Genomic DNA, 72,089 nt, shown 5'->3' with positions numbered 1-72,089 from the left:
AGTCTAATTGCCAAAGTGTATACTATAGTGTAACTATATCCTAACATATAGAGGATACATATTGGATTATACAATATAGTGAGAAGAGCTCACCTGGACAATTACTTCGAAGATCAACAGCTAACCGGACGATCATACTGATGGCACCAAGCCTAATATGTATTAACCTATAATACTATAATTAATTAGATTATAAGGGAATCTGGTAAAGAGGGCTAGATCTATCACTAATCCCAATGAATACAAATAGATCTATCAAGTAAGGATCAACCAGGCAGGATAGTTAGGAGGCAGGACCATTTCGACATATAACTTTTCTAAAATCCAACAACCAAGCCAATATGACCATTCTATACACCTCTCTCGTACGTAGATTAATCAATAGTTTGACTTGGAATTACTGATAAATCTTATTTATAGGTCCATAATAACGACTCATGACTATAAATATAAGTTACACTGAAAATGAGTGAGTGTAGCTTAACTTACAGAGATTTGGGCGAAAACCGGGAAACTGTAATGACAAAATCCCGATACCGAAAGCTTCCTTCTTGTCAGCCTCTTAGATATTACAGAGCCTTGCTAAACTGTCCTAAGACTAAGGGAAAGTGGGATCTCAGAGAACTAGAGAGATTATAGAGAGAATGGAGTGAAGTGGGTGAGAAATGAAGCAAATTCGAAGGGTTATTGATACACCTAGGGGTGCACACCGCATATGTCCTAGAGGCACGCCGTTCACTCAGGTGTGGCTGGGTCCACCCCACCTTTTGCTACGTGTAGAAGCCGAAGTTGTCCACCTCATACTTTCTAGAAGCAAGCCATGTGTCCCAAAATTATGGTGCCACATGTCGTGTTCATAGCTCGTGACATCATTGCGTCTCTGGGGAAGTTGAAGAGCCGCCTTGCCACGCGACACTCTCTTGTGTGGTGTAATGCCAGTTTTTAGGTATTGTCATCTTTGGCATGTAAATTATAAAAGTTTGCAAAATTGGTCCCAATACCGGGAGTTTGAGTTGAGAACGCCAGGCGTTGGCGTTTAAGGGTTCGACGCGGGTTCCCGTACGGACGCCAGTCGTTGGTATGTGGATTCCAGGCGTCCACACACATAGGAAAAACCCTAATTTTTAGGGTTTGCACCCTATTTAAAGATCCTTAAGGCTTCAAAAAGATTTCTTAACTCCAACCTCCACCTCTCCTAGCCCCATTTCGAAACCCTAATCCTTTTTAGTAAAACTTCAAGCTTTTGGTGACATTTTTGTGTTCTTGGTGGTGAAGGACAGCTCTTGGAGTTGTGGTGTTGCTCTTAAGCGTTTGGATATGGACTTTTGGCATCTTAGTGCATCTTCATGAGGTATTATGTGCAGATCTTGATGATTACTTTGGTAGATCTTGATTAAGCTTAGTTTTATGTCCTTTTTGGTCCCAAGATGGCTATCTTTGTGATTTTGGAATACTCTAGAGTTTTGAGTTGTCCTTTTGAGCATTTTAGAGTGTTTAGTATCATAAAAATGCAAGCTTAGACCTTAATACTCTTCCATGCAAGAGTTATGGAGCTTTAGGAGGTTAAAGGAATTAGGATCTTGGCTTTGGGCACTTTTTTGTCATGCGAAAGCATAAATGTTGCAACTTTATGGATTTAGACGTTCATTTAGTCTTGGATATGAAGTTTGGACGTTAGGTATTAAGCCATTAAGACCTTAGTTTAGAAGTTGGAATTCAGGGGTTTACGTCAGGCGTAACCCTCAGAACACTAGGTGTTGGAATGATAGGCGTCGTATGGTAGACGCCAGTCGTTCTCTCAGCAGCCCATTAGATTGATTTTTAGGCCTTGGGCCATTAGGGGTTTTGGGCTTTGGTTAGTTAAGTTATGTATGGAAAGGGAAAAATGGTCGTTTGCCCTTAATATGATGAAGGATGAATTGGACCATTGTTAATGGGTTAAAACCCTAATTATTGGTTGGGGCCGTTATTGGATTATGTTTTGTGTGAGGAGCCGTGTTTTCAACAACTCGATTGTTTGATTCAGTTATCTTTAGTTAGAGGCGAGTCTTCCTACCACCTTAGTGGGTCGAAGGCACCATGGCCGGCCCACTGTATTGTATGAGTAGAATGTATGCTATTGTATGAATTTTACTGATGTGATTGCGTAATTTATGTATGGAGCCAATATGGGTCGGAGTCATTATGGACTCGGGGTTAATACAGACCCAGGGGTTGTTACAGATCCGACACAACTAATTTATGTTATTTGGGGTTGATATGGACTCGGGAGTTGACACGGACCTGACACAGCTACATGCTGTTATATTATAATTATGATGTATGTGGTATTTTGGGGAAGCTCACTAATCTTTGTGCTTACAGTTATGTTTGTGGTTTCAGGTACTTCCGGTACAAAAGGGAAGGGCCCGACATGATCTCAATGCATCCGCCCATGTTTCACATTTTCTTTATGATTTGGATTTGTACTCTGATGATTACTCTCATTTGACATACTTTGTTTTGGTTTGTTATGAATACTTGATGGTTTTCGATTAAATTAAAAATTAAAATTTTATCCATGTTTTTGGGGTGTTACAAGTTGGTATCAGAGCCTTGGTTTGAGAGATTAGGGCATACTTTCGGGTGTGCCAGAACTCAAACTGAGGAAATGATAATCTTTTAAAAAAAATGAATTTCTAAAAGATTTTTACAAAACTAGAAAAGTGGTGTGATGTGTGCAATCATCCGAGCTCAAGTAATTGGTTCCTAAATTACACATACCTATGTATTATGATTAACATGCTTGATATATGAATTGCATGCTAGATTAGGGCTAAGGATACCTTCAGGAATCAAATGTTAGAATTTCATAATTTAGGTGATACCTTATAGCCTTGGAGGATTGGATGCTATGTATTATGTGGAATTGATATCAGTTCAGTTAATTGCTAAGTGTATGCTTTCAAAGTTGTATATGATTAGAATCATATAGCCCTAGAATGATCGACTTAGCCTCATTTCTTGTTCCTTTTTTTGTTGTGGACTTAGGGTAAAATCATCATTTGACAGTCTACGTGATTCCATTTTTTGTATAAATTGCATGCATAAGGAAACCAACGGTGTTGATTGAGGTTCTCGGTATTGCAAGCGGTGGGAGTTGAGGATTCCTAGGAAAGTCTAGGATATGTATGTTTTTAGCATAGGATTGGTTTATAGTGCTAGTGTGGTGACTTAGAGGAATCATGACAGTTCTTGAGGAAGGTACAAATAGGTGTGAAAGGTAGTATTGGGCCCGTACTACTGGAAGCACAAGATTTATACCCGAGACAAGGGCGAACCTGGGGATTCTAAGGAGACCTTTGTATTGGAAGCTCCCCCAGTTTATTTTGATAGTTTCTATGTTTGTATTTCAGTTTGAGTATGGTGATCAGTCGAGGAGGAGGTTCTGGTTCTGGCCCAGGCACAAAACCGATTGATAAGAGGTTGCGTGAGCTTATTGCGGCCGAGGTTAACCGTAACATTTTGGATGGTACTCCTGTGATGTTTAGTACAATCAAGGAGGGGATTATGGAGCTCATGTATGAGCGACTCAGAGCCTTTTGATTCGAGATTACGGCAAGTCAGATAGGGGTGCGGACACCCTCAGTTCGGGAGTTCAAAGCTTGCGGAGCTCCTAAGTTCTTTGGGGCCAAGGACCCCATCGCTAGTCGATTCTGGATCATTGACATGGAGAATGCTTAGTGGATGGGATTTCTCCCAGAGGTGGAAAAGGTAGGGTTTGCATCCTGCTTATTGAGGGACCGACCACTTGACTGGTGGGATGAAGTTTGTCGAGCTGTGGGGACTATGGCTTTGGCAGTCATGTCTTGGGAGGAGTTCATTACGAGATTTTAGATGGAGTTTTCACCGACAATCGAGGTGCAACAACTGGAGAGGGAGTTTCAGGACCTTTTCCAGACTACTGAGACTATGGCAAAGATCACCACCAAGTTCCGGGAGAGGGCTCTTTTGGTTCTGCAGTACACTGTAGATGAGGAGATGAAGAAGACGAGATATCATGACATGTTGAGGGATGACATCAAGGAGTTTGTGAGCTATTCAAGGTGCAAGCCCTGAATGATATGATTGAGAGGGCCCGTGAACGAGAGATTGAGTTGGAGCTTTGGTCGAAGCGCAAGTCGGACCAGGTGTAGACTACCGTGGGCCAGGTTAAGAGGCCCAAGGCTTCTGATTAGGATTCTAGGGGCCAGCAGGGCCGAGGCTGCTGCAACAAGTGCGGAAAGCAGCATAGTGGGGCTTGTCGATCAGCGGGTATGGGTTGTTACAGATGTGTGCAGACTGTTCATATGAGTAGGAATTGCCCCCGGAGTGAATTCATTTGTTTTCACTACAAACATACATCCCATAAAAAGGCTGATTGTCCGAGGTTGACAGGAGGGGTAGTGGTGGCACCTGCACCAGCCATATTGAGGATTACTGATGGCCGCCAGCGCAAGATGGAGGCAGCTGTTGTGTGGAGCAGGGAATTTCAGCTAACTACCGATGAGGCTCGAGCAGCACTGGATATGGTTACCAGTAAGTAATATTATTTTATCTTCTCTTGCTCTTTTTATTTATGCTCATGATATATCTTATTTTGTATAAGGACTTTCTTAGTCAATGGTATGACTACTCATGTTTTGTTTGATTCGTGTGTTACCCGATCCTTTGTATCTCGTGCGCTTAGCAAGAAGTTTAGTGATGTCCCGAGATTTTGGATCATCCGTTGGAGATTGAGATTGTTGATGATCGTTCGATGATTGCTTCGAGGTTTCATCGTGGGTATGTCCTGAACCTGTTCAACAAGTAGTACTCTATTGATTTGGTGATGATTCCTCTTCGAGGGTCGAAGGTTATTATCGGGATGGACTTGTTGGATCCTAATGGGTCCATGATTGATTGTGAGCGCCAGCTGGTGAGAGTTCGAACCTCAAGTGGGGGAGAACTGGTTATTCCTGGAGAGAGAGCTTCACATGGTCCGACTCTCTATTCAATTGCGAGAGACGTGAGGTATCTTCAGCTAGGTTGTTCTGGGTTTCTAGCATATGTGGAGGATACTCGGGTTGAGGGCACGATGACGTTGAGTGAGGTTCCTATTATTAGGGATTTCCCCGATGTCTTTCCTGAGGATTTGTCAGGAGTGCCTCCCGAGAGGCAGGTCGAGATTGGGATTGATCTAGTTTCTGGTGCGGCCCTGATAGCTAAAGCGTCACATTGCTTGGCGCCACCGGAGATGCAGGAGTTATCTATGCAACTTCAGCAGCTCCTAGACAAAGGATTCATTCGACCGAGAAGCTTACCTTGGGGAGCATCTATTTTGTTCGTGAAAAAGAAGGATGGTTCGCACAGGATGTGCATCGATTACCAGGAGTTGAATAAGATAACTGTGAAGAACCGATACCCACTTTTGAGGATCGACGATTTATTTGACGAGCTTCAGGGTGCATCTTGGTTTTCCAAGATTGATTTGCATTCAGGTTACCATAAGATGATGGTCAGAGATGAGGACGTGCAGAAGATGGCCTTCATGACTCATTTTGGTCATTATGAGTTTGTGGTGATGCCATTCGGGCTAACCAATGCACCAGCAGTGTTCATGGATCTCATGAATCGGGTTTGTAGGTCGATGTTGGATCGGTCGGTGATAGTGTTTATTGATGATATTTTGGTCTACTCCATGACCAAGGAGCAGCACGAGGATCACGTGCAAGAGGTATTGGAGACCCTAAGGAGAGAGAGAGAGAGAGAGAGAGAGAGAGAGGCTACATGCAAAATTTTGCAAATGTGAGTTCTGCTTGCGCGAGGTGCAGTTCTTGGGGTACATCGTCAACCATAAGGGTATATTGGTCGATCCGGCCAGGATTGAGGCTGTGATCCGATGGGAGGTCCCGAGGACCCTATCTGAGATTCGAAGCTTCCTAGGTCTTGTAGGGTATTATCGGAGATTTATCCATGATTTCTCCAAGATTTCAGTGCCATTGACCCACTTGACGAAGAAGAATGTTACTTTTCGGTGGGGGCCTGATCAGCAGTTGGATTTTGATACTCTGAGATAGAGATTATGCGAGGCCCCGATTATTGCACTCCCCGGGGGCGTAAATGACTTTGTGGTTTATTATGATGCATCTATCTTGGGTCTAGGAGTTGTCCTCATGCAGAGAGGACATGTGAATACATATGCTTCGAAGCAGTTGAAGCCTCATGAGGCAATTTACCCTACACATGATTTAGAGTTGGGGGCTGTGGTTTTTCCCCTCAATATACAGAGGCATTATCTGTATAGGGTCAGGTGTATTATATACACTGATCGCAAGAGTTTGAGGTATCTGATGGATCAACCGAACTTGAATATGATGCAACGAAGATGGTTGGATGTGGTAAAGGATTACGATTATGAGATCCTGTACCACTCTAGAAACGCCAATGTTGTGGCCGGTGCCCTAATCCATAAGGAAGTGAGTACACCTATAGGGGATATTTGTCTGAGGATGGTTATTATTTCGCCTCTGTTGGATATGATTAAGAAGGCTCAGGTAGAAGGACTGAAGAAGCATAACTGGAAGGCAAAACGAATCAGGGGGCAGATTCGTTTATTCGTCAGAGACAATCGGGGTTTATTAACTCAGTGTAACAGAGTTTAGATTCCAATTATTGGTGGGGTGAGATAGACAGTTCTGGATGAGGCTCATAAATCAAAGTTTTCGATCCATCCAGGGGACACGAAAATTTATAGGATTTGTAGTTGAGTTATTGGTGTCCCTGTATGAAAGGGAGATAACATAGTTCCTGGAGAGGTGCCTAACGTTCAAGAAAGTCAAGGACAAACATCAGAGACCCTACGGCAAGATGCAACCATTACCTATTCCCATGTGGAAATGGGAATATATCACCATGGATTTTATCATGAAGTTGCCAAGGACGGAACATTGAGTGGATTCCACCTGGGTCATTTTTGATAGATTGACCAAGAGTGCACACTTCATACCTATTGCTAATAGTATATCTACTAAGAAGCTAGCTGACATTTATATTCCGCAGGTGGTGGGTCGACATGGGGTGCCAGTTTTAGTGGTTTCAGACCGTGATGTTTGTTTCACCTCCAGGTTTTGGAGGAAGTTTCAAGATGAGTTAGGTACTCAGCTACACTTTAGTACAACCTACCACCCCCAAAACGATGGACAAAGTGAACAGATGGTTCAGACGCTCGAAGATATGCTTTGGGCATGCATGTTAAATTTTGAAGGGAGTTGGGATACTTATCTTCCACTGGCCGAGTTCTCTTACAAAAACAGTTATCATGTCAGTATTGACCGACTACCTTTTGAGATTTTATATGGGAGGAGGTGCAACACCCTGGTTTGTTGGGGCGAGGCCGGGAATCGGGTCATGGGGAGTACCGAAGCGGTTCTTAAGACCACAAAGTTGATTCAACAGGTGCCCGACAGGATAAGATTCGCCCAAAGCCGGCAGAAGCGGTACGTAGATAGGTGACGCTCGGACCTCGAATTTCAGGTGGGGGACTTAGTGCTTTTAAAGGTGTCACCTTCATCCGGTTTCAGAAGCGGGGAAAGCTGGGCCCCTGATTTATTGGTCCATTCAAGATTTCCGCCTGGGTGGTCAAGGTTGCGTAGCGACTGGATTTGCCTGATGAGCTAAGTCATATCCACAACACTTTCCATGTCTCTTAGTTGCAAAAGTGTGTAGCCGATGATTCAAAGGTGATTTCCTTGGATGTTATTCAGGTTGATGAGCGCCTGAACTATGTGGAGAAGCCGATTGTGATTCTCAATAGGAAAACCAAGACTCTGCGTAATAAGGTGGTGAGCCTCGTGAAGGTACAATGGTAGCACCGAAAGGGCTTGGAGTGGACATGGGAGCCGGAGGATAAGATAAGGGAGCACTACCTAGACCCATTTTACAGTAGCGGACTTTGAGGACGAAGTATGATTCAAGTGGGGGAGATTTGTAATGTCAACTTTTAGGTATTTTCATCTTTGGCATTTAAAATATAAAAGTTTGCAAAATTGGTCTAAACGTCGGGCGTTTGAGCTAATAACGCCAGACGTTGGCGTTTGAGGGTTGGACGTGGGTTCCTGTATGAACACCAAGCGTTGGTATGTAGATGCCAGGTGTCCACACGCAGAGGACAAACCCTAATTTTTAGGGTTTGCGCCTATTTAAAGATCCTTATGGCCTCAAAAACCCCTCTTAACTCCAGCCTCCACCTTTCTTAGCCCGATTTCGAAACCCTAATCCTTTTTTAGCAAAACTTCAAGCTTTTGGTGACATTTTTGTGTTCTTGGTGGTGAAGGAAAAATCTTGGAGTTGTGGTGTTGCTCTCAATCCTTTGGATCTGGACTCTTGGCATCTTAGTGCATCTTCAGGGGGTATAAAGTTCAGATCTTGATGATTAATTTGTTATATCTTGATTAAGCTTAGTTTTATGTCCTTTTTGGTCCCAAGATAGTGATCTTTGTGAGTATGGAATAGTCCATAGTTTTGAGCTGTCCTTTTGAGCATTTTAGAGTGTTTAGGATCATAAAAATGCAAGCTTGGACCTTCATACTCTTCCATGCAAGAGTTATGGAGCTTTAGGAAGTTAAAGGAATTAGGATATTGGTTTTGGGTACTTTGTTGCCATGGAAAGGCAAAAAGGTTGCAACTTTATGGCTTTAGATGTTCATTTAGTATTGGATATGAAGTTTGGACGTTCAATCTTAAGCCATTTAGACCTTAGTTTAGAAGTTGGAACTCAGGGTTTTACGCCAGGCGTAACCCTGAGAATGCTAGGTGTTGGAACACCAGGCGTCATATAGTGGGCACTAGGCATTCTCTTAGCAGGCTATTGAATTGATTTTTGGGCTTTGGTTAGTTGAGTTGTGTATGGAAAGGGAAAAGTGGTCTTTTGACCTTAATATGATGAAGGATGAATTAGACCATTTTTTTACGGGTTAAACCCTAATTATTGATTGGGGTCATTATTGGATTATGTTTAGTGTGAGGAGCCATGTTCACAGCAGCTCGAGTATTTGATTCAATTATCTTCAGTTAGAGGTGAGTCTTCTTACCGCCTTAGTGGTTCGAAGGCACCAAAGCCAATCTGATGTGATTTCATGATTTATGTATGGAGCCAATCTGGGCTCAGAGTCATTATGGACTTGGGGTTGATACGGACTCAATGTTTTTACGGCCCGACACAGCTAATTGTTGTTATTTGGGGTTGATACGGACCTGTGGGTTGATTCGGATATGACACAGCCACATGCTATTATATTATATGTATGATGTATGTGATATTTTGGGAAAGCTCACTAAGCTTTGTGCTTAAACTTATGTTTTTGGTTTCAGGTACTTCTGATACAAAATGGAAGGGCCCGACATGATCGTAGTGCGTCCACCCATGTTCCGCATTTTCTTTATGATTTGGATTTGTACTCTGATGACTACTGTCCATTATGACATACTTTGTTTTGGTTTGTTATGAATACTTGATAGTGTTCAATTAAATTAAAAATGAAAATTTTATCCATGTTTTTTGGACGATACATGTGACATCCCCAATTTTTTAGAACCAATTAAAATATTTTCTTTACACTTTATAAAAATTGAGATGAGGAAATTCCCAGGTAAACAAAACATGTTTGATATAACAAAAGTTATTTCAATTTATTAAAAACCTCAAGGATGTCATCGTTCATATTCAAACATACATTACAACGTAAATATTAAAAGTGTCTGCAACTACTTATTACAAACACATCTCTTTATTCCACTCATCATCCTAACTAGATTTCGACAGCCTTACATCCGCTACCTGTGATGCATAAAATTAGTGGTTCAGGTTTGGGAAAACTTGGTGAGATGCATGGGGTTTAAAGCCCATAAGAATTTAATGATAATAATTAATATCATTCATGAAAACAAAGTTATCAGATAATTTATAAAATAAGACCTAAGACCTACTACCCAACCCAACTGATCTGTCACACCCCAAAACCGGAACGGCGGAAACGTTCGGGGGTGGAGGACGTCATGTACAGTATCACAACAATGCAAAGTAGTAAACAAGTAACAACATCATCCATTGCATTAATAATATAATTTCATACAAGTGTGTTCTGTCAAGTTAAATAGACACCAAAAATATGTATCAAAATAAAAGATGAGTCTTGAACGAGCTCCATCTTCTCAAAACCTGGCACCGGTACCTGTCTACTGGTGACCTGAGAATACAAGTTATTTTGAAAGAGTTTATCAGCTTTAAAGCTGGTGAGATCATAAGTATATTAGTGTCTGTATTTGTATGAAAGCATTTGTAAGATGTTTGTATAAGTTTGTAAAAGTTTGAATTCTTCTAGAAAACCCTATGTTTCCTACTAAAAGTTGCCTTCTACCAAGGCATCTAGTGTCTGTGTGTGTGTGTCTCTTGTAAGAGTATGTATTTTCCCAAATCTGACTATCATTAACCAAAAATATAGTTTTTACATTACTGCTCATTGTGTGAATGTTCACAAAGTGAATGTAATGGGAAAATGAAATAGTACTGTAGTGTTGAATTAAGTAACTACTGCTGTACTAACTACCTTAAATCAATTGTTATTTAAGGTACCATGTGATCGGCCTGTATCCTGCTACCGACTCTAGTAAAAGGACGATGTAAGACGTCGTAAAAAATGACGTTTGGCACCCGTAGACTTGCAAGTCCCACTGTAGCGAGCAGCAAGGTGTAGGATAGTCAATCCAGTATAGATCTATACACAAACTCATACGCTCCCCACTTAAGGAGATTCTGGATACAAAAACGGTCATGGCAGGTAGTGCCATGCCCCGTTACGTGGCTCACATAACTGAAGTAATGTATATGTAATGTATGTGCTAGCTGTATTATGTGTTCTTCCTCTGTCTAGCATGTATGTATGTTCTCTCTGTAATGTATTGTTTGATTCTCATCACTATGTATTATGTTTGTTTCTCATCACTATGTATTATGTTTGTTTCTCATCACTATGTATTATGTTTGTTTCTCATCACTATGTATTATGACTCATGTATGAACTGACTCATTGTATGTTTCATTGATCTAGTAATAGTATTAGTATCTCCCTAAACTATACCTATTATAGCTTACTAGTAATGTTTTTTGTATGTATGAACATGTTTGTGTATACCTTTGCTACCCAAAGGTAATGAACTGAATGAAAGAATTAACCTTTTATATCTATATACATATACATAATATATAACTAGGATTCAAACGACCTTCGGACAAATAACCCTGATACCCTAAGTCCACAACCAAACAAGGAACAGGAAGTAAGGTGAGCTATCAGTCCTAAGTCCTTTCAATCCTACTTATATTACTATATCTATATAGATACACATTTAACAAAATATAAGTTTAAAAGAGTTTAAGTAACAGTATTTGACATGTACAAGAGTTTGATAAAAGCATTTGATATATAAAAGAGTTTGTAAAACAATTTGAAGTAAAACAGTTTGGTAACACAGTTTGAAAAGTAAGAAATCCACTTGTTTGGTAGTTATTAATCACATGTGATTGATATAATAACTATAATTGTTCAACTTGTATTCCCCCCCCCCCCATAAAAGCATTTAAAACATTTAAAAGGTTAATTAATGGGTATGAACTCACCTGTAGTGAGTGGTTTGGATGAACGGAATGTATAGGATGCTAAGTGTCAAGTGAAGACTTGAACACACACAAGGATCCTAGTTAACATATAATTACACATATATGTATCCAATTAGTCATTAAACAAATAATTAACCAAGTTAAGACATCCTAAGACATGTAAAACACTTGATTTAAGTGCTTATAAGTGCTAAGGATTGCATCTAAGGGTGGTAGGACCTTGTAATTGTGTTTAGGGTTCAAGGGTAAACTCCTTTGGAGTTTACGGTTTTGTGACCATCACCCCTTGAGTTTACGGTCGTAAACCCATGAGTTTACGGCCGTAAACTCATGGTACTTTTACCATTTTGTGTTTTGAAGCCTTAAAGGTCATAAGAAGCATTCCTACTTCATGTTTAAGCCTTAGGAAGTGATTAGGGCACCATTTCACTCCTTTATGGAGTTTACGGTCCTTGGACCACTTCTCTTTGGGTTTACGGCCGTAAAACCAAATGATTTATGGTCTTTTTGTTGTTTTGAGTTCCTAGCACATCAAGGAAGGGGTCTAGACTAGTTTCCAAGGCTTGGTAAGGGACTAGGGCCACTTTGGCCCCTTTGTTAGGGTTTACGGTCCAAGGTGTTCTTGGACCGTAAACACCTTTGATCCTTTGATTCTTGGGTGTTTTCTTGATGATTAGAAGTGTAACAAGTCTTATAATACACTAGGATAGAAGTACTTACTATGTAGAAGCTTGAAAAGGTGCTAAAAGTCCAAGAACACTAGTGTGTGTTCTTGGTGTTCTTGGTGAAACTTGAAGATCTACACTTTTGGAATGATTTCACGGATGGAATCATGTAAGATCACTAGATTAAGTAAGATATCAACTTTTTAGGGATAGAAACACTTACAAAGTTGAAGATTTTGAAGAAAAGTCGGATGATACTTGAGAGAGAAATGGGTTTTGGATCTTAAAAATGTGAAAAGTGGTAAATAATGACTAAGTGTCATATTTATACCCCCTTTTAGGGTTTACGGCTGTAAACACCTTTGTTTAGGCCGTACACTCCAAACTCTTGGAGTTTTGGGATATTATTGTTGCACAATAAACCCTAGGGCATCCTCTCTCCTGTTATCTCCTGAAGTACTAACTTTAAAACACTCAAACTTATTCCAAAAAGCTTGAAAGTTAGCAGAAACTGTTCTGACTTCTATTGAATTGAATGGTTGTATAGAATAGAAATTTCGGGTTGTCACATGATCCTCACATATCCTAAGGCAATGATTATCTGGAGGAATCACCCAACCTGATGAATTGTTTGAGCAAATTTTTGACTACACAGCTCGGGGAGTCCATGGCCAGTGTAAGTCATATAAAGGCAACCAATGTTGAAAGATTTGTGTAACACCCACAAAAAATCATGCCAATTTAAAACTTTTTAAAACATTTAAAACCATTAATTATTACAAATTTGTTTTCAAAATAGTTTCATGTCATAGTATCCCATAATCAAATCATAAAATATAAGGAGGTGCACAATCACGCCTTTGCCTTCCCGCGATTATCAGAAGTACCTGAAACAAAATCAACAAATGTAAGCCTGAAACTTAGCGAGTTCTCCCAAAATACCAACGTCATACAAACATAACCATATCATAACAAAGAACATCTATACTGAGCCATCAGCCTGACTGGACCGCCTCGCATGGCCTACAGCCTATCTAGACCGCTCCCGAGCCTTCGGCATGTCTGGACCGCCTCGCAGAGCATACAACCTATCCGGACCGCTCACCAGGCCTTCGGCCTGACTGAACTGCCTTGCACGACTTTTAGTCTATCTGGAGCGCCCTTGGTATGTTGGCCTTCAGCACAAAGCAATACTGCCTCAACCCAACCCCCAATCAAACAATCATGTGCACATAAATATGATACGCTAGCTAGCATGTACAAATAGTCATATAGATCTAACAGATCAGTAATCATAACATCATCCTATATACCAGGATACCGATCTAACAGATCACTAACATAACATCATCCTATAACCAGGATACAGTTCTAACCAATCTCTAACATAGCATAATCCTATAACCAGGATACAAATCATAAAGGGTCGGACTTGGTGTCGTAGACCTTGTTGATATAGTGAGAAGAACTCACCTCCACAAGCAGTGCATAATTGGACTGAAAGTCTCCGACCGCTGTCTCACCGAGAATCCCCGAACTATCCAAAATAACGAATACTAAGTCAACAATTGGTATATCGATCTTGACCAAGGGTCCCACATATGTTAGTTGTCCATTATTTCCTTTTCTCTAATTTGGGTCGAGGCCCAATACCAAATCCATGATCTAAAAGTCCATATATCCAAAGCCCATTAACGGCCCAATTTTCCCAATTAGGCCCAACTCCCTAATTGGGCCTTATTTTAAGATCCAATACCAAAACTGGCCCAAAACACAATTATTCAGAAGTCCAACAAGGCCCAAGTCCAACTGGTCCAAAAGCGGCCCAATCCCGAAGACCAATTCGTTAAAAGCCCAACAGAGGGCGTACGCGGAGCGTACTCCTCTAGTACGCTGGGCGTACTTCCGCCTTGCGTTGACCACGATCGGGGTGGTTGACTCGGTACGCTGGGCATACGGAAATTACGCAGGGCGTACGCAAGTTTTACCAAAACTCTAATAAGTGCTTAATAGCTGAAGCACTTAAGCCCAAATTTCAGATCCATCGACCAAATGTGTCTTAGAACCATAAAGTCTCGAACTTTATGACTTTGGACGTCCATAAAGCTCTTAATACATGGTCTTAACCCATTAATACCTTTCTACTACATGCATGGGACACCTTAAGCCATTGGGACATCATTTTTATCACTTAGGACCCTTTCTAGGGTCTTAAAGGACAACTTATTTAGTTCAAATCATAACATGCACCAACTTGGGACTTTTGGGAGAAGAAATGGTTTCATAAAGCTAATATGGCAAGATTTACATCATGCAAGCATAAAGGTTGGAGCTTTTTACCTCCTGGAGCTTTTAGAGCACAAAGCAACCTCAGATCTATAAGCTTGGCTTCCTTCTCCAACTTCTTGATGCAATACCTTCTTCTATAACTACTCCAAAAACACACTTTTAGCTCACACACTCAAGAAAGGTGTAACACCCAGTTTTGGAAGTATTTGATTTTGGTCTCGAAAGCCAACGTTAGGGGCGATTCGGACTTCTATGGGTCTCGGGTTTATTAGGAAGGATGAAAGGCTTGTGTATGGAGCTAGAAGCATAAGGCTTCTCGCCACCTTTTCGTGGGTATAAAGTTCGTCGGAAACGGACTTAGAACGAAGAAGATATAGTACTTTGAAGTTATTGCCAATTTTATTCCCTAATGGAGTTTCGTGGCAAGGCAGCCCATGAATGCAAGGAATGCACGCGTAAGTTGAGCTGGGTACGACCAATGTAAGTTGGGTTATGCCTAGCGTATAATGATAAATGGTCACGGGTGCAGAAAGGCGTACGCCCAACATACGAGAGGTACGCCCAGCGTACGCTTAGGGTTCCTAAACCCTAATTTTTAGGGTATGCCACTATATAAAGAACATAATGTTTCAAGGGTCAGCCTCCCTCTCATCCTTATACAGTTTTCACGAAATCCTAATCTTCTTTGAGTGTTCTTGGAGCTTGGAAGGCTTTGTGAGAGCATTTTGGTGTTTTGGATCCACCCTTCGAGGAAGCAAAGGTCAAGGCAAGGTGTTGGTGCAAAAGAGAAGGTGCAGATCTGAGATTGTTGCTTTACTTCAGACCCTTTCAAGGTATAAAGTCTGGAGCTTGATGATTAATCTCTTAGATCTCTCTTAGGACGAGCTTATGGACTCTCTTGGTCCCAAGAATTGACCTTTATGACTCAAGCACGTCTTTATCATGTGAGTCCCATAAGCAGTAAAGTTTTAATCTTTAGGGCTCATTTGTAGCCATGCTTGAGTTAAGACCATTTCCATGGAAGTTAGTTATCATATTTCAAGTTTGGGCTCTATTGGTGGGTTGCAAGCCACCAAGTGAGGAACTTTATGGTTTAAGACATTGAAAAGGACTTGGATCTGTGTTTGTAGCTTCTGGGGTAGAGTATTAAGCACTTAATGGGAAGGTGTCACAACTGGCATTTTAGCTAGGAAATTCTATTCATGTGTAACCATTCATCTATTGTAAAACATATACTCTAAGTAAATCACACTCAATGCTCATTTAGATTCACCATTCATGTTCATCAAAGAGTCTGAAGCCCTAAGATCCATGGTTTAAGTCCATATTGGACTAGGAGTTCCTTATTGGGCCTAATGGACCAAAAAGCACCCAATTCAACTTTATTGGACTTAGAAGCCTTAATTGGATCCTAATTGGACCCAAATTCATAAATCTAAAACATTTTGGACCATTTGGGCCTAGAATGATTCATTCTAACCCTAATGGGCCTTATTGGGCCATAACTAATCCAATTAACCTTAGTGAGCCATAAGCCCATTCTTTTATTCTAATTGGGTCGTGAATGCTTCCAAGAGCCCAATGGGCTGAAAATTTTTATGTTTAGGATCCAAATATCCTAGCCAAAGTTAATGGGCCCAAACTACTCCACCCTTTCTTCTTGGCCCAAAATCTCGACCCATGTATGAACAAAAAAAAGGAAAAAGAGGAGGATTAGGGGGGGTTGACTTTGGAGGTGCCACCTCCATAATATCCAACATGCATCAAGGCTTAAAACCACCATGCAACCAAGCTAGTCACCTCACCTCTCTCTCTCTCTTCCCTCTCTTCTTCTACTCTCGGCCGAAGACAACACACACACACGCACTACACCAAATTCTCTCAAACACTCTCAAGGATCATCCTACTCCTTCCATCAAAAATCTCGAAAATTGCTTGTGTTCAAAGAAGGTTTTTACAAGATAATCATCACTTTGTGGTAAGTCTTTACACATCCAAGTTTATAACTCCATTCTCAAGTTAGATCACTCTTTTATGCAAAGTTTTTGGTGATTTTCCTTCCTATAACTTCTTAAGTTCGAAATCTACTCAAGAAAGCTTGCTAGGACCAAAATCTTCTTCATTTCTTCTTCAAAACTGAAAAATCAAAGCAAATGTGAGTTCATACCCCCTTGTTTTCGGTTTTCATATGATTTTTGGGGGAGAATGCAAGTAAAATGTGTAGATCTATGTGTTATATGCATGTTTTGTGTGAATTCTTAGTTAATTTGGTAAAAATGTGTTAGATCTTAGTGAATCTCGAAATTTTAAGTATTATGTAGCAAAGATCTATGAACCACAACATTATATACATCATATTTTTTCAAGCCAAAAGTGATTACATGTTTAAGATACAAAAGATTTCAACAAAAACCTTGTTAAACGTCAAAATTGTCAAGAAAACAAAAGATAAGGGTAAAAAGTGGCATTTATGTTTTTATAAGTGCCAAACAGGTCCTACATGTATAAAAAGGTATTTTTATGTTAAACATACTTTAAAAAGGGCCAAAATGCAAATTTGAGCTTAATGGGCCAAAACCTTTGGGCCTCACAGTTTTGGGCCCAATTTGCGAAAAAAATTGAAGTTTTGGGGTTAAAAATGTTATTTTGCCAAAGTTTGAGTCAGAAATGTTAATAAACCAAATTTAGAGGTGAAAATATCATTTATTTTCAAATTAGACCAAAAATGTAAATTTTTCCAAAATTGGGCCGAAAGTGTAAATTTTTACAAACAAGGGGCTGAAAATGTACTTTTCTATAAAACGGGGTTCAAAATGTAAAAATATAACTTTTTGGGCTAAATCCGTGAAATTTGAACATTTGGGACAAAATTACAAATTTTTATAAATTATGGACTAAAGTGTCATTTTTACAAAACTTTGGGCCTTAATTAAAAATTGGAGGATTATTGGCCGAAAATGTCATTTTTACAAAATGAAAGCTTCTTTTCATCAATCTAGTAAACCTCAAGCTAAAACAAACAACGGAATAAAAACAAACGAACGAAATATGTCGATAAGTATTTATTGGGCCTAATATTCACATTACTTGGCCATTGGGCCCTAAGGGCCCAATTAAGTGTGTATTGAGCCCAATGTTTTCCATGACATGTTTATTGGGTTTTGCGACCTACTTACATGTTAATTTGGGCCTAAGTTATGGATTTCATGTTTATTGGGCTTTTGTGGCCCATTTACATGCCTATTGGGCCTAAATTACCCTTTTACATGTGATTGGGCCTTTGTGGCCAAATTTCATACTAATAGGGCTTGGAATGGAAATTTCATATGTTAATATGCCGTAACGATACCTTTATGTAATCATTAAACTTCGTAAACTTACTCATGTACCTTTCGAATACAAAACATATCACCTATACGTAAACATTAAACATAAAACAAAAAGAGGTTGAGAATCTAGTGAGACTTGTCGGTTGTAAGGTCCTTGATGGAAGGATATTCACCAATGATCAATCAAGCATAAGAAAACAAAGAAGAAATGGAGTAGAAGTGGAATAAAAACTGAGCTTGCATACATTTCACACTTGGAAATGTCGGATACAACTCAGGGACCGAAAACCACACTGTAAACAATTCTTGATCAACAACTTACAAATGACACCTGACAAGCGTATATATACCCAATTGGACCGAAAACAGGTTTAGGTCAGGAGACCGAAAGCCTGTTTTCGGTCACTTCCAACTGAAAGTGATCTAGACCGAAAACACCAAAAATACACAAAAGACTCCAAAATAGAATGACAAATGCCCTAACTCATCCGTACATTGATGCCTAGCCCAAACCAAATATATTGGCCCTTCAATCTCCCCCTTGGTTTGGTGCTAGCTTGGACTCAGTCTTTGTCAACCACCAGCACGTCTGACTTTCCCATGGCTCCATTCCACATCTCCTTTTGAATAATATCAGCAACCATGGCAGTGTACTCCTTAGCAGCAGACTTAAAAAGGTCTTCAGCCACCTTGATCTGATGATGAGAAAGCTGATGTATATCCCACTTTCCAAACTGTAGCAGATCCCTCTTGTTATACAAACGAATACATCCATGTTCAAGTTTGATGACAACGGAAGCTGTAGTTTCATCAAACACCCAGTATTGCATGGATTTTAGAGACCCATCTTGATGATTCTCAAGGATAGGAATCTGCTTTACTTGATTAGTAGCAGACCACATCACAGACCGAAGAGGCTGATTGGTTTTGGGATCAATGACACTCGGGTATATGTTGATGATAGACTCTGCAGTCTTCATTGAGGGAAAGGCCTTTTCCACTTGATCTTCCAAAAATAACTTGAACTGTGTCGCCTTGGGTTCATTTGATGGATTAGCAAAAGGAGCCTTAGATAACTCCGTAAGATCAACCCTGGTCCAAGAGTGGAAGTCGTGAGCATCTTTATACAATTCGGTATTTCCACTCTTCCTTCTCACGATCCACATGTTCAGAGTGTCGTGGAATCCCCATGAGATGATCCCTGACCTATCACCATATACGTCCCTGCAGCGATTTTCTCCAAGATCCGTAAAGGTGATGTTTGGTTGACCCCCAGGAGCATTCTGATCCGAGCTCCTCTTGAACAAAAATCGACCCTTCTCAGCAGATTTGGCTAGTTTATCACGTTTTAACGCCACGACATTTGGAGCCTGCGCTGGTTCTTTGTCAAAACGATCGACAATCGTGGTTTTTCTTGTAGGAGGTGGAACTACAGGAGCGTCTTGATTGGGAAGATAGACCCTTGGCTCCTCGACAGATGATTTGAATTTGTCACCAAGTTCTTCTTCCAGCTTCTTCTTCAAATCATAATAGCTGGCGGTCAACAAACCAAAATGCGTCTGAAGATCGGTGATCTGCTTTGTCTTCAGAGCTTTATCTTCAAGAAGATCAGCAACTTGAATATTGAGCTTGGCGTTCTCAGTTTGAAGGTCTGCAACCTTGATATCAAGCTCAATATTTTTCTGGTTCAGCACACTAATCTCCTTTCTTAGCTCAGGTACCGAGGAATCATCATCTACAGAAACACCTTCCTCTAAGGATATTCCTTTTCCACGAGAGGAGTGTATTGGACTTAAATTCTGAGCCATATGCATGGCTAGCCCCTCTGAGGCAGCATCATGAAAAGGCCTAGGAAGAGATGATCTCAGGCCAGCAGACGAACCACCAGCTTCATGGATAGAGCTGGGATTGTCTTGAATGGGCACAGATGAAGATGGAGCACATGTTGTAGATGGAGGAGTCTCTGTGGTTTGAGTTGGGTCAGGAAAAATTACTCCCACCCTTGGATCAATTCTGCGTCTTTTCATCGGGGGCTGGGAGGTCAAGACTGTCTGGGTATCACTTGTAATTGGCTCGGATGTAGGAACCACATTATCAAGGGGAGGAATCCCTGATGATGTGTCCATATGATTTGAAGAATCAGCCACTTGAATGGTAACCGGAGGCTCAACTTCTCGATCGTCAGCTTTCTCCCTTATCTCCGGTGTTGAATTGGCACCATCATCGATATCTTTAAGGAAGTCATCGAGGTTTTCATTTGACAGTGGGTGCTCAAGTCCAGTAAAATGCATCGAAACATCATCTCTGTTGTAATCGGACAGATCAAGATTCTCATACTCATCCTCTCCTTCTCCTTTGGTCTCAGTAAATTCTTCTGTAGTTCCCTCACTGAAGTCACTCTGAACCGCCACGTTTGTGAGATCATGCTCTTTAGTAACAATGGTGGACGGAGCAACATTTTCAATCTCATGGTCTGAAGCATCGATAACATCGTCATTCACATTTGCATGTTCTGACGATGCTTGATCAGTTGACATTTGTTCAGACGACCCATGGGATTCTGAAGATTCTGACAGCTCAGCAAACTTTCCAAATTTCTCGAAAGGGTACTTCCCTTGGAACATTATTTTCTCCTTATGGTTCTGCTTGATTAGGCTCACAGTGTTTGGTCCGAAGGCTTTCATGTCAAGAATCTCTCCTGTCTTGACCCAATCGGGAAATAGGCTGTTGATGAAGATTTGAATAAATCTTGGATAGAGCAGGAATTGATCCTTCGACTTCTTGTTAGCATTAGTAACCATTTCCTCTAAGATAAACTTTGAGAAGTTGAATTCAATCTCGACAGCCAATGCAACAATCGCCTGAGTATTTCTCGAGGATATTTCGTCTGAACCACCCTTTCTCCCAGATATGCAGTTGACAAAAACGTGGGCTAGAAACCTCAAGTAGGGAGGTAACAGCTTCTTTAGGGTTGGTGGAAAGACTCCTTCGTATCCCATCTTCTCGAGATACTCATCAACTAGTCTCAGATCTATATTAGTCTAGGTAAGCAACTTTGTCATCAATCTTCAAGATATCTCTGATGAATTGGTCAGAGATAACAATTTTGCATCCCCTGACAGAAGCTTCAATTGTCACTGATCCATTGTCTGCATTCTTTACACTTGCAGATCTCCAGAATTCATTGATCAGGTTCAGATAAATGATGGGGTTCCAGGTCAGTGCAGTTGAGATGCAACATTCCCTTAGCCTGTACATCATTGATTTGAACTCGTTGTGTGCTACTGGAGGATCATCAAGAAGAATGGACACGTTGTGACTGTCAGCAACTTTGAGACTTGACATTTTTATCTGCACAAAACAGGCCAGGTGAGAAAACATTTGATTAAAACAAATTAAAATTATTTTCTCAATTATATCAATTAATTTTGGCCATTTCATTTGAATTTTATTAGTCAGACATTTGGTTCTCGGTCAAGACAGTTAGACCGAAAGCTCATGGACCGAACACTAGTGTTGACCGAAAGCCAATTAGGGACCGAATACAGCTCAAGTGAGCCGATTTGAACGAACACAGCTTCGACCGAAAGCCGTCTAATCCGGTTTGACCGAAAACGACTCGGCTTGACCGAAAGCCGGTTAGCCGATGGACCGAAAACGGCTCGACCGAAAGCTTGCCGACAGTTCTTGTTTTCACGATTTGGCCAGGATTTCACGGTTGATTCTCAGCGATAAGCATATAGGCATGGTCGGAATCTTCATACCTTAAAGATTATGGGGTCGATTGAACGAAATAACACAAAAAATTTTCGAGGGTTTGAGAGAAATCTGGAGAGTTTTCGGTTTGCAGAGAATGAAATGAGGGAAGTAACCGATTTAAGTGTTCCCTTTCCCTTATATACCTGGCCCAAACCCGGTTCTTCACCCATGGGCTGATCCCGATTTCAATTATCATTAAGCCCAATACTCAAAGATTTTTTTTAAAAAATAAATCATTTTGAGGATTAACTTTAAAGTAAAATAAAATAAAATAAAAATTCTAAATTTTACCAATCCTAAAAATTTAAAGAATAAAAATAATAATAAAAATAATAAAATAAAAATAAAAATAAAAAACATTTTCTAAAATTTATCAATCCTAAAAAATAAAATAAAATAAAATAAAATAAAAATACCAAATTTTTTAACTCAAACTAATTTTAATCATCTATCTTGAAATTGATTAACTTTTTGTGATATGGGATCAAAGTTGTTAGACAATCATTTTTCATTTATCAGTACCTCTCCTTTCATTAATAGATCTGGTCAATCGCCGCTATGGTAATCCACTTAAGCACGAAAAATTGTGACAAATTTTAGGAATGCTATCAGTGACTGGACAGATTGATCCTAAGTTACTAGATAAAAATACCTAAGGACCATTTATCTGACGACGACCAAGGATATTGTTGTCCACCTAAATTGAGCAGCGAGATCTACAGACAATCTAGAATTGTTCAATTTTAGATGTACTAGAACATGTTTCCCGCTTCTTGACATACCCCAATAATCAAGAACTTCCAAGATACTCCTTACTTTAGGTGAGCAGACTATTATTCATAGAGAGAATAGATTTAGAATGCATATGCCGTACACTCAGGTCGGATATTTCAATCACGCATAGAGTGAAACATATGACTGACTAGAATTTCAGAGGGATTGAGAAGTATAAGGTTGCATATGCTGTGTACCAGGTCGGATTGTTAATCACGCAAAGGAGACAACATATGGCAAACAGATAGGAAGAATTGCATAGATAGAAGATGCAGAGAAATAGAGTTGCATATGCTGCAGTCCAGGTCGGATCTTTCGATCACACAGAGGAGGCAACATATGACTAACAGAAGGAGAGAAAGAAAATAATTTCCTACATACCTACTTTATCGGAATTCCCCAGTCGCCCCGTCAATACCGGAATTAAGGACATAATCCGTACATCGAGGAAACGTTAAACCACAGTTCTAGATACGGGTTCTTTAATGTGACTGGTGGATTCTCATGTATATCTCCCTGCTCAACCTACCCGAGCGTCGTATTGTCAGGCTAAATGGAACTATCTAGATCAGAATTTATCAAGTCTCTAGATTCCTTAAGTTCATCTGCACCTAGTCAAGTCCATTAAATTTTTCGTGCCTACCAGCGCATCGAACACAGAGCCTAGACAATTCAGCTTTGGTAGCTTACACAGATTCAGATTGCCTGTTATCACAAGCTGATATCACTTCCCATAACATCACTTCTCAGTAATATTTTTGTTTTTTCTGTTTTTCTAATGTTTTTGGATTTTCTGATTTTCTATTGTTTTTGGATTTTTAATTTTCTAATTTTTATTTGGTTTTTGTTTATTTCTCCCCCTAAATTTGTGCATGGGTGAGAATGAAATTAAAATGCGCAAATGTAAACTAACCTAAACAAAAATTAATCCTCAAAACGAATCATTTTCAAAAAGTTAACCAGCTCATCGAATCGAGCTTTGTTAAACGGCTTGGTGAACAGATCCGCCACATTATTAGCAGTGGGAACCTGTTCTAGCCAAATGAGCGAGCGCTCATAACAATCTCTGATAAAATGAACTTTGATGTCGATGTGCTTGCGTTTTTGAGTGTTGGACCGGATTTTTAGCAATTTGGATCGCAGCCTCATTATCACAGAAGATAGGGGTTTCTTGAAAATTCAAACCGTAGTCCAACAGCTGATGTTGGATCCATATGACTTGAGAACAACAGGCAGACGCAGCTACGTATTCTGCTTTTGTTGTTGAGGTCGAGACAGTATTCTGCTTCTTGCATTGCCAAGACACCAACCTATCTCCTAGAAATTGACATCCGCCTGAAGTCGATTTCCTGTCAAGCTCACAGCCTCCGTAATTGCTGTCTGCAAAAGCATACAGATCAAATTCGGAATTTTCCGGATACCAAAGACCCAGTTTTGGGCTGCCTTTGAGGTACCGAAAAATCCTTTTAACAGCAATAAGATGAGACAGTTTAGGATTAGCCTGGTAGCGCGCGCATTGGCAGACCGCAAAAATAATGTCTGGGCGACTTGCAGCCAGATACATCAGCGATCCGATCATCGATCTGTAGTACGTTTGGTCTACGGATTCGCCTTCAAGATCAGGAGTCAGCAGTGGTCTCTCCGCCATGGGCGTCAAAGCAGGTTTGGCGTCTCTGAACCCGAACTTCTCGAGCATATCATCCACATATTTTGCTTGATGAATCAGGATTCCGGCTGAAGATTGTTTGACCTGAAGCCCCCAAAAACATGGTCATTTCCCCCAACGAACTCATCTCGAATCGCTTTTTCATAACGTCCTCGAACTCCTTGCATAGCTGAGGACTCATCGACCCAAAAATGATATCGTCCACGTATATTTGGACAAGAATCTGGTCTGCACCGACATGCTTGATGAATAGGGTCTGATCGATAGTGCCGCGGGAATAGCCATGGTTGAGCAAGTGCTGTGTGAGGGTAGCATACCAGGCTCTAGGAGCTTGATGCAGTCCATACAAAGCCTTATCTAACTTGTAGACATGGTTGGGAAGTTTTGAGTTAACAAACCCAGGAGGTTGGTCAACATAAATCTCCTCCTTCACATTGCCGTACAAGAAAGCCGTCTTGACGTCCATTTGGTATACGGTGAAGTTCATGAAGGAAGCATAGGCGAGGAAAATACGAATAGCCTCCAAGCGTGCCATCGGAGCATAGACTTCTGTATAATCAAGACCCTCAATTTGTCTGAACCCACAGACAACCAATCTCGCCTTATTTCTTACAATTACACCCGAATCGTCTTGCTTGTTCCGAAACACCCATCTAGTGTCGAGAGATTTCTTGCCTTTAGGCAGCTCCACCAACTTCCAAACCCCGAGCTTTTCGAATTGATTGAGCTCGTCATGCATGGCATCCACCCAGCTGGGCTCATTCAAAGCCATTTCGACGTTCTTGGGCTCTATTTAAGAAATGAAGCAAGAATAGAGACATGTGTTGACGTCTCCACTCTGGCTTCTCATTCGGACTCCGTCGCCCAACTGGCCAATGACGTTCTCGATCGCATGATCGTGCTGTATGCGAGAGGGGATTTCGTGACTGATGTCATTGACTGAAATGGGAAGATTATGGATATTAATAGCTCCGTCATGTGCTGAAGAATCCACGGTAGATGTACCAGCTTCGTTTGGTGGATTTGCTACAAACTCATCTGCGATTTGTTCGGGAAAGAGAAGTTCCATCAGATTCTGAGTGACAGCGGAAGTATCTTGGTTCATGAACTCTCTTTCGACTGGAGTTAGAGGAGTAGCATCAGCATCTGGAGCAGTTTGTTGCGTTTATGACTCAGGAGAAGCGATTGGAACAGATGACTCCACCGGAGGATCAGTAGCAGAAACCAATGGTGGTCTGTAGACAACCTCTTCATCTTCGTCTTCAATGATCGTCTTCGAGCCAGAGGTAGAACCAACTTGGTTATCAGTCGACACACTAAAAGATTTGAATAATGATGTGTAGTCAAACAACCAATCAGGACCCACCCTAGCGTCCGTCTCATTCTCTTCAAGCCAGCGAACATCGAAAGACTCCACGATTTGCTTCGTCTTCTTGTTGTATACCCGGTAAGCAGTACGAGCAGCGTATCCGACAAAGTAGCAATCATCAACTTTTCCATTAAACTTTGGGTTGGATTCCAAGTGGAGAAGGGTGCAAGGGCAGCCAAATACTCTGAAATGGCTGACAGACGGCTTGTGTCCATAGAGAATCTCGTACGGGGTTTTCATCTGGGCTTTGTTGATCAGGACACGATTTTGAACGTAACACGCAGTGTTGATCGCCTCCGCCCAAAAGAAAACTGGAAGTTTAGAATCACATAGCATCGTCCTCGCTGCGTCTTGTAACGTCTGATTCCTCCGCTCAACAACACCATTTTGTTGTGGTGTCCGAACAGAACTGAATTGACGCACAATACCCTTCTCAGCGCAAAAATGATCAAGAACAGCGTTCTTGAACTCTGTTCCATTATCTGTGCGAAGCGCTTTCACTCGGTTGTTGGTTTGGTTCTCGATCATTACAATGAACTTCTTGATGAGGTCAGCGATCCCAACTTTGTTGGACAGAAAGAAGACCCACGTGAAACGAGAGAAATCGTCTATCACAACTAGACAATACGAATTTCGGTTGATGCTGAGGACGTTGACCGGACCAAACAAATCCATATGCAACAATTGGAGCACCTGACTGATGGAGTTGACCTGCTTTGGCAGATGTGGTTTCCGATGATGTTTGCCTTGAGCACAGGAAACACATTTTCCAAAAGTAATAAAATCTCTGACAGGAAGACCGCGGACCATTTCGTTCTTGGCAAGACGGTTCAGATTCTTTGCATTTGCATGGCCAAGTCGACGATGCCACAACATTGTGTTTTGTTCTGCGATTTTGGAAAAGAGACAAGTGACTTCATCGGGTACATTGTTGTTCATGTCGATAATGTAGGCATTCCCATCCCGCTTTGATTTTACGAGAATCCACTCCTCCGGGATGACAATGTCAGGCTTTAAGATTAGACATTCTTTATCGGTGAAGTGTGTCGAGAAACCCTTGTCACAGATTTGAGAAACGCTCAACAGACTGTGCTTCAACTCAGGAGCATAGTTGACATTCTCAAAACTGAGCACTCCATTGGTCAACGTTCCTTTCTGCGTTATCTTTCCGCCTTCTCCGCCCGAAAAGGAGACATATCCCCCATTAAATGTCTGAATGTCGTGCAGTTGGGAGATATCTCCAGTCATGTGCCGGGAGCAGCCGCTGTCGACATACCATGGTCTGACGTCATTCCTCCGCAACTGTCCCTACACGATGAGCGGAATCATTTAGATTTGGGGACCCAGGTCATTACAGTCCTGGGTTGACCCTTAACTTTCACAGATTTCTCATTTGATTTCTCTTTTTCAACAGATACAGAGGATGATGATGACTGATCAGATTTTAATTTTGGCACCCATTGAAAATTAGGTTTTGAAACAACTTTCTTTTGAGTTTGCTTCGAGCCGGTGGATTTTCTACTCGAAGAGTTTGAAGATCCAAACCTACTCTTTGATGAAATCGACTTTGGCTTAGCTTGGGTCGATTTTGGCAAATTGTTTGTGAATTTATTGAAAACCTGTTTGTTCTTTTGAAAACCTGCCATTTTCTTGTTTTGATTTGTTTTCCGGTCATCATCTCGAGAGCGAGTTCTGGAGGATTTTCTAATTAAAGATCGTCCTCTAGACTCATTCTCTCCCCTTTTTGACATGTGATGCACAAACATCCGGTTTAGAAAATTTCTGGGAATATGACCAGCAGTACCACAGTTGAAACAAATTTGTTTATTATCATTGGATCGGGTACTGCTCTTGTCAGATTTCTGGTTTTTATTATCTTTTCTAGCATTTTCACATTTGCAAGAACAAGCACTAGATTGTATAGCAAACGGGGAAGATGTAGAAGCACTCGAATCAAATTTAGCAACTTTATCAGAAACAACATCATTATTTTCAATTTTATCATTCTGAAATATCACACCACCAGAGACAAAAACATCAGTTTTAGAGTTTAAAACAGACTTATCACAAAATTCAACACCAAATTTAGACACAGAATTATTCGACTCAGACTTTTCAGCTTCTTGCTCCCCTTGAACTACTGACATATATGCACTTGAGGTAGAAATGTTAGTATCCAAAATTTTATCATTAGAGCATGTTGCTTGTTCAGAAGCAGACTTTCCATAAACCATGAAAGGTTCTCTGTCAATCTCTTCTTGAGATAGAGGAATGGCAGTATAGGTATGATTGAATGGAGGAGGAACACTCTCAAAACCTAATCCTACTTTTATTTGGTTACCACAAGTAATGTCCTTCCACTGCATTTGTTTCTCGATCATTTTTGCAACTACTTCACTTGACCCATCGAATTTTTTAAAATTATATTCAGCATTTTCAAATTGGTTTTTCAATGCGTCAAGTTCAACGGTTACAGCAGCAAATTTTCTTTTGAGATGATCATAGTTCTCGCATTTGTTGTTGTAATCCTCTTGCAGTTTCTTAAAGTCCTTTGTTTTTTTCTCTAATTGTGTTTTTAAAGGCTTTTGATTTTTCCTAAGTGTGTATCCCTCATACTTAAGGTCCTCGTTCTCTCTCTTGATTAATTCAATTTGCTCAAATAAGAATTTAACAGTCTTAATGCAAGATTGAGACCAACCAAATTCACTGACCTCGGGTTTGGCTGGCTCAGGAGTAGTTTGCACCATGAACGCAAACTGAAGATTCATCATCTCTTCTTCTAGGTCTTTCTCTGCTTCTTCTTCCACACCATCCTTGATCTGGGGAAGATGTGCATTTTCAGGTCCTGAAATATTCAGAGCCTGAATCTGGTCTTCCCAATGAAAGGATTGAGCCACCATAGCCAAGTTTGTAGTCTGATTGCTTGAATATGATCCTCTGTTGACATAGTTCACCGGCACCATCGTTCGCTCAGAATTCTCTTTTCGGTCTGGCTTTGGACACTCCCTTGCAAAGTGTCCAGGCTCATGGCAATTGTAGCATCTCAGCTTCCCTTTGTTGAACCCTACCTTCTTGTCAGAGTTCACGCTCAAGTTGTTTTTCCCAGTTTTCTTGGAGAACTGCTTTGCTCTAAAAACAGCCATGGCCATTTGCCTGGTGATGTCCATCTCTTCCACATCCTCAGGATGGATCTGGTCTAGGTCAACAAATGAGAGTTGTGGGGAGAGTTCTCCGGCCACAAAAGCGTTGTAGCAGTTAACCAGACCAGTGGCGAGGGCCAGATTTTCTTCCTTTTCTTTCAAAGATGAAGCTTGAGAATTGATTCCATGAGATTGAATGGGTGCATTTGAGGATGAACCAACAATAGAACCAACTTGTTGAAGAGAAGTTTGAGGTTGAGGAACTTGAATGTTTTGCATTTGAGGGATCACGTATGAGGTAGGATGATGAGTCACATAGGGTTGAACTTGAGTAACATGAACTTGAGGAGCTTGATGAGTAGAAAAACTTGAGAAAGCAGTGTTGTTGGTGGTTTGGATCCCAAGATTTGCTGAGGAGTATGAATTAACATGATTAATCTCCCTTTGCTTATCATCGAGATCGCAAGCCTTAATGATCACTTTTGTTTCCGCCAAACTCAAACGGTTCAAATCTTTGGTCTTTTTAATCACTGAGACATTCATATCCCAAGATTTTGGTAGAGAATTCAGCAACTTCTTGTTGATCTCCGATCTTGTAACCATCACACCAGCAGAGCTCATTTATGTGGTAAGTGTGATAAACCTCTGCAACTGATTCTCAAGTGATTCTCCCAAGACATGGTTAAACATGTTAAACTTCTGTCGCAGCATGTCTTGGCGACTCTGTTTCATGTCTTCATTGCCTTCGTATACTTCGATCAGTGCTTCCCATAAGGCCTTTGCTGATGTATACTCACGGAAACCTTGAGCAATTTCCGGAGATAATGCCATGGTAAGTGTGGAAAGAGCCTTTTCCTGCTCCTCGACTCTCTCAAAATCATCGTCAGTGTAATTCTCAACTTGCTTATCCATTATTGTGCCATCTTCCAACGTTGTTGTGATGTGGATTGGACCTCTCAAAATACTTCTCCATATCTTGAAATCCTTCATTTTGATATACTTCTCGATCCGATATTTCCATTCTGGAAATCCTTCTGCGGATAAAAGTCGTGGAATTCGAGAAGTGGTTCCCATAATGGCATCTAATTCGTGATGAGCTGACATACTTTGAGATTCCATTTTTGTTTTTTATTTTTGTTGTTTTTGATTTTTGTTGTTTTTGATTTTTTTTTTAAATTTTTAATAAAAATTAACTTGAAAAACAAACAAAAGGATCAAGTAAATAGGGTTTTCGTTTGAGTGGTGATGACCGAAAACAAGGAATTCGGTTGAACGGAGAAAAAAGATAAAAGGGGTTTTCGGTTTATGATGATAAGGAGGGTTTTCGGTTTATGATGATAAGGGGGTTTTCGGTTTATGATGATAAGGAGGGTTTTCGGTTTATGATGATAAGGGGGGTTTTCGGTTTATGAAGATGCAAGGGATTTCGGTTGAAGAACAGTTTTCGGTTTCTGAAGATGCAAGGGATTTCGGTTGAATAACAGTTTTTGGTTTATGAAGATGCAAGGGATTTCGGTTGAAGAACACTTTTCTGTTTCTGAAGATGCAAGGGATTTCGGTTGAAAAACAGTTTTCGGTTTCTGAAGGTTGAACCGAAAACTAACAATTTGCAATGAAAAACTTGGTTTTCTGATTCGATTTTGATTTCCACACACTGAAACCTCAAACATAGCTTCCAGACACACTAACCTTGACAAAAATCAATTGAAGATTGGTTTTAGGTTTATGAAGATCCAACCGAAAACAAATCAATTTCAACAGAAAGCTGGATATCTACACAAATCTGATTCCACACGATGATAGCACTAATTGATCTTCATGAAATCAGGCACAACAACGAGCTTCTAGATACTGAAAATGTGAAGAACACGGCTGTGAAGCACCAAAAACTGAAAAAAAAACACACTTGATTGACACCGGATCTGCTCTGATACCAATTGTAAGGTCCTTGATGGAAGGATCATCACCAATGATCAATCAAGCATAAGAAAACAAAGAAGAAATGGAGTAGAAGTGGAATAAAAACTAAGCTTGCATACAATTCACACTTGGAAATGTCGGATACAACTCAGGGACCGAAAACCACACAGTAAACAATTCTGGATCAACAACTTACAAATGACACCTGACAAGCCTATATATACCCAACTGGACCGAAAACAGGTTTCGGTCAGGAGACCGAAAGCCTGTTTTCGGTCACTTCCAACCGAAAGTGATCTAGACCGAAAACACCAAAAATACACAAAAGACTCCAAAACACAATGACAAATGCCCTAACTCATCCATACATTGATGCCTAGCCTAAACCAAATATATTGGCCCTTCATCGGTTGGCACCACTGAGTGTACAATCGTAGCCTGTAGTTATAATCAGATTTTCCTAGTAGGAAAGCGGGAGTTTGTGTATAGATCTATACGGGGTGACCCCCCACGCCTTAGCTATTCGCTACAGCTAGACTAGGTCAGTCTAGGGCGACAACATCCTTAGCAAGACCATCATTTGGAAAAATACCAAGACGGGCGACCTAGTCATTATCATGCATGGTTATAACGGCTCATATAGGGATTCAATACCAAAACAAAACTTTCGAAGATAAACTCTTCGATTGTGTCAATGCAAAACAACTTATTTAACGACACAAGAATCTAGACATTGTTATAAAACAGAAAATATCGGATTTTCTGGGGGAAATTATTCATATACATTTATTATTATTTCACAATACAATGAAACTAAACTACTCTTTTATAAGCTATAACTATGAAATTCACACATGCATTTATACTCGATTTTCACAACATTTTCAAGCATTTAAAGAAAATATCGGATTTTTTGGGTTTTTATGAAAGATACAAAGACTTTTACTCAACATACTTATGAACTCACCAACATTATATATGTTGACTGTTTTCAAAGTAACTTGTATTCCCAGGTAAACGTTAAGCCGGAAGATTTGCAAGTGTGTATGGTTTTGTTTATGTAATAGCACTTATCGTACTTTAACAATTTGAACTTATGTATTTTAACAATGTACTTTATGTAAGCAATGCCAATTGTATTATGTAATGTTGGTGATGATCGTGTTATGATTCATGTATATTCATTGTGCTGATTATTCAATTGTTAGTCATGCGAGCCCCCGGACGTTTCCGCCGTCTGGGTCGGGGGTGTGACAGGTTGGTATCAGAGCAATGTTTATAGTGAACTAGCATATTTAACCATACATTATATGCAACTATAAACACAATGGGACTAAATAACTCTGAACAAAACAAAAATTTCACACTTATGTGCGCATACTAGGGTAATAATCCAACAACATCTAATAAAAGCTTATGGAGGAAATTGAACACTATAATTAAACCTGGGCAGTTATGTAGTCATATTAGGGATAATTATAGCCTGATCAACTATATTTATTCAGAATACGACCAACATGTGTTCGGGTGTAATCATAATGGGAAATGAATCCAAAAGCCTACCTCACTCTCCAATAACTCTAGGGAACCAAAAACTTAAATAATTAAAAATACACACACTATGCCCTTAGTCTATAGGATCACAAACACACAAAACAATAGGCACTCCACATCTTTCCATTCCATGACATAAAGATGCCTCAAAGACCCAACCGTGGAAACAACGCAACACCGACCCCACCTGAGATAAACTCGGTTGCATTCCAGGCAGTAGTGTCCGCTGCGGTCACTACAGCACTTGCACAGATACGCAATGGAAACAACGGAGAAGGCAACGGGCAGGGAGCTGGAAGCACCAATCAAGGGACAAACCACAGAGCCGCACGAGCATGCACCTACAAGGACTTCACCAACGCCAAACCTCGGACCTTTAATGGGACAAGAGGCGTAATAGCCCTGAAGAGATGGATTGAGAAGGTAGAATCCGTCTTCGAAATTTGTGGATGTCCGGATGAGTGTAAGGTCAAGTTCTCAGCCTGCACGTTCATTGACCAAGCTCTCTCCTGGTGGAATGGCCACACAGAGGCCATGACACTTCCGGTGGTGAACGCGATGCCCTGGGAAGTGGTGAAGGAGATGTTGTTAGCGGAAAACTGTCCTAGAGGTGAGATTCAGAAGATGGACCAAGAGTTGTGGAACCTCACGGTTCAAAACTCCAACATCGACGCATACATATCCCGGTTTAGCGAGCTATATCTTCTGTGTCCCAGAATGACCACCTCAGAAGGTAAAAAGATTGAGAGGTTTATCTGGGGAGTGACTGCACCTATCCAAGGGAATGTCATTGCGGCAAACCCTGAGACGTTTGATAGCGCCAAGAGACTGGCCAAGAAACTATATGATCATGGCAATAAGAAGGGTGCCAAAACAGTGGAAGCGGAGGTAAAGAAGGAGGAAGAGAACAAGAAGGGGAGGAACAACAAGAGAAGGGGAAAGGAAAACTCGAAATCGTCTAAGAAGCAACAAACGGTGCCTATCCATGCTGCAACACAAGCTACCACCACACTACATGCTCCAACCTCATCCACGCCAAATGCTTCAAAGCAGTATTCAAGAATTCTTCCCAAGTGTAACAAATGTAACTTCCACCATCATGGAGAGTGTAGAGAGATGAGTTGCACAAGGTGCAACCGGAAGGGCCATACAACAAAGTATTGTAGGATTCAACTCCCACAGAACCAGATGACAAACAACAACAACAACAACAACAACAATAAAAACAACACCAATGCTGGAGCCAGCTATACCTGTTACGAATGTGGGAAGACCGGGCATTTAAGGTGAAACTACCCCAACATGAACAATCAAGGGGCAGGAGCAGCAGGGAGAGTGCTGACAATAGGTCAGGGTGAAGCAGTGCAGGACCCACCCGTTATCACCGGTACGTTCCTACTTAACAACTCGTATGCATGCATCCTATTTGATAGTGGGGCGGAACGAAGTTTTGTTAGTAATAAATTGAAACACTTGCTAAATCAACAACCCTAGAAGCTCAACGAAGCCTTTACGGTGGAAATGGCTAATGGGAAATCAGAAACAACAGAAGATATCTATATAGGATGTACGTTAACACTAAACAATTACACCTTTCAAATAAACTTAATGACTGTAAATATTAGGAGTTTTGATGTGATCATCGGCATGGATTGGTTAAGCCCCCATCATGCCGATATTATGTGTCACGAGAGGTCATTCGCCTTCATCTTCCTAATCACGAAACCCTAATAATCTACGGAGATAAACCCGACACAAACCTTCGTCTTATCTCATGTATCAAGGCACAAAAGTGTCTACAAAAGAAGAACTACGCATTCTTTGCTCACGTGGTGGATAAAACCAAAGAGTAAGCGAGCATTCGCACCATCCCAGTGGCATGTGACTTCCCGGACGTGTTTCCAGAAGATCGTCTGGGAATACCCCCAAAACGACAAATCGAATTCCGAATCGACCTAGTGCCTGGAGCCACTCCAATAGCCAAATCACCCTATAGGTTGGCTCCTGCAGAAATGCAAGAATTATCAAGCCAACTGGGCGAACTCCTGGATAAAGGATTCATCAGACCCAGCTTCTCGCCGTGGGGAGCTCCGGTTCTTTTTGTTAAAAATAAAGACAGAGCCTTCAGGATGTGCATCGACTATAGGGAATTAAACAAACTCACCATCAAAAACCGGTATCCACTTCCACGAATTGATGATCTATTTGACCAGCTTCAAGGAGCTAGTTACTTTTCAAAGATAGATCTGAGATCCGGTTATCACCAACTCAAAGTCCGAGATGAGGACATTCCTAAGACGGCTTTCCGAGCTCGTTACGGTCATTACGAATTCGTCGTAATTCCCTTCGGTCTAACAAATGCCCCCGCTGCATTTATGGACCTCATGAATCGAATATGCCGCCCATTCCTTGATAAATTTGTTATCGTTTTCATCGACGATATTCTCGTGTACTCTCAAAGCAAAGAAGATCATAGCCAACACCTTCGACAGATTTTAGAAACCCTACAAGATGAAAAGTTGTATGCGAAACTCTCCATGTGCGAGTTCTGGCTCCGTAGTGTGAACTTCCTGGCCATGTAGTCAGTCAGGAAGGAATACATGTGGACCCTTCCAAAATCAAAGCAATCGAAAACTGGGCAATTCCATCAACGCCAACAGAGATTTGCCAATTCTTGGGTCTCGCAGGCTACTACCGAAGATTCATTCAGAACTTTTCCAAGATAGCCAAACCCCTCAGCACGTTAACCTAAAAAGGTGTACCCTTCAAATGGACCGAAAAGCAAGAGTTTGCCTTCCAAACCTTGAAGCAAGCCCTCTGTAGTGCTCCAGTGCTATCCTTACCGGAGGGAACCGAAGACTTCATAGTTTACTGTGATGCTTGGAATCAAGGTTTAGGTTGTGTCCTCATTCAACGAGAGAAGGTAATTGCTAATGCATCCAGACAACTGAAAACACATGAAGTAAATTACACCACGCATGATCTAGAACTGGGGGCGGTGGTCTTCGACTTAAAAATTTGGAGGCACTACCTCTATGGTACCAAGTGCACCATGTTTACAGACCACAAGAGCCTCCAACACATTCTAAATCAAAAGGAACTAAACATGAGGCAGCGAAGATGGGTTGAGCTGTTAAACGATTATGAGTGTGAGATCAAATATGATCCCGACAAGGCTAACGTGGTAGTCGATGCCCTGAGCAGAAAGGAGTATTCAAATCGTTGTGTGAAGACTCTGTCAATCACCATCCAATCTCATCTAGCTTCACAGATCAAAGAATCTCAATTGGACGCATTGAAGCCATAAAATGTCGCTAGAGAGTCGCTACGAGGAATGGAGAAGGAGCTCGAAGTTAAAGACGACGGAACTCGCTACTTCATGAATAGAATCTGGGTTGCCAAAATTGGGGGATTTAGAGAGATAGTTGTGCATGAAGCCCACAAGACGCGATATTCTATTCATCCGGGGTCAGATAAAATGTACTTGGATATCAAGCAGCAATATTTGTGGCCTAATATGAAGGCAGAGATAGCTACTTTCGTGGGCAAGTGTCTTACTTGCGCCAAGGTGAAAGTGGAATACCAAAAGCCCTCGGGACTATTGCAACAACCTGTGATACCCGAGTGGAAATGGGAAAGGATTACTATGGACTTGGTGACCAAATTGCCAAAGACAACACACAGATTGGATGCTATCTGGGTAATTGTCGATAGATTGACAAAATCTGCTAATTTCCTGCCAATAAAAGAATCTTACAAGATGGAAAAGCTGACCCGAATCTACATCAAGGAGGTCGTGAAACTTCATGGAGTGCCAGTATCTATTATCTCGGATCGAGATAGCAGATTTACTTCAAGATTCTGGCAATCTCTTCAGAAGGCAATGGGAACACAACTAGATATGAGCACCGCCTACCACCCGCAGACGGATGGTCAGAGTGAGCGTACCATCTAGACACTTGAGGATATGCTCCGAGCTTGCGTGACTGAGAATCTAGTGAGACTTGTCGATTGGCACCACTGAGTGTAAAATCGTAGCCTGTAGTTATAATCAGAGTGTCCCGGTAGGAAAGCGAGAGTTTGTGTATAGATCTATACGGGGTGACCCCCCACGCCTTAGCTGTTCGCTACAGCTAGACTAGGCCAGTCTAGGGCGACAACATCCTTAGCAAGACCGGAATTTGGAAAAATACCAAGAAGGGCGACCTAGTCATTATCATGCATGCTTATAACGGCTCATATAGGTATTCAATACCAAAAGAAAACTTTCGAAGATAAACTCTTCGATTGTGTCAATGCAAAACAACTTATTTAACGACACACGAATCTTGACATTATTATAAAACAGAAAATATCGGATTTTCTAGGGGAAATTATTCATATACATTTATTATTATTTCACAATACAATGAAACTAAACTACTCTTTTATAAGCTATAACTATGAAATTCACACATGCATTTATACTCGATTTTCACAACATTTTCAGACATTTTACAGAAAATATCGGATTTTCTGGGTTTTTATGAAAGATACAAAGAATTTTACTCAACATACTTATGAACTCACCAACATTATATATGTTGACCTTTTTCCAAATAACTTGTATTCTCAGGTAAACGTTAAGCCGGAAGATTTGCAAGTGTGTATGGTTTCGTTTATGTAATAACACTTATCGTACTTTTAACAATTTGAACTTATGTATTTTAACAATGTACTTGATGTAAACAATGCCAGTTGTATTATGTAATGTTGGTGATGATCGTGTTATGATTCATGTATATTCATTGTGATGATTATTCAATTGTTAGTCACACGTGCCCCCAGACGTTTCCGCCGTCTGGTTCGGGGGTGTGACAGAAGGTGACTTAACAGGGGAGTACGCTAAGCGTACATGCAGGTACGCCCAACGTACGCACCATTTAGCATGTACGCTTAGCGTACATAGGAGTACGCCCAGCGTACTCATCACATATGGGTTTGGGCCTCGGTTTGGGCCATGCAGTGGATTTTGGGTCTTCGGGCCTTAGTGGGCCATCAGAAGTCAGACCATTTTGCGCCAAGTATATGTTAGGGCTTAGGGTAAGGCCCAGTAGAGGGATTGGGCCCAATTTAGCAAATTGGACCATTAGTGGGCCACTAGTGGGCTTGGGACGCCTACCTAGTGTTGGGCCTTTTATGTTATGGTTTTGGGCTTAGATATGGACCAAGTTAAACTAGGGGTAAAGTGGTCATTTTACCCTAATTAATGTTTTTGTTTTGGACTAAGTGATATTTCAGTATTGGTAGCTCGGGGAGCCGAAGGAGCAGCAGTTTGGGGAATTTCCAGTTAGCAGCCAGAGGAGTATCAGCAAGTCTTCAGCAGTGCGAGGCGAGTCTCCTCACCGTGTGCATGGGTCTACGGCCACAATGCCGGCCAATTAGTTTTTGTATGGTAGGAAGACCCGGGGGATAGCCCTAGACATTGTATGATAGTATGTTTCTGTACCACGGTCCGATGCCGGGCGAGGCCCGAGGAAGGTTTATAGGTATGTTATTCCGGACCATGGTCTGATGCCGGGGCAAGCCCGAGGAATGTCGTATGATAGTTATACTTGTCGCTTAGTGTGATACTTGTATGTGCCTGGTAGGGGGGTGGGTGTGGGCGAGGCCCCGTATCTCATCACTAGCTGAGTATGGATAGGGTTCCGTATCTCTTTAGTAGCAGAGCAGGGGCGAGGCCCAAGTTAGGCGGGGCCCGAGATAGGACAGAAGTGAGTGTGGGCGGGACCCGAATCTCACCATTAGCAGGAGTGTGGACGGTGGTTCCATGACTCATCAGTAACAGGACATGGGCGAGGCCCAAGTTAGGCATGGCCTTAGGACAGGAATGCAGTAGAGTATGTTTGCTTATTGTGCTAGTATGTTTATGTGATTGTATATGTATAGGGGCAGGGCCCGGAGACAGGTGGGGCCTAAGAGAGACAGATCTGTATACCGAGCAGCGCTCAATGCCAGGCGGGGACTAATGCCGGGCGGGGCCTGATGCCGGATCGAGTCCGATGCTGGGAAAGTCCCGATGAAGCGGGTATGGGCACAGTATGTAGTAGTATGGGGAACACACTAAGCTTCGTGCTTACGGTTTTCAGTTTTGGTTTCAGGTACTTCCAGTAGCGGAGGGAAGAGCTCGGGGTGACTGCAACGCACACACCATGATGTTTTCGCCTGGGATGTTTTACTCTGATATGATATGTTTAGACATGATACTTTGATTAAATATATTTGAATGAATGGTTTGACAATTATGGTTTTTATTAAGGTTTTAAAATGAAAGTTTTGGTCATGATTTTTGGGATGTTACAAGTTGGTATCAGAGCCTTGGTTTGTGGGATTCGGGCACACTCTCGGGTGTGTCTGAACTCAAACTGAGGACTTGGTATGAAATTTTCAAAAGAAAATCATTTTTATAAAGATCTTTGAAAAAGGAAAAGAATATTGAAAAGAGAAAAGAACTTTGAAAAGAGAAAAGGGTGTGGTGCATGCAATCAGCCGAGCTCAAGTAAGTTCTCCCAAATTACCCATACATGTTTGTATAGTTCTGATATGCTTATAAGAACATCATGCTAGATTAGGGCTAAGGATCTAGGAGGATGCCCTATGTGCCTGTTATATGTGTATGAGCTTAGAAACGTATGCTAGTACAAATTCCTGATATGTGTATAGAATTGCTTGATCATGTTTATTGTTAGATTTTCCGTTGGTCTGAAGGCTGCTTGCTTTGTGCTTTGTGCTTTGAGTGATGAGAGTTAGATATTAGGTGAATACGTTAAGTCACATGTGACCAGGGTTGAATAATCTCAGAGTGCTGGATTTGACCCTATTGCGCAGCTCTTGTCTGAGTCTAACCGTTATAGGGATGAGTCTTTTACTCGAAGGATTATCCGAGCCTCGTTACATGTGATGTTATTTAGGTAGTGGCTAATTGGCATTATGAAGAGTCCTTCAGTAGCTGAGGACTGGGTTGGGTTATAGATTTCCCTAGGGTAAGCCTAGGATGAGATTAGTGTTGGGAGAAATAGTAGTAGTGAAAGGGACTTGGTGGAGTCGAGGCAATTCTTGAGGAAAGTATGGATAGATGTGGAAGGTAGTAGGGGCCCATACCACTGAAAGCAGAGGATCCGTACTCGATTCAATAAGAGCTGAGATAAAACCAGGGAACTTGTAGTGCGTGTGTGATCCCTTAGTAGTGATGAGTATTCTGATGGTTATTATGATATGTTGCAGAATGGTGACGTTACGTACTAGACTGGTGGGCAGCTCTGGTGCAGGCGATGGATCAGGATCGGGCTCAGGAGCTGAGCAGCTCGGGGATCAAATGAGAGAGTTTGTTTCAGCAGAGATTATGCGCGGTATTCTATACCAGACTCCCGTGATATTTCGTTCGGTCAAGGAGGGTATTATAGAGCGTCTGGATGAGAAGTTTGGAGCTTTCCGTACTAAGATGATGGCCATGATGGGGGCGCGTACCCTGAAAATTCAAGAGTTCAGAGCTTGTGGAGCTCCAGACTATCATGGGGCTCGGGACCCCATCGCTAGCAGTAAGTGGTTGGCTGATGTTGCCAACGCTTTCCGTACGAGCCGATGTCCCGAGGGGGACAAGGTCCATCTTGTCTCCTGTCTTCTGAAGGACAGAGAACGAGATAGGTAGGAGGAGGTAGGACATGCCATTGGGTATGATGTCGTATTGGACGCGATGACATGCAGTGATTTATCGGCCAGGTTCAAGGCCGAGTTTGCACCGGTGATTGAGGTGTAGCAGTTAGCACGAGAGCTCCAGGATTTACAACAGACGACTGAGACTGTGGTGGAGATTAACACCAAGTTCATGGAGACGGCTCTTCTTGTTCCACAGTATGTCGTGGAAGAGGAGATGAAGATGGCCCGATATCACGAGATGCTAAGGAGCGATATCAAACAGTTTGTGAGCCGCTCCAGCTGCAAGACGCTGGAGGATATGATCGCTCGAGACATATAAAGAGAGATTGACCTGGATTCAGAGAGGAAGAGGAAGCTGGATGAGATTCAGGTAGCCACAGGTTCAAGCAAGAGACCTAAGGGGTCAGACTCGAGATCGAGGGAGTATTAGAGTCGCAGCCGATGCAGAAAATATGGCAAGACGCATGAGGGTACGTGCTGGAGCGGTAGTGGTGGTGATTCTGGCTGCTTCAAGTGCGGTCGGACCAGTCATTTTAGCAGAGATTGTACAGCTACCACCACCCAGGGATCAGACCTGCTATGCTTTCATTGTAGTCAGCGAGGCCACAAGAAGGCCCAGTATCCGAGTTTGCTTTCAGCAGGACAGGTGATAGCACCTGCCCCTGCGACCTTGAGGATCACCGACAGCCGTTAGGGCCTGGCAGGAGCGTATGCGGCGGGGAGCAGGGCATTTCAGTTGATTACGGAGGAGAAACGATAAGCCCCTGATGTGGCAGGTGAGTATCTTTCTATTTTCCTATCAGCTTTTATTTGTGAATTATTTGTTATGGTACTGCATCGATATTCAGTTTTATGCCATTTGCATACCTTGGATTTGAGAATAGTAGTTAGAGGTTGTTCCCTTGTAGAGAAGGTTCTCAGGATTCAGTCAGTGTAGCAAGTGTGAGTGAGGCTCGGAGGTGTTCTATTAGTCTTTAGGAGTGGTTCGGGTTTGGTATTGGTTAGTTTTGGAGAACCAGCTGTGGTAAGCATTGGTTATCAGCCGATCAACGATTAGATGGAGACAAGGATTGGGATTCCTTTCCAAGTGGTGAGCTTTAAGGAGTTAGTCGAATCGAAGTGGGGGAGAAACCCCCATATTGTCAGGAACAGAAGTAAGTGCAAAGCTGGGATGAGTTCGCAACTATGTTAAGAAGGGGAGCAGTCGAAGTGGCTGCTGGATGGAGGAGCGAGTGAGTTGGGAGTTTGGGAAACTTCCCAACGTTGAGTCCGTATATTCGCGGTAGTTAATAACTGGTTAGGAACTAGGTTGGAGATTTTCTCGGCAAGACACGAGTTTAGTCAGGTTGTAAGACCGCGGGATTGTCGTAGCATTCCCCAGTAGATAGTATTACAGGAAGTGTTGTAAGATTGCGGGTAAGTCGTAGCACTCATTAGCAGCCTAGTTAGTAGAGTGTGGGCGAGGGCCCGTATCTCCTAGTTATCGGAGGATGGGCGAGGCCCCTACCTCCTAGTTAGCATGATAAAGATTGAGAAAGGATATTTCATTGAGTTTCAGGATGGAGTTGGTCCTGCATAGCCCTAGATAGGTGAGACCTGTGTGAGGGACCACTCCGAGATATAGTTTGGGTGAAACCCGTGGGCGAGGCCTGTGAGATTATAGTAGCGCAGGTGGGACCTGGTAGAGACCTTAGGGTAAAGATAGGGGATCGAGGATCCCAGGACTTATGGAGCCAGAGTGGTAAAGTAGATAGAGCAGTTTTAGATAGCCGAAGTTTCTCCGGAAGTCGTTGGGAGCGACTGAGAGGTTGAGTTTGGGTTTAGAAACCGGTGGGAGTCCCGTAAGTCAGATAACGGCAGATTAGTTGGGACCAGGGTGGCCTTGGTTCATCCAGAAAGCAGACAGGGGATATTAGGATCTTCAGGTAAGGGTAGGAGTGATGTACTCAAGGTTTATGGTGATTGGATGGTTCTCAAGAGGATACCATCGAGGAATAGCATTTCGCCCACGAAGACCGTATAGATAGTCAATAGAAGCGGTCCTTCGAGGACCGGACCGAATAATCAGAATATGAATTGTATAGGAACACTAAGAGGGGTTGCAGGATGATTGGCCGTAGTGGACTTCGAGGGCGAAGTCTATTTTAAGTGAGGGAGAGTTGTAACACCCAGTTTTGGAAGTATTCAATTTTGGTCTCGAAAGCCAAGGGTAGGGGTGATTCGGACTTCTATGGGTCTCGGGTTTATTCGGAAGGATGAAAGGCTTGTGTATGGAGCTAGAAGCGTAGGGATTCTCGCCACCTTTTCATGGTTATAAAGTTCGTTGGAAACGGACTTAGAACGAAGAAGATATAGTACTTTGAAGTTATTGTCAAGTTTAGCCCCTAATGGAGTTTCGTGGCAAGGCAGCCCGTGCATGCAAGGAATGCATGCGTAAGTTTAGATGGGTACGCCCAGTGTAAGTTGGGTTACGCCCAGCGTATAAGGATAAATGGTCGCGGGTGCAGAAAGGCGTACGCCCAGCGTACGCTCAGGGTTCCTAAACCCTAATTTGTAGGGTATGCCACTATATAAAGAACATAATGTTTCAAGGGTCAACCTCCCTCTCATCCTTAGACAGTTTTCACAAAACCATAATCTTCTTTGAGTGTTCTTGGAGCTTGGAAGGCTTTGTGAGAGCATTTTGGTGTTTTGGATCCAACCTTCAAGGAAGCAAAGGTCAAGGCAAGGTGTTGGTGCAAAAGAGAAGGTGCATATCTGAGATTGTTGCTTAACTTCAGACCCTTTCAAGGTATAAAGTCTGGAGCTTGATGATTAATCTCTTAGATCTCTTTTAGCATGAGTTTACAGACTCTTTTGGTCCCAAGAATGGATCTTTATGACTCAAGCAAATTTTTAGGACCAGGGTTGCCACCCTTAGTATCATGTGAGTCCCATAAGCAGTAAAGTTTCAATCTTTAGGGCTCATTTGTGGCCATGCTTGAGTTAAGACCATTTCCATGAGAGTTAGTTATCATATTTCAAGTTTGGGCTTTATTGGTGGGTTGCCAGCCACCAAGTGAGGAACTTTATGGTTTAAGACGTTGAAAAGGACTTGGATCTGTGTTTGTAGCTTCCGGGGTAGAGTATTAAGCACTTAATGGGAATGTGACTTAACAGGGGAGTATGCTGAGCATACATGCGGGTACGCCTAACATACGCACCATTTAGCATGTACGCTTAGTGTACATAGGAGTACGCCCAGCGTACTCATCGGATATGGGTTTGGGCCTCGGTTTGGGCCATGTAGTGGATTTTGGGTCTTCGGGCCTTAGTGGGCCATCAGAAGTCGGACCATTTTGGGCCAACTATATGTTGGGGCTTAGGGTAAGGCCCATTAGAGGGATTGGGCCCAATTTAGTAAATTGGGCCATTAGTGGGCCACTAGTGGGCTTGGGAAGCCTACCTAGTGCTGGCCTTTTATGTTATGGTTTTGGGCTTAGATATGGACCAAGTTAGACTAGGGGGTAAAATGGTCATTTTACCCTAATTAAGGTTTTTGTTTCGGACTAAGTGATATTTCGGTATTGGTATCTCGGGAAGCCGAAGGAGTAGCAGTTCGGGGAATTGCCAGTTAGCAGCCAAAGGAGTATCAGTAGGTCTTCTGCAGTGCGAGGTGAGTCTCCTCACTTTGTGCATGGGTCTACCACCACAATGCCGACCTATTTAGTTTTTTTATGGTAGGAAGACCCGAGGGTTAGCCGTAGACATTGTATGATAGTATGTTTCCGGACCACGGTCCGATGTCGGGCGAGGCCCGGGGAAGGTTTATAGGTATTTTATTCCGGACCAAGGTCTGATGCCGGGGCAAGCCCGAGGAATGTCGTATGATAGTTATACTTGTCGCTTTGTGTGATACTTGTATGTGCCTGGTAGGAAGGTGAGTGTGGGCGAGGTCCCGTATCTCATCACTAGCTGAGTATGGACGGGGTTCCGTATCTCTTTAGTAGTTAAACAGGGGCGGGGACCGAGATAGGAGAGAAGTGAGTGTGGGTGGGGCCCGTATCTCACCATCAGCAGGAGTGTGGACGGGGGTTCCATGACTCATCAGTAGCAGGACATGGGCGAGGCCCAAGATAGGTGAGGCCTTAGGACAAGAATGTAGTAGAGTATGTTTGCTTATTGTGCTAGTATTTTTATGTGATTATATATGTATAGGGGTGGGGCCCGGAGACAAGCGGGGCCTAAGAGAGACAGATCTGTATACCGAGAGGGGCACGATGCCAGTGTAATGCCCGTGTTTCTAGGCTAGGCATTAATATTGACATGATAGTCTAGGTTAACCTTTGTGACTCATTTTGGAGAAATGAAAAGGAATTATGTGAATATTATGTGTTTTATGTGTTTTATGCTTAATTATTAAGGTTTAATTAATTAAGAATAAAAATGAGCGTCAAAAATTAAATTTTAGATAAAGCCGATATCTATTAAGAAACTTGTAGTGGGCGTGACAAGGATTACGGATATATAAAGAATGCCGAAATCCGAGTTATAACGAAGAAGTTATGACATGTCGAAGTTTCGCGATAAACCGGCACGGTGCCGAATGTCGTAAAAAGTGAGTTTTTGATAAACTACTTTTTAGCCTTAGTAATCTAAACGAAACTCGTAGTGTTCGTTAAACCGAGAAGTTCGATAAAAAGAACGCCCAAATCTGACTTCGTATGAGGAAGTTATGATTTTTCGAAGTTTCAGCTTAGCAGTAAACAGCTAAAAACTCGAATTTTAGATTGAGTGATTTTTAGCCAACACGACCTAAACGAGAATCGAAGGTCTCGTCATTAGTAGCACAACGGTAAAAAGTCTGACGAAAACGGACGTCGGATGAAGAACTTATGAATTTTTAACGGATTTCCTGTCCCAGTCTGTTGAAAATAATAATATAAAAATTAAAATCAAAATTAGCCTACGAAGTGTAAATGAAAGTTGTAGAGCGTAATTTTACCTACGCGTGCATATAAAGAACGTCAAAAACGGAGCTCGTATGCAAAAGTTATGGATTTTAGAAGTTTTGGCGCGAAAACCGAGAAATTTCGCATACGTGGCTTCGGCCACGTCACCTTCGCTGAAAGAGTGCCACGTGTCCGAAATTGGTGAGTTATGCGAGCCACGTGTCGCCTTCCCTCGCATGAACAGTAGCCGCGTGTCGGATTCTGATTCGACCGAAGGGAGGCCCAATCCGAAGCTCGCAGCTGGTCCGAGCCTCGCACCGCCTTAGCCTCCGAACCTCGCAGATTGTAACACGTGTCTTCTCTTCGCTGCTTCGGATCCGAACCCTCGCTTGCGGACCCCACCTCCTTAGCCGACCTTCGGACCTGGACTTCGGTCCAATCAGGGACTGCCACCTGATCCCTCGCATGCGCAGCCCACGTGACTACTCTTCGGATCTGCTGCCGCGTGGACTCTTCTCATCCGTCCGATCAGCAGCTTCGGACCCTATAAATAGAAGTGTATGCGAACCCTCCCGGTTACTTTTGGGATTTTGCCACATTTAGCCCCTTTTTCCATATTCTCTTCATCTTAACATTCCCCGGAGCCCCGGTATCGATTCTAACACCCGGAATACGCCACGAAGTGCCCGAGAAGCCCGAAAAATTTATCTTTTCGGTTTCGAAGCCCGACCCTCGCAGAGCCCGGATTCTCAATAAAACTCCCGGTTTTATTAGAAACGATCGTTTTAGGAAACGAATTGCTACCCGATTTTCATTAAATCAGGTGAGTGTGTAGTTACTTTCACCTTACACATAGATATGAAGTATTTTACATAAAATACGTGCTGTGTGATTATATATTGTTTGTTTATTTGAGATTGGTGTTCAACGAATGATTTATACAGCTTGTTAAATAATTTAAACTATATATGTATTTTTATCTACAAAAAAATGTTGGATAAACATGGGTAAATGAAATAGTGGGTGTGATGAAAGGTGAGTTGGATAGAGGAGATGATCAGTAATATTGATCATGAGTTGAGGGTGAGTGGTGAAATGAGATAATGAGTTGATAGTGAGGTGTGAAGCCCTTACCCAAACGTATGGCGTGAGTGATGCAATATGAGAAAAGCCCTTACCCAAAGGTGGGCCCCCGTCATTCATCAGAGTATGGATGACAACCATGGACTATTCTAGACAGTCTGTGGAACAATAGCAGGCCCGCAACCTGTAGGTGTAATGAACTATATGTTCATTTGATGTACTCTAAAAACCCATTGACATGTATTGTAGGGGGGAATACCTGTAAATAATATTGTCGATAAATGAGAGCTATGGACTTAGCACATGTTGAATAAACCTTGGCAGCTATGGACTTAGTGCCTGTTGTATAAACCCTGGTGATGGTGTGACCTTGTGCCTATTCCTTAGGATGAATCCTTAGGAAGGAGTGATAGTTGATTCCTAGGTTAAACCCTTAAGAAATAAATAAGATAATGGGGTTGGGGTAAATGGGGTTGATTGTTTGATGTTTAAGCATAATAAATTATGTATTGTGGGTTGAAAACCCTATATGCTCACCAGGCTTCCAAGCCTGACCCACTCAGCTGTTTATATTACAGGTAGAGGACCCCGAGCATAGTCGGATGATGATGATGAGTGATTTTTGGATTATAGGCCAGTAGTTATAAATAACTATTGTAAGGCTTATAAGTTCTTGTTTATGCTTTTGATCTGTATCGGAACATGACATCCCGAGGTTTTGATATAAAAGGAAATTATATATTTCTTAAAGAAAGGTTTTGAAAAACTTTTATCATGTTTTGTTTTGGGGACCAATTCCGCAACATCTTTTAAAAAGATTTCTTTGATTTTATTTTAAAAAGCATAAATTAAATCGGTCTTTTCTGGCCGAGAAATTAGGGGATGTCACAGTTGGTATCAGAGCATTAGTTTAAGCGAACTAGGAAATTTGTAGGATTTCTAGACTTAAACTTAGAATGCTAAGCGATGATTGTGAGTTGAGTGTGTCTATTATATTTTAGGTAGTACACCTAAATTGACACGAGCACTAGTTTATTTTAGGAAGGATGACTAAAATGCTTTTATGTGCTAAATGTTTTGTGTTATAGCTATAATGATGCTATTATTTGTTCGGATCTATGGTCTGTTGCCGACCGGATCTGAAAACCTTATGTGTGTAGGATTCTAAGCGTATGATTATGAGATTAGAACTAACATGTAAACGTTTCGGAGTAATAACGAAGATTTAACGCCTATCGAAAATAAAGATCTAAATTCACCTACGAATGGTGTATAGATCGAAATGGCGAGTACTCAAAGTGGATTCGGAAACGATAATCCACAGCCTGAGCCAATCACGATGGCTGGGGTGCAGGCAATGGTGCGTATGATGTTGGATCAACAGATGGAAGAAACAAAACATTTACTTCAACAAAGTAAGGATGAACTTATTGTGCTAGTACGTCAGGCACTTACTTTGGAGGCAACTATCTGGGCTGCCAAGTCTGTTGAAGATATGATTAAAGGGAGAGCCGCCAGCAAGGTTGAAGTTGGAGAGAAAAGAAAGTTTGAAAGGACTTCAGGGTCCAACGAGAAAAGAAAATTCTCGAAGTATGGAGGAGGAGAAGGCGAAGCAAAATGGTACGAGAGGTGCAAAAAGAAGCACTTCGGGAAATGTAGCGAAGAGGTGACCTGCTACAAGTGTGCAAAGACTGGGCATTATGCCAACGAGTGTCCGTCCAACAAGAGGATGTGCTATCGATGTAACGAGGAAGGGCACATTTCGAAAGACTGCCCAAAGAAGAAAGAGGCAGCAATGCCCAATGTTCCACCAAAACCAAAACCAAATGCATACCAAATGATCCTTAATGAAGCAGATGGAGATATAAGGGATCAGGAGTAAGGACCTTATATTCCCAAAACTAAGACATAAAGTAACAATGTAGTTAGTAACTTGTACTGCAGCATATTAGAGGCGTAGTATAGGGTAAACTTGAACCCCTGTGTAATAGTTTCAAGGAAATAATATAAACCCTGGTTTTGTCATCTGATGAATGGAATGGTTGGTGTAATTCTTGAAGTTGTCCCATCGTCTGGAATTTCCATCACCAACCAAGTTGAAGTAGAATTGATGACTGAAGATACGCATGGAAGAAGTCCTAGTAGAGTCTAGGAAAATTTAATGATTAATTGGACACATTCGTATGTGTTAAATTGTTTTGTGATTTTAGGACTTGGGGACTGCGAGACCGTACTTGGGACGAGTATGAGTAGGTATGAATAGTAGTAGAGATCTATACTACTGGAAGCACATGACTCACACTTGGATCAGGGAAAGTCACAAGGTTACCAAGGAGCTAGTAATTAATTCCGTCTTATTCTAGTCTTTCATTACCATCGTTTCGGTAATGACTAAGAAGATGATTGTTATTTCGACCTTAGAGGTCATATCGAATCGAGTCCGACTAAGATGAGTTTATTATGTGGTTCAGAGAACCAAGTTCGATGTAGTATTTGACTTAAGCCAGAAGATTGAAGTGAGAAATGATCAAAGCGATCAATAGAAGTATCGCACTCATTGTTAAAGAAGTTGGTAGTTAGAAATGATACATGTTGAACTGTGATTGTATCACATTAGAACATGAAGGAAGGTATAGTTTGCTCTGAAATTTGTCCCTATGAGATATGAATCTAAGTAGTGCAGTATACAATGAGAGATCATTAGAACATGACCCATCGGTCTGTTACAATAAATGAAGGAAAATACTTATTCTAAGAAGAAGAAGGAGTCCTCAATAAGGATTTATTTTGTAACTCGAAGGTTACGATTGAAAGTCCTATGGAGATCTGAAGCTTTTTAGGATTAGCTGGATATTATCGCTGATTTATCCAAGGCTTTTCTTCGATCGCGACTCCATTGACAGCTTTGACCCACAAAGGAGCTGTCTATACTTGGAATAAGAAGCATAGGAAGCTTTGAGATGTCAAAGAAGAAGTTGTGTGAAGCACCGATTCTTTCGTTACCTGAAGGAGTTGATGACTTCACATTTTATAGTAATTCCTCTAGAGTTGGGTTAAATTGTGTTCTGACCCAAAGGGATAAAGTGATAGCGTATGCATCGAGACAATTGAAAGAGCATGAAAAGAACTACCCCACTCATGGTCTGGAGTTGGCAGCGATAGTATTCGCCTTAAAGGTATGGAGAAGGAATTGAACATGAGGCAACGGCGCGGGCTAGAGTTACTCAAGGACTTTGACTGTGAGATACTTTACCACCCTGGTAAAGCGAATATTGTTGCTGATGCTCTCAGTCGGAAGGTAAATGTTGAAAAGAAAAGGCCAAGAGCCTTGAGAATTGAAGTTGTCTCGATAGTTGTGGAAAGTATAAAGAAAGCTCAAGAGGAAGTGTTAGAGAGAAATGACCGAAAGGAGGAACGTTTGGGCAAAACGTTGGTGTTTGATACAAACGGTCAACGACTGAAGGTATTCAAAGATAGGATTTGGGTACCTAAGGCGGGAGGAGTAAGAGGTCTTCTGATGGAAGAAGCTCACAAAACCATGTACTCGATTCATCCCGGCAGTACGAAAATGTATAGGGATCTAAAACCCTATTACTGGTGGCCGACGATGAAGCCCGATGTTGCAAAGTATGTGGCCGAGTGTGTAACTTGTGCTAGGGTTAAGGCACAACATCAGAAACCGTATGGGAGTTTAGAACCTTTGCCTATACCCATGGGCAAATGGGAAGACATCACTATGGATTTTGTGACTAAACTGCCCAGAAGAAGGAACGGTCACGACATGATTTAGGTGGTCGTTGATCGCTTCACTAAGAGTGCGCATTTCATAGTAGCCAACGAGAAATGGTCTATGGATAAACTTGCGAATTCTTATGTGAAAGAAATTGTGAGGCTTCACGGTGTTCCGTTAACGATTGTATCCGATCGTAACAGCCGTTTTACCTCAAGGTGTTGGAGGAGTCTGTAAGAGGAATTGGGTACCAAGTTGTGTTTGGATACAGCTTACCATCCGCAAACCGATGGTCAGAGCGAATAAACGATTCAAACGTTGAAGGATATGCTGAGAACATGTACCCTGGAATTCCAAGGTAACTGGGATGAACATTTACCTTATCACGCTTTGTATGGGGAAAAGTGTTGAATGCCGTCATGGTGACTGAAAGCTGGGGAAAAGCAGCTTATGGGACTTAAAATAGTCCATCAGACTGCTGGAAAGTTGAAAGTGATTAGGGAAAGGATGTTAGCTGCTCAAAAGAGCTATGCTGACAAGAAAAGACAACAGATATCATTCGAAGTTGGAGATTCGGTTTTACTTAAAGTCTCGTCATGGAAGGGACTTATAAGGCTTGGTAGAAGGGGAAAGTTGATTCCAAGGTTTATTGGACCATTTAAAGTTCTTCGGAGGATCGGGAATCAAGCTTACAAGGTAGAATTACCGGAAGAACTGGAGGGTATTCATAACACATTTCATGTGTGTTATTTGAGGAAGTTCACGGGAGATATGCCCGACATAATTCCGATTTCTGAATTAAGGTTGGATGAAAACAGGAGGTTAATGGAAGAACCTGAGGCAATTGTTAACCGTAAGACTAAGAAGTTGTAACGTAAGATAGTCGATTTAGTGCTTGTGCGTTGGAAACATACGAATGGGCCAAATCTCACCTGGGGAAAAACGGAGAGTGACATCATAAGTCGCTACCTGTATTTGTTAGTGGATGTGTGATTCCGGTGACGAAATCATTCTAAGGGGGAGAGAATTGTGATGCCCGTGTTTCTAGGCTAGGCATTAATATTGACATGATAGTCTAGGTTAACCTTTGTGACTCATTTTGGAGAAATGAAAAGGAATTATGTGAATATTATGTGTTTTATGTGTTTTATGCTTAATTATTAGGGTTTAATTAATTAAGAATAAAAATGAGCGTCAAAAATTAAATTTTAGATAAAGCCGATATCTATTAAGAAACTTGTAGTGGGCATGACAAGGATTACGGATATATAAAGAATGCTGAAATCCGAGTTATAACGAAGAAGTTATGACATGTCGAAGTTTCGCGATAAACCGGCACGGTGCCGAATGTCGTAAAAAGTGAGTTTTTGATAAACTAATTTTTAGCCTTAGTAATCTAAACGAAACTCGTAGTGTTTGTTAAACCGAGAAGTTCGATAAAAAGAACGCCAAAATCTGACTTCGTATGAGGAAGTTATGATGTTTCGAAGTTTCAGCTTAGCAGTAGACAGCTAAAAACTCGAATTTTAGATCGAGTGATTTTTAGCCGACACGACCTAAACGAGAATCGAAGGTCTCGTCATTAGTAGCACAACGGTAAAAAGTCTGACGAAAACGGACGTCGGATGAAGAACTTATGAATTTTTAACGGATTTCCTGTCCCAGTCTGTTGAAAATAATAATATAAAAATTAAAATCAAAATTAGCCTATGAAGTGTAAATGAAAGTTGTAGAGCGTAATTTTACCTACGCGTCCATATAAAGAACGTCAAAAACGGAGCTCGTATGCGAAAGTTATGAATTTTAGAAGTTTTGGCGCGAAAACCGAGAAATTTCGCATACGTGGCTTCGGCCACGTCACCTTCGTTGAAAGAGTGCCACGTGTCCGAAATTGGTGAGTCATGCGAGCCACGTGTCGCCTTCCCTCGCATGAACAGTAGCCGCGTGTCGGATTCTGGTTCGACCGAAGGGAGGCCCAATCCGAAGCTCGCAGCTGGTCCGAGCCTCGCACAGCCTTAGCCTCCGAACCTCGCAGATTGTAACACGTGTCTTCTCTTCGCTGCTTCGGATCCGAACCCTCGCCTACGGACCCCACCTCCTTAGCCGACCTTCGGACCCGGACTTCGGTCCAATCAGGGACTGCCACTTGATCCCTCGCATGCGCAGCCCACGTGACTACTCTTCGGATCTGCTGCCGCGTGGACTCTTCTCATCCGTCCGATCAACAACTTCGGACCCTATAAATAGAAGGGTATGCGAACCCTCCCGGTTACTTTTGGGATTTTGCCACATTCAGCCCTTTTTCCATATTTTCTTCATCTTAACATTCCCCGGAGCCCCGGTATCGATTCTAACACCCGGAATACGCCACGAAGTGCCCGAGAAGCCCGAAAAATTTATCTTTTCGGTTTCGAAGCCCGACCCTCGCAGAACCCGGATTCTCAATAAAACTCCCGGTTTTATTAGAAACGATCATTTTAGGAAACGAATTGCTGCCCGATTTTCATTAAATCAGGTGAGCGTGTAGTTACTTTCATCTTACACATAGATATGAAGTATTTTACATAAAATACGTGCTGTGTGAATATATATTGTTTGTTTATTTGAGATGGGTGTTCAAGGAATGATTTATACACCTTTTTAAATAATTTAAACTGTAAATGTATTTTTATCTACAAAAAAATGTTAGGTAAAACATGGGTAGATGAAATAGTGGGTGTGATGAAAGGTGAGTGGGATAAAGGAGATGATCAGTAATATTGATCATGAGTTGAGGGTGAGTGGTGAAATGAGATCATGAGTTGATAGTGAGGGGTGAAGCCCTTACCCAAACGTATGATGTGAGTGGTGCAATATGAGAAAAGCCCTTACCCAAACGTGGGCCCCTGTCATTCAACAGAGTATGGATGACAACCATGGACTATTCTAGACAGTCTGTGGAACACTAGCAGGCCCGCAACCTGTAGGTGTAATGAACTATATGTTCATTTGATGTACTCTAAAAACCCATTGACATGTATTGCAGGGGGGAATACCTGTAAATAATTATGTCGATAAATGAGAGTTATGGACTTAGCACATGTTGAATAAACCTTGGCAGCTATGGACTTAGTGCCTGTTGTATAAACCCTGGTGATGGTATGACCTTGTGCCTATTCCTTAGGATGAATCCTTAGGAAGGAGTGATAGTTGATTCCTAGGTTAAACCCTTAAGAATAAAATAAGATAATGGGGTTGGGGTAAATGGGGTTGATTGTTTGATGTTTAAGCATAATAAATTATGTATTGTGGGTTGAAAACCCTATATGCTCACCAGGCTTCCAAGCCTGACCCACTCAGCTGTTTATATTACAGGTAGAGGACCCCGAGCATAGTCGGATGATGATGATGAGTGATTTTTGGATTATAGGCCAGTAGTTATAAATAACTATTGTAAGGCTTATAAGGTCTTGTTTATGCTTTTGATCTGTATCGGAACATGACATCCCAGGGTTTTGATATAAAAGGAAATTATATATTTCTTAAAGAAAGGTTTTGACAAACTTTTATCATGTTTTGTTTTGGGGACCAATTCCGCAACATCTTTTAAAAAGATTTCTCTGATTTTATTTTAAAAAGCATAAATTAAATCGGTCTTTTCTGGCCGAGAAATTAGGGGATGTCACAGCCAGGCAGGGCCTGATGCCAGGTGGGGCCCGATGCCGGAGCGAGTCCGATGCCGGGCAAGTCCCGATGCAGCGGCTAGGGGCCTAGTATGTGGTAGTATGGGGAACTCACTAAGCTTCGTGCTTACGGTTTTCAGTTTTGGTTTCAGGTACTTCCAGTAGCCGAGGGAAGAGCTCGGGGTGACTGCAACGCATACACCATGATGTTTTATCCTGGGATGTTTTACTCTGATATGATATGTGTAGACATGATACTTTGATTAAATATATTTGAATGAATGGTTTGACAATTATGGTTTTTATTAAGGTTTTAAAATGAAATTTTTGGTCATGATTTTTGGGACGTTACAAAATGGGTTAGGGTTTGGGGAAAATGGCTCAAATTTATGGAGGCTGACGTGATGGAGGGTTTTGACCTCAGAAGGACGTTTATATAGCACCCAAACCCTAAATATTAGGGTTTCCATCTGACGTGAGTATGCTCAGTGTACACTAGTGTACGCCCAGCGTACTAGGGCGCCCCTAGTACGCTTAGCGTAGTCTTCTTGGCCTCAAAGTTGCAACTTTAGCCCTTAGGCTTCTCATGGCTTGACTCTTCCAACCCCATGGACTACAAATGACAAACTAATAATAAAAGAGGGGGTTCAGAAATACCTGCAAATCTCAGGATGTTAAAAATCTCCCCCACTTGACCTAGACTTCGTCCTCGAAGTCTGATGCGCTGAACAACTCCGGATAGTGCTCCTGCATCTCGGCCTCTGCTTCCAAGTCCACTCGGATCCTCTCCGATGCTCCAATTGTACCTTTACCAAAGGTACCTCCTTGTTCCGTAGAACCGTCACTTTCCTCTCTAGAATGGCTACTGGCCTCTCCATGTAATTCAGACACTCATCCACCTGTATATCATCTAATGACACCACTGCCTCCTCATCTAATATGCACTTCCGCAATTGCGAGACGTGGAAAGTGCTGTGAATCTGACTGAGCTCCTCCGGAAGATCTAGTCGATGTGCCACCTTGCCAACCATGGAAATGATCATGAATGGCCCGATGTATCGGGGACCCAATTTCCCCTTCTTCCTGAAGCGTAGCACACCCTTCCAGGGTGAGAACTTCTTTAGTACCATGTCTCCAACCTGAAACTCCAACCCAGATCTACGCCGGTCAGAGTAACTCTTCTGCCGACTCTAAGCAGTCTGCAGACACTGTCTAATCTGCTGCATCATCTCGGTAGTTTGTAGGACTAACTCGGTCCGACCCATCACCCTGTGGGCAACCTCGCCCCAACAGACTGGGATACGACATCTCCATCCATACAATAGCTCATAAGGTGGAGCACCAATGCTAGAGTGATAGTTGTTGTTGTAAGAGAATTCTGCAAGGGGTAGGTAGGAGTCCCAGCTCCCACCGAAGTCAATAACGTAGGCCCTCAACATATCCTCGAGGGTTTGAATGGTACGCTCGCTCTGGCCGTCCGTCTGTAGATGCTAAGTTGTACTGAAATGCAGCCGCATGTCTAGTTCCTCATGGAACTTCTGCCAGAAACGGGATGTGTACCGAACGTCACGGTCTAAAAAGATAGAGACCAGAACCCTATGGCGAGCGAAAATCTCGCGTATAAAACACATCGGCCAGCTTGTCGGCCGATGAGCTCTCCCGAATGGGCATAAAGTGGGCACTCTTGGTCAATCGATCCACGATGACCCATATAGAGTCGAAACCCTTTTCCGTTCTCGGCAATTTTGTGATGAAGGCTATCATGATCTGCTCCCATTTCCATATGGGAATCTCTAGAGGTTGCTACTTGCTATGCGGCTTCTGGTGCTCGGCCTTGAACATCATGCAGGTCAATCAACTCTCACATACCAAGCGATCTCTCGCTTCATGCACGACCACCAGTAACTCAAACTCAGATCCCGGTACATCTTGGTGGCCCCAGGGTGAATAGAGAAGTGAGACTTATGAGCCTCCTCCAGTACAATCTGTCTGACCCCACCACACATCGAAACCCAGAACCAAACGCAACGGGTCAATAACCCCTGACTGTTCTGCACAAATCGGGTGATCACGCCTCTAATCCGCTCAAGCTTCTAGTTCTCCTGCCATACATCCTCAACCTGATCTTCCCTGATCAAGCTCACCAGTGGAGAATCCACTGATATCCTCATACATGTCGTTGGAGTAAAAGATCCAGCCGACTTGCGGATCAAGGCGTCCGCCACCACGTTCGCTTTTACCGGATGGTAAAGGATCTCGCATTCATAATACTTGACTACGTCCAGCCACCTGCGCTGCCTCATGTTCAGGTTCGGCTGATCCATGATGTATCTCAGACTCTTGTGGTCCGTGTATATTGTACAACGGACCCTGTAGAGATAATGTCTCCAAATCTTGAGAGCGAATACCACTGCTCCCAACTCCAAATCATGTGTGGGGTATCTCGATGCATGCGGCTTCAACTATCGCGATGCGTAGGCTATCACCCATCCTCTCTACATGAGGACCACTCCCAATCTCGTGATGGATTCATTACATAATACTACAAAATCCTTAACTCCCTCCGGGAGAGTCATGACTGGAGCCTCACAAAGTCGCTGTCTGAGGGTCTCAAATGCCCTCTGCTACTCAGGGCCCCACCGGAAATCCACCCCCTTCCTCTTCAGACGAGTGAAGGGTACTGCAATCTTGGAGAAATTCTGTATGAATCTCTGGTAGTACCCTGCCAGTCCCAAGAAGCTCCTGATATGTCAGGGAGATTTCGAAACTTCCCACTGCATAACGGCCTCGATCTTGGCCAGATCGACCAAAATCCCCTTCTGATTAACAATATCTCCAAGGAACTGAGCCTCTCGTAACCAAAACTCGCACTTCGAGAACTTACCATAAAGTCGTTCTCGTCTCAAAACTCCCAATAGTTCCCGAATATTCTCCTCGTGCTGCTCTCTAGTCTTGGAATACACCAAGATGTCATCTATAAACACAATGACTGAGTGATCGAGCATCGGTGTGCAAACCCGATTCATCAGGTCCATAAATATAGCTGGCGCGTTAGTGAGCCCAAACGACATCACCACGAACTCGTAGTTTCCATAACAAGTCCAGAACGTGGTCTTCTCCACGTCATCCTCCCGTACCCTGACCTGATGGTACCCGGACCTCAAATCTATCTTGGAGAACCAAGATGAAACCTGAAGCTAATCGAAGAGATCATCAATCCGTGGTATTGGATAACGATTTTTCACCATCAACATGTTCAACTCCAGGTAATCAATGCACATACAGTGTTAACCATCCTTCTTCTTCACGAAGATAATCGGTGCTCCCCACGGAGAACTACTCGGACGAATCAACTACTTGCCTAGCAGCTCTTGCAGCTGAGATGAAAGATCCTTCATCTCAGGTCGTGCCAATCGGTAAGGCGCCTTGGCGATGGGGGCCACACTTGGCAGAAGGTCGATCCTGAACTCGACCTGCCTCTCCGGAGGCACTCCGGGTAACTCCTCCGGAAACACGTCAGCGAACTCCTTGACTACTAGAACGTCCAAGGCTGAAACCTGATCCCAGACCCGTGTATCCACCACATACGCTAAGTATCCCGCACACTCGTGCTGAATATACTGCCGAGCCCTAACAACTGAGAAAAAATCTGAACCCACTCTGGTACCCTCACCGAATATGACCAGTTCTCCCCCATTTGGGGTTCGAACTACCACATGCTGACCCTCACAGTCGATCATGGCACCGAATTGACTTATCCAGTCCATACCCACAATCACACATACATCCCCCATGGGAATCAGAATCAGGTCTATCGTGAAAGATACCCCGAAGATCTCCAAAACACAACCCCGATAGACCGAAAAAGCAGAAATCCCATGTTCGTTAGCTTTGGAGACTCACAACGGACACTCTAGCTCTCCTACAGGCAGACCGAACTCCCTACTGAATGACCGAGAGACAAATAACCGACTTGCCCCGGGGTTAAATAATACCAAAGCAGGTAAGGATTTCACTAAGAAGGTACCTAACATGGTACAGTAAAAATAAGCATAAAACAAATATAGCCAGTAAGATGAAGGATAGAAACATACCAACAACCATATCTAGTGCTGCCCTGGCCTCCTCAGTTGTAAGCTAGAAGGCATGGCCCTGAGCCCTCGGGGGCCATGCTCTACCCTGACTCCCGTCAGTAATCCTCAGTGTAGCCGGTGCGGGAGCCTACTCTGGCTTGGCGGCGAGTACTGGATAATTGGTCTTCACGTGACCAACCTGTTGAAAATGATAACAGATCCTCATATCCGGATCAGGGGCGGACTGGCGGCAATCCCTCGCGGAGTTCCCTTCCTTGCCACATTTGTGGCATCCATTACCCAATCGACATACTCGAGAATGAGCCTTCCCGCACTTCCCACAAGTGCGTCCACGCTGGCCTCGAGACCTAGAATCGGTGGTCTTAGACTGCTTCGGCGTCGGCTATAACTGCATTGGGGCCTGCCTCTGCTCTCGCAACTGTAACTCAATCTCAAGCTCACGCCGCCTAGCGGCGTCCTGTAACTCCAATAGCATATCACATCATTGGGTAGAAAAAACTGTCGGATGTCAGTCTTGAGCATACTCAGATAGCGTGTCATCTGAGCCTGCTCGGAAGCAAACTATGTGCAGAACATATCCCTCTAGTGAAGATACGGGTGATCTCCATTACCGACTCCACATCCTGTCTCAAATCCAAAAACTCTTGTGCCAGCCGCTGGCGCTCAACCCATGGAATGTAGCAGGCGCGAAACATATCCATGAACTACTCCCAAGTAACTACAGCTCTCTGATCATCTGTATATGACCCTGTCATCAATCCCCACCAGTCCTTGGCTCCGGACCTCAGCAGGGTCAGAGCACACCTGACCTTTTGGTCAGCAGGACATGAGCACGTGAAGAAACATCCCTCCACGTCAAACAAACACCTCATTCCTACATTCGGGTCCTGTCTCCCGTGAAAAGTCGGGGGCTTCGTGTTATCGAAGACCCCGTACTGAAAAGCTCGACTGGTCCCACTACCAGCAGCTGCTATAGCTACGACGGTTGCAGCAGCAGCCGTATCAGCAAGAGCTGCATAACGCTCATCGAAATACACCACCATAGTGATCTTGAAAGACCCAAACATCTCCGACAGCTGTGCCCGGAATAGTGTAGCAACCTCATTATGTAGGATCTCACGAATCCTGGCATCCAACTCATCCGATCAACGACCTCGGGAACTGCTGGCTCACCCTGACCACCATTTCCTTATCCTGATCCAGACCCAGTCACAAAGCGCCTCATAACCACCATGCTGAAAATATACCAGGAAGATATCAGACATTTCATACAATAATCGGGGAACCAACTCCCAACAAAGCCCTAGGTGTTGTGACTTCCTTGCTACGCATATGGGTCTTGTGCTTTCAGTAGTACGGGCCCATACTACCTTCCACACCTACCCATATTTGTCTCAAGTATCATCACAACGCCCTAACAATATACATATGCATGGCGAGCGCTGATCCTCACTCCTAGAGGAAGGCTAAATGTCTCATAACTGGCCAACTGACCCCGCACAATCAACCCATGAAACTTCCACCAAAATGCTAGCCATATATAAATTCTGGACCCTATAGACTTTCGAATACCTGATCCTACCCTAAGCCCTTCATCAAACAAGAACATGAAATATGGCCAAACCAAACATTCTCAGGCTATAAGATCTTAATTATGTACGACCCTGATGCATACACTAAGCATCTACAATAATGATGTCAATTTCATATAAGGAAAACCCTATGCTATCAAGCATCATCTAATCAGGCAATTCTATCATGAAATTCCTGAAGATCCATAGCCTAGTACTAGCATGTTGTTCTAATATATCATAAAATAAAATAATCCGTAAAGTATTCTGGGGTCTACTTACTGGCCCCGACTGATCGTACACTTGCATCCTCCTTCAGTATTTTGAAAACCATTTGAAAATCATTTTAAAAATCTTGTCCTTAGTTTGAGACTGGATTCACACGAGTGTTCCTCCAATTCACTCAAACCAAGGTTATGATACAAACTTGTAACACCCACAAAAAATCATGTCAATTTAAAACTTTTTAAAACATTTAAAACCATTTATTATTACAAATTAGTTTTCAAAATAGTTTCATGTCAGAGTATCCCAGAATCAAATCGTAAAATATTGTAACACCGTAAATTTTCAAACAAATTTTTCATTTTACATTCACCTAAATCTCATCAACACATGTAACAAAAATCCCCAATTATAAAATTATCCCAAAACACATGATCATAATTGTTTAAATAAAATCCAGGATCCTCAAAAACAAAACTCCATCTCGTGTGTGTGTGTAAAATCAAGCCGACACCTTCCCGCGATCTTGAGAAGTACCTGAAACACATATCACATAACACGGTAAGCACGAAGCTTAGTTAGTTCCCCAAAATACCACCCATATCTCATTATCCTCTCATGGCTATAGACCCTCTGGTCATGTGTCTCAGTGAAGACCCTCCGGTCTCACAGCTCGGGTCGGACCCTCCGGTCTTGTATCTCAGTGAAGACCCTCCGGTTTCACAACTCGGTTTGGACCCTCCGGTCCTAACTCAGTAAGGCACAAAATAATATAGCATATATCACAAAGACAAGATGCATAATAACACATAAATCAATATAAGCACATAGGACCCTCCGTTCGACTACTCAAATAAGACCATCCGGTCACTCAGTAGATATAGTGAGAAGACTCACCTCGGATGATGAACAGCTCCTATAGATGTTGATGCTGTGCACCGGCCTCTAGCACTAAACCAAAACCCACAATTAACCCATTTAAAATCTAAGACCAAACCTCACTTATTAAGTCTAAATATAGTCCACTACCCGACCCACAAATAACTCAAGCTCATTGGGCCCACCAAGGCCCAATACTAAATGGGCTCTCCCAAGGCCCAACTCTTAAACTTAGGTCTAAATGGCAAACCCAACATAAGGGCCCAATATATATATATATATATATATATATATATATATATATATATATATATATATATATATATATATATATATATATATATATATATATTTCTCTAATAAAAAACCCCAGCACAACAAGCCCAAATCTAAGCCCAACACTTAAGGCCCAAAGTGAGATTTAGCCCAAAAATCCCACAGACAGATTAAGTGGGGCATACATCCCTTGGTATGCTCAGCGTACACACAAATCCTGATCAGGCCATCGGGGACACATGACCAGTACGCGGGGCGTACTGGATTTACGCTCGACGTACGTCCATATTTCCTTTTTCCCACTCTCTTGGTCTTAACCCGTTAAGACCATAGCTATACTCTTAGATCTGGACTCCCTAAAGGCTCTACTACATAAACTTCGAGACTTTAAGCCTTTGCATGGCTGATAAAGTCCCAAACCCAAATACACTCACTCTTTACTCCAAAAAATGCTCATATCTCATGCATGGGGTGGTTTTAACGTCCAAGACCTCATTTTTATGAATCCCCTGCACTAGAAACACTTAAAAGGACAGATATTAGGCTCTGGAGTTCAACAACTCATAAAGATTCAAGCTTTGGGACCAAAAACCCTAAAATGGACCATAATATGATCAAATCAAAAAGGGTGAGAAAGCTCTGAGCTTTATACCTTCAAATGATGCTCCAACCACAGAAAAGCTCACATCCAAAGCCTGGACTCCAACTCTATTCTCTTCAATGCTCCTTATTTACTGCAAGGATACCACAAGAACACTTAGAAGCTCACAAATGGACACTCAAGCTCAAGGGATGGAAATTACGGTTTGGAGAGGGTTGAGGTCTGGAAATGGTGGCCAGAAATGAGGCCATTATGTTCTTTAAATACGGACAAATCCCTCATTTAGGGTTTTCATTCTGAGCCTAGTACGCCCAGCGAACCCTCTGGTACGCCCAACGTACTTGTTGGAACCTGAAAGTGAACCACTAGCAATCATAAGTCCAATCTCCAATTCCGAAGTCAGCTAGTGTTCCGAAGTGAAGAGTAGTCCGGAATCTGTCCGGACTTGGAGAGAAGAAGATGAGAACTTCAAAAGTGAAGACATTCTGGAATGGACTTTATGTGCGGAATGTGTACTGATCTGGAGTCAGTGTTTTTTCTCTTTGTGTATTAATTACTTTTGTCACTTTGCATGATTAGACATTTCATAGGACTTAGTCTGTTTGTCAACTTGGACAATCAGAATGTAAGAATCATTCCTTTTATCCGGTCCTATGTATGTTTACTAGTTTGTACCATGTTTCACACACTCCTATTTATAGGAGCTTTCAATCCAAAGTTAAACGACGGATCTTTCACTCATTTTGGCATTTACTAAGTTACTTCAATTCCCTTTCAAACATTCTTCTTGTTCTTCATTTATTAACTTTGCTTTGATCTTTATTCTCATTCTTCACTTATGGCTTGATCATTTGTTGAATGCATTAACTCAGACTTGACTGGTCTATCCAGGCTTGACTAGAATATTTATTAGCAAGCAGACATTGATCTTAGGCATTTACTCAAGGTTTGAGTTTTCAAACCTTGTCCCTACGCATCAGAATTATCTTGTTCTCACAATTGGTATCAGAGATCGAGTGGTTGTCCTTTGAATCCATAAGATCAGATTATAGTTGGTTTGAAATTACCTTGTAACTTCAACCATTTCTATGTTAAGGATAAAAGTTCTTCTATATACCACTTTTGATTGAAGATTTCTTAACTTCAATGGCTGCTTCTAATCCTCAACAAATGATTTCAATGCAAATCGTAAATAGTGTGGATGGCCCTACATGTGCCCCATTGCTAGTTGTGGAATAATATGATCACTGGAAAGTTAGAATGGAAAGATTTTTACTAGCTAAAGAGAAAGGTGAAGAGACTTGGAGATCCTCTAAAAAGGGACCTCATGTTCCTGTACGAACGGTTGTGAGAGATGCTGCTGCTCAGCTTATGCGTGAAGATGAAACTCATCCATATCCTCTAACTGCAGATGATATTGAGAACTTTCATGCTGATCAAGTTGCTTTCTCATAAATGGTGTTTAGTGTTCTTCCTTCACTCTTTGAGCACATTAAATTGTGCAAATCAACAAAAGAGATTTGGGACACCCTTCAAGATTTGATTGAAGGTTCGGAAAATATGAAAGACAAGTGTCTCACTTCAGTTGCAATATTTTGACACCATCACTACCACTCCTGGTGAATGAATAGCCTCAACCTCTAACCGTTATTGAATCGTAGTCAACACCATGACTGCTCATGGGATTGTTTGAACTCCCTTGGAGTATAATCTCAAATTCATAAACGGTCTCGGTAAAGGATGGGGAAATGTGAAATCTTGTCTCCAAAGTAATGGTTCTTTGAAAAAGTTAAAGCTTTATCAACATTTTTAATGAACTTCAAGGACATGAATCTAATGTTGCTCAGACCATACGGGAACTCTCCGAATGTCCTCTTGCTCTTGTCAGTTCCTTTGAACCAACCCTTTCGAACACATCCACCTCAGACCTTTTCAAACCAGTTATTCCATGTGTTCAATCCTCCTTACCTGTATCACCCACACCAAACTATCCAGTTGATGATTCTGAAGCCATGGACTCTGAACTCTGTTTCCAACAGGAGTTTCCTCTCCTCTCTATGAAATACAAACGTCCATTCAATCCCTCTTACAAACCATAGCAAAATCGGTTCCATGCTCCTCACCAAAACAATCCTCAAACATACTCTGCTCCGGAACCACAACCAAGTCCGGAAAATCCTCCCTCATACAAGCCGAGCATCTCAAAACCAAACTCTACCTCGGAACCACAGCAAAATCCAAAATCCGATAAACCAAAAAATATGTGTCACAAGTGTGGACATGCAAATCACTTTGCAAAAGATTTCTTGGCTGAAGCTCCATAAAAACCAAAGATCAAGGACTCTGCATACTACGCCCGAAGAGCTCAAGAAATGGCTGAAAGTGAAAAAGCTTTCGTAACAACTGTATCAAGGGATGTTGAAGGATATTGGTCATCCAGAGATGATGATGATGTGGTAACTGGAAGAAACATGTGCTTGATGGAAAGAAAAATTGTTGAATGTGAAGAAGGCTATTGGTCCTCCGGTTCTGAAGATGAAGATGATGTCGTTGAACCACACTACTGCTATGTGGCCAACAATGATCCACCCGGTCGAAGCATCATCCAGCAGGTAAAATCTATGATTACTGATAATAATTTTGATCTATTTCTTTGTGAACATTATCTGACCAAGATCCAAACATATATGAGCACCATTTATAAAGCCTATGATTCCGCTATAGAAGCCAGTGAGAAGAAGGAGTGTGAACTAAATCGTATTAGGTTGCGTTTAGAGGATAAAAAATTGAAAATTGAGTCTTTAGAGCATGAGCTTGTAATGTCTAAAGATGAATGTATCATTTTGAAAGACAAATGTGAAATTACCTATTCTGAAAGAAATATCTTGATCACTGATAACAAACGTCTCAATGCTAAGATACATGCCTTGCATAATTCAATTGACATACTTGAATCGAATCTTCAGATGACTCATAATTTTCGTCATCCATGGTCTAAAGCACCTAGTCTCGGAAGCGAGTATCCGAAACAAATTGCTCATCCTGAGAAAGAATTGCAAAATTTGACATTCATGGGAGAGGTTCCGAACATCAAACATTCGGGCACCCCCGTTTCTCCTTTGTCACCTCTTCATGAGACCACATACCACTTTGCGTCCTTAATTCTCGAGTTTCAACCAATTGTTGTCAAATGTCCCAATTCCACGCCTCTTCCGCCTCTCATAAACCTGGACCTGAATCGGACCACGAAATTTCATCATAGTGTTTCAAATTGCGTAGAATACGTCCCTAGGAGTAATCCTCCAAACAACTGTGTTGTTGAAGAAATCATTCCGGTGACAACTGAAACTATTGCCTCTGAGTTTGTATGGGCATCCTTAGATGATAAAGTTGAAATCTCAAGCTGTGTCTCCTCTGATTCTTGTGAATCGGACTCTTTAGTAACCTCAAAAGCAAGTTTGGTTCCCATTGATCCCAAGTTTAGCAATCTGTCTGCAGGGCAAACTTCAAAATCCTCATCTCACCCCAAGAGAAAACCAATGTTAAATAGGAAGGATATAGTAGATCTCAAAGTGGAGGCTCGAAATGCTCATAAAAAGGAAGTTAAGACTAGACAAAATTCCAGGTTCCTTGAGAACTCCAAAAAGAGTGTATCTCGGAATCCTCGGTCATCAACCCATAGTAAAAACTCCTTCACACCCACTAAGATCCTCAAGAGACCTTCAGATTCTCTTAGCCCTGTAGAACCCTAGAAAGTAATCAGTGCCACTCAGCCTATATCTCGTGTGAATACCATGACTGTCCACAACACCTCTCCTCGGACTGTTTCATTTGTTTTCATTGCTAAATCTGATGGCATAATTTTTAAACCAAATCTTTCGAAAAAAAATGTGTCATCAATCAAATCAAAAATTGCTGAGAAAACAAATTTTTCAAAATCTTCAAAAAGGATTCTTGTGTGGAAAGTCACATCTCATATTCATGAATCAACAGTTCCGAAGGTTACATCTGTTCCCAACGCTCCGGAAGTCAATGGTCCGAAGAAGACTGTTCGCAATCCCCAAGTCATTGAATATGACTACTGGATTGATGAGAAGACATTAGCCTTTTGTCTGTTTCCTAAGAACTCAAAGAGCACTCCTAAGAAACACAAAGTTGTTCCGAAGTCACAATCCAAGTCCAAAGCACGTGTCTATCTCCCTAGATCTAACTCGGAGCCTAAAAGATCCATCACTCACTAATTTTGTAGGAACTTTGTGCTTCAGAGCAAGAAACAATATGGTATATTGATAGTTCTTGCTCCATGCACATGACGGGGCAGAAAGACTTTCTGCGGGATCTCAAGCTTTCTCCGAATGCTGGTTACGTGACATATGGAAACAACTCCAACTCTCAAATTCGTGGTTATGGAATTCTCACCAATGGAAATATCTCAATCTCAAATGTGGCTTATGTGGCTGATCTGAAACGTAATTTGATAAGTGTTCCTCAGCTCACTGATTCAAATCAACGTGTGGAATTTTGCAAGAAGCACAGCTATGTAATGACTGAAGACCAAAAAGAATGTTTAATCAAGTACAACCTCAACATGAACATGTACCCACTCAACATCAACATAATTATTGACAAAACACAACTCTGCCTTCTCTCAAAAGTCGTTCCTGACGTCAGTTATCATCGAAAAATCAATCTCAGCACCATTGAGACTCCTCCACATTGATCTTTGTGGACCATCCACTGTAGAAATACATTCTTGTAATTGTTGACGACTTTACAAGGTTCACTTTGGTTTTCTTCCTCAGATTAAAGTCTGAAACAACCTCTGAACTCATCAACTTCATCAAAGGAATTGAAGTCCTCATCAAACTTCCTGTTAGGCATATTCGAAGTGATAATGGTTCGGAGTTCACCAATGGAACCATTGAGAAATTCCTCACCGAGAAAGGAATTGACCACAACTTCTCAGCACCGTACACTCCACAACAGAAGGGTGTAGTTGAAAGACGCAATAGAACTCTTGTTGAAGCTGCTCGTTCCATGCTTAACTTCGCAAATCTACCACTCTATCTCTGGGCTGAAGATGTATCAACTGAATGCTTCAGTCAAAATCGGAGTATCATCAATCGACGCCTCAACATGATGCCGTACGAAGCAATGAATGTTTGGAAGCAAACAATCTCGTTTCTTCATGTTTTCTGATGCAAATGCTTCATAAAGAACAACCGTGATCAGCTTACCAAGTTTCAACCTAAAGCTGATGAAGCCATCTTCCTTGGGTGCTCTTCAAAATCAAAGTCTTACAGAGTTCTTAATCGAAGAACTCGTGTGTTGGAAGAAAGATTTGATGTTACATTCGATGATAATTTCGTTCGGAATTCTGGCCCAACTCATGTTACAACTCACATTATGGAGTCTGATGCTCCAGTGCCAGGATGTCAGAACCAGCAAACCATCCTTGATGTCGACTTTGAAACTCTCTTTGGACCTTCCGAAACTGCCATTGATTAGGAATCTCGATCAAGGTAAATTTCAACTTCGGAAGCCCCTGTTTCTCAACCGGTTTCCGGTCCTCTTCCTTCTCTCTCTCTATTTGATTCCGAACCGTTTCAACCTTCTCAGGTTGAGGGGGAGATTGGTCAACCCTCTTATGAATCAAATGTGGATGGTTTCCAAGATGCAACTGCAAATTTCGACGACTCCAATCCTGTCAACATTGATGATAATGAAAATTTCTTTGAGTTCCCTTCTGATGATGATGTTAACCTCTCTGGTTCAGAAGTTCAGGGGGAGCATCACCCTCATGTTCAAACCAACTGCAAATTCCTCTCTGCCGCCCAAGACCTTCCAAGGTTACATGTTTGGACCAAGGATCATCCTCCAAACCAAGTTATCGGAAACCCTAATGTTGGTGTATAAACTCGCTCTGCCTCAAGTGTTCAAAATGAATGTCATTTTTCGGCATTTATCTCCATGGTTGAACCCAAATCCATTAAGGAAGCACTAGAGCATGCTGACTGGATTACAACCATGCCAGAAGAACTGGCAGAATTTGATAGAAATGAAGTGTGGACTCTCATGCATCGTCCTCAGAATCATCCCATTGTCGGTACGAGATGGGTATTTCGCAACAAGCTAGATGACGTAGGAGTTATTATTCAAAATAAATCTAGATTGGTGGCAAAAGGATTTACACAGATTGAAGGGCTCGACTACGATGAGACCTTTGCTCTTGTTGCTCGTCTTGAAGCCATCAGAATCTTTCTAGCTTATGTTGCTCACAAAGGCTTCAAAGTTTACCAAATGGATGTTATGAGTGCTTTTCTTAACGGTGAACTTGACTCTGAAGTATATCTTCAACAGCCCCCGGTTTTGTTAATCTCTCTTTTCCGAACTACTGTTAAAAACTGCAGAATGCAGTCTATGGCCTCAAGCAAGCTCGTCGCGCATGGTACGAGACCCTCACTGACTTTCTCAAACGCTCCGGTTTCGAAAGAGGTATTCTAGATCCCACTCTATTTGGAAGATTGAATGGAAAGCTTCTCATGCTGGTTTAAATCTATGTGGATAACATCATTTTTGGATCTACAAATTCATCTATGGTTGCTGACTTTGCTAAACTAATGATCAATAGATTACAAATGAGAATGAATCGGGAGTTAAGCTTCTTTCTTGGTCTCCAAGTCAGACAGATTAATAGAGGAATTTTCATTCACCAAGAGAAGTATATTTCGGAACTCCTCAAAAAGTACTCAATGGACACCTGTGCCTCAGCCAATGTACCAATGGGCTTCGGACACAAGATCTTTGCCAACCCTTCAGGTGTAGCAGTTGATGAAAAGAAGTACAATGGAATGATTGGATCCCTGCTCTATCTCACAGCAAGTCGTCCGGATATCATGTTTTCCACATGCTTGTGTGCCAGATTTCAAGTCAACCTAAAGATTTCTCATATTTTGGCTGTGAAACAAATTTTCTGATACCTCAAAGGTACAAAGAGTCTTGGAATCTGGTACCCAGCAAATGAGAGCTTCCTACTACAAACATATTCAGATTCAAACTATGGTGGCCTTCAACTTGATAGAAAAAGCACATCAGGTGGCTGTGAATTCTTAGGTGGTCGTTTGGTTAGTTGGTCATCCAAGAAACAGAACTGCATTGCACTCTCTACAGCCGAAGCTGAATACATTTGTACTGCCAGCTGTACCTCTCAAGTTCTATGGATGAAGTCTCAACTCTTGGATTATGGTTACCGTTTCCAATGGATTCCTATCTATTGTGATTCTCAAAGTGCCATTGCGATTTCTCACAATCCAATTCAGCACTCTATGACGAAGCACATTGACATACGGTACCATTTCATAAAAGCTCATGTTTTAAATGGTAACATTGAACTCATTTTTGTTCCATCGGACGATAAGATTTGCTGATGTCTTTAATAAGGCATTAGACGAAACCAAATTCAATGGTTTTCTGAACAAGATGGGTATGATGATGCCAGATCCTCGGTTCTTTCAAGAGACGTGTTCTCTTTGATGGAAGTATTCGAAAGAAAATTAGTTCCGATCTTAAAAAGAACTTTTCATCTAGGAACTACTTTCTCTCGGAATACATAGGATCATTTTACTTGTCTTTATTTCTAATCATCACTTGAGTTTTAAGCTGTACAGTTCATCATGATTATTTTTTGTTCAAAGTCCACATAGTCTTAGTGATCAAATTTTTCATCTCAGAATTCACTTCATAAGGTCATCCCGGTATTCCACTCCGGAAAGGTATTGTTCTCCTTACTCAGAAACTCATTCAAACCATGCTCCGGAACTTTTGGCTCCGGAACATCAAAATGCCCTTTCGGAATTTTCAAATCCTGTTCCGGAATGTCTTTCAATCCCTTCCGGAAATTCTTTAAAAAAAAACAAAAACATAATTTCGGAATTTTTCTCCGGAATCGACAACTTTTTTACTCTGGAACTTTAAACTCTCTCCGGATTAATACTATTCCGGACCTTTTTCAAAATACCATATTTCGGAGCTCAACTCTTTATCCTCCGGATCTTACACTGTCCGGAATAGATCATCCGGAATACCAAAGGTTTTTAAGGTGAAACATCTTACAACAGTTACTTTGTGAGGATACTTATCCAATCTTCCTTGATTTTCATGCCACGACTGCACGTCTCCAAAAGCATCCATCTAATCGCCGTTTGGATTTTCTATTTCAAGCTACAAAACAAACCTACCTTTCCCCTCCCATGTCAACTCTACCCCCAAAAGCGGTTATTCATTTAATGCAACCCGGTTAAAATTCGGGCCCTCATCATTACCATCCTTAACCCGACCCGTTTCCCTAACCCATATATACCCATAAAACCCCCCTTTTTCCTCTTTACGCGCTCAAACCCTCCAAATTCAAATTCTCTCTGTGATCATCGTGTTCTTCGAGCATTCATCCCTCTGCAAAAATGGCTTCCCAATCTTCTTCGCCGAAAAACGCACCAACTTCCTCCACTCCCAAGAAATCGATTGCAAAGAAGAAACGCTCCAAGGTATCATCATCGTCTACATCGCCTGAACCCTTTCTCAGGGATACAACCCAGTTGTTTTCGCTAGACCCTATGGATTACGATGAATCCATTAGAGTCATGATTGAGTTTATTGCAAACCATCCCATCTTCACCCCTCTCACAAAAGTCCCTGAACCACCTCTTCCACTTTATCATCTTCACAGAGCCTTTACAAGAATCAAAGAAGAAGACACAGTGTTGGAAACAAAAACTCATTGGCGACAGAATAGTACCCATTTACAAATCCACATTCCTTAAAGCGATTTGTGTAAAACGAAACCCCAGGGGTTTCAAACTTCAAGAACCAACTGCAGAAGAATTCCAATTGTTCTTGAATCACATTGGGTATAACCAGGACTACAAAGCAAAGGACTTCAAGAAATCAGTCGTTTCAGGACTCTAGACCGTGCTGATGCATCTTATCATTCGAGGACTATCCGGAAAGCACGACGGTACGGATACTCTTAGCAAGGACTGGTTGTATGTGGTCTACAACATCTCTTCCGGACGCGACAATGCGGTTGACCTTGCGGAAGTGCTATGGCAAGATTTCTGCAAGTTTGCCCCCAAGAGGAAGGAGAATGAGATTTCAAGCCCTAGGTTCTGGGCTCTGACGATTCAGCAACTCTTCCAAGAACTTTCCGAACCTATTCTTGTTGCTACGATTCCTCCGGAGGCATGCATTTCTTTCAAGACTGTTAAATCATATAGAATTCCGGACCAATCCTCTTTTGGTCCTGTTCGGAGATTACCTCAACATATGTTGGACCTTATCCCTTCCAACTCTGTTCATTTACAAAGACATTTGGAGACTTCGACTGTGTTCCACCCAACACAGTCTACCCAAGTCCCCATTGAGCCCATTCCGGAAGTGGCCAAGCCAACATCATCCGAACCAAAAAAGACCAAGACGTCCGCCAAGCGGAAAACTTCTCCTACTAAGTCAAAGCCACAAAAGAGAACCAAAGTCAGCTTTTCCTCTCCACAGGAAGATGCTCATGACATTTCGGCTGACTCTGGCCGTCCGAACATCCCTCCCATCCACTCATTTAAGGTACTCCTCGGCGTTTCAAAATCACAAACACACACTCACGGGGAGTCTGCACATAATCCACCCTCACTTTATAAAAAAGGTGATGCCGGTGTTGAACAAAGTTCCTTGCCCCTGGAACAAACCCACGTGTCAAATTTGATATCCCACTTTTTTCATCACGCATACACTCCGGAACCCCTGTTCCGGACCCTAAGCATTTCGAGGCTGGAGTTGTCCCTCCAACCTCCGATGCCACAACTGGTTTGATACCCAAAAATGGTACAGGACGACCAAGAGTTAACGATCCTTTGTGGGAATATTTTTTGAACAGGACACACTCAAGGCATCTGAAACTTACAAGAGCCCAAGTAGAAGCCACTCTCATCTCCATGCGGAACCGAGCCATTCAAATCAACCTTCCCTATGCTGCTCCTATTGATGAGCTTACTGATCTTGAATTCACATCCAGAGAAACTCCACGGCCTACTCCTCTTGCTTCCAATCCTCAAGCTTCGGATGATGAAATTTTCGAAGAAGTGATTCTAACAGCAGATGCTGAACACGTTGCTGAGGCTAACGTCTTTTCCTCAGCTCAACTTCATCTTAAGCCATATTCGTCCAAGCCAGAATTTGATTTCGGATCCTCCTCCTCTACTCAGCATGAATCTGAATCAACACAAAAGCTTCATGATGATGCCACCAACAAACCCTGGACTTTTGTCACTCTAATCACTCCGGAATCTCCGAAGCACACTCCTCAACCTTCCAGCTCTGACAACGGATCCTCAGTCGGAAATCATATTGATCGCTTTGCTCTGTTGGATATCCAATCCAATGTTTCGGACACCATGAAGACGGTTACCACTCTTGAAACTTCTGTGGCCGAGCTCAACACCAAGATAGACACAAAGGTGTCCGGACTGGACTCCAAGTTAGATGCCATTCTCCAGTCCCTATCTACTCATTCTGGACCTTCAATTGCTGAAAGAGAAGCTCAGTTAGATCAACTAATCTCACTCCAGCTCAAGCACTCCATAGAAGAAGTTGAAGCTAAATATGATGCCTCGGTTGATCACTACCTTGATACTATCACCATAATGCTCAAGGTCCATGATGACTTGGTTTCTGCTAGCAATGATCTTACCAAGAAGACCCATGTTCGTCATGAGAAGCAAATTCAGAGGCTGGAGAAGGAAATCAAGAAGAAGGGTGAGATGAACCTCATAATTCAACAAGTCCTCATCAAACTCCTTCGATCCACTTGGAACATTGTTGACGTTCCGAATCGAAAATTTGATGAGATGTTAGCCGTTCTTGGACACATGTTCGATCATCTCGCTGCTCAAGCACCTACTTCCGAAGTATATGATGCGCTTACTCGTCAACTAAACATGGGCCTTCAAAAAGTGTTCACCATGTTTGATGATATGGAGGACTCCTTACTGCTTGCACCGGTTCCGAAAGCCACCGATGCAAGAGGGGGAGAAGGTCCCTATTGTTTCTGGACTTCTAGGAAACACCTCTGATGATGATGAAGATAGTGGTGAATTGAAGTATGTTACACATGTAGTTCTTGGTCTCGAAGCTCCAAACAAGCTCTTCCCAAAGG

The sequence above is a fragment of the Lactuca virosa genome, chromosome 1 (genome assembly GCF_052849685.1).
Source record: "Lactuca virosa cultivar CGN04683 chromosome 1, Lactuca_virosa_CGN04683_v6, whole genome shotgun sequence".
In the NCBI taxonomy this organism is placed as follows: domain Eukaryota; kingdom Viridiplantae; phylum Streptophyta; class Magnoliopsida; order Asterales; family Asteraceae; genus Lactuca; species Lactuca virosa.
This window is presented reverse-complemented; position numbering follows the sequence as displayed.